This window comes from Lactuca virosa, chromosome 3 (assembly GCF_052849685.1).
Source record: "Lactuca virosa cultivar CGN04683 chromosome 3, Lactuca_virosa_CGN04683_v6, whole genome shotgun sequence".
Taxonomy (NCBI): Eukaryota; Viridiplantae; Streptophyta; class Magnoliopsida; order Asterales; family Asteraceae; genus Lactuca; species Lactuca virosa.
Window position 1 is genome coordinate 89302134 of NC_136428.1, and position 60948 is coordinate 89363081.

At 39.4% G+C, this 60948-nt stretch overlaps 1 protein-coding gene and 4 pseudogenes across 1 annotated transcript; 2 read left to right on the top strand and 3 right to left on the bottom strand.

The window, feature by feature from the left end:
* The first annotated feature begins 31600 nt into the window (after positions 1–31600).
* LOC145163791 (G-type lectin S-receptor-like serine/threonine-protein kinase At2g19130 pseudogene) lies at positions 31601–37045 on the top strand (annotated as a pseudogene).
* Positions 37046–44622: 7577 nt separating this feature from the next.
* LOC145163792 (secreted RxLR effector protein 161 pseudogene) lies at positions 44623–45264 on the bottom strand (annotated as a pseudogene).
* Positions 45265–45933: 669 nt separating this feature from the next.
* Positions 45934–48399, bottom strand: LOC145163793 (uncharacterized). The gene is made up of 4 exons (XM_079082562.1): positions 48057–48399; positions 47365–47426; positions 46162–47259; positions 45934–46071 (listed from the first exon to the last, which is right to left on the bottom strand). Exons 1-4 carry the CDS (start codon positions 48397–48399, stop codon positions 45934–45936), a joined length of 1641 nt encoding a protein of 546 aa, XP_078938688.1.
* Positions 48400–49042: 643 nt separating this feature from the next.
* On the bottom strand, positions 49043–55634 carry LOC145163794 (G-type lectin S-receptor-like serine/threonine-protein kinase At2g19130; annotated as a pseudogene).
* Positions 55635–57891: 2257 nt separating this feature from the next.
* LOC145162470 (G-type lectin S-receptor-like serine/threonine-protein kinase At2g19130 pseudogene) lies at positions 57892–60524 on the top strand (annotated as a pseudogene).
* Positions 60525–60948: the final 424 nt, after the last annotated feature.

The window sequence follows — 60948 nt, forward strand, 5'->3', positions numbered from 1 at the left end:
TAATAACCACATCCTCCTTATTGCATTTGGTGTTGGAAAACGGAAAGTGGGGATCCATAGATATGGTTTTTTCAAGACCCAAAGAATGTATTGGGAACATGAAATCTTTGGCTATCATATCCGGTAGAGCTAATTCAATTGAAATGACCATTCAAGTCGTGTTTTCGAACATATATCACAGACTTTGTTGTCGCCATTTGTTGATGAATATGAGTACAAAGATCGACAAACAAAAGAGAACTGAAATTTTTTTTTGGGAGGCTGCAAAATTTTCCCAAAAGTCTGATTTCAAAGAAATCTTGGCTAGGCTACGTGGTGCCCTATCTGAAAATTGTCGTACATGGATAGACAGAATCGGTTACCACAAATGGGCAAGGTTGTTTTTCCCTATGGTTCGGTATAATATAATGACATCAAACAACGTCGAGTCCATCAATGTGTTATCAAAAGACACACGAAAACTACCAATAACAATGTTAATGGACTTCTTTCGAGCAACAATGGAACAATGGCGGTCTCAAACGGTGAAATGTTGGAGGTAATTATTTAAATTAGAGTACTTTCATGGTAATTCTACTATAGTTTACTGTGCATGAAAAGATATACGTACTTTTTTAGATCAAAGCAAAAAAGATATTACTAAGTATGCTGAGAAGGATATCAAAAGGAGGATCAACAAATCCTCCGGTTTTCAGGTATACCAGATTGATCTGACCAAATGAAAAATGGTATAGTCAACTTGGAATCTCATTGTTGTATATGTGGGAAATGGAAATTGTCTAGTATAATAGTGGTATTCAAGGAACTGAGATATCAACATTGTAGTTAATGGGTATCATCGTACTTCACAATGGAAACATATCAATCAAGATATATAGAGGTTGTGTTTCATGTGCCAGTTACAGTTGAATACGAACAACCAGATGAAGTCATGATTGTCTTACCAAAATTGATGGACAAACGACAAGCCAGACGACCATGAAACCATAACCGTATCCCATCCCAAGGTGAATGTCCGATTTAGATAAAATGCAGTCATTGCCTAAGGATCGATCACACAAGCATAAATTGCGACACTCACTTTCCCGCAGATTCAACAAAAATTGAATCTTCAGTTAGGACTAAGTCAAGTGTCAAAAGTAAGGATAAGTCGAGGAGTAGATCTAATGTCAAAACTAGTCAAGAGTATGATATTGTTGATCTAAATTACCCGTAGTCATGTTTGTACCAAATTATATTATTCTAGAAGATCTTCTTCGGTTACATAAACTTGTTTTTGCTACACTGTGATATGGAAATTGTTTAAAACATACACAAAAAAACACCATTACTCAAATTTCAGGGTAAACTAAGAAACATACATTTCTAACATCAAGAATACGTTCACAATGAGTAGTGTGTAAAAGCCTCATCTTAGGGTATGCAACTGCCGGAGGGATAACACCGGGAACCAACTATACTGTTATTGGGAAATGTCTCCATGATCCAAATCTACAACATTAAGATGGCAATCAACTAACCAACATAATAATGTTACAATAGTGGATGCTTAAAAACTATTATGAAACATAGTGTACATACCTTAATTTCATAGACAAATCTCTACACAATATATGTTTGTCTATTGCCCAACTCTTGGCTCGATGGGATACAAATGCTCCTCAATCTAATTAAAGACAACACACAACTGTCTGTAAGTGAAATCTCATATCACTCAACCCCATGGTTGATGAAGTAATTCCCACAAAATCCCTGCTCTAGCATATACATCAGGGAAGATCGCATAACGTATGAATCTTCTAATTGATGAAGTAAGTTACTAAATACATGGATAATGTCAAAAAAATTCACTGAATGTGAAGGAACTACAAATGAAAATACATGTTGTCTGAACTGCATCGAAGATGAAGTAGGGTGGAAATACTCCCCAAACCGTAAGCCGATAATAAGGCAAAAAGCTTTCCTGTCAAAGCAAACATGGTAGTCGTACCGGAAATAAAAGCTCCTGAGGATAAGTAGTACATTCTTTACACATAAAATAATGATATAGTAAAGGATGACATTTGACACCCATCAACATGTTAACATAAGCACCAAAACAGGATGTCGTAAACATGTCTGCACGTTGTGGTGTGCGTACCATGATTTCCCGACCGAGTTCAGGCTTGCAGGTTGTAGTCACAACCACTTCGTATGTCTTGTGATGCTACAATCAAAAGAATTATAATTATGCATTTACCGCATGCTCCACACTTAAGTTTATGTTCCGAAAGACATTCCGGAACACCATTCCGGATCAACCAACATTCCGGAATACCATTCCGGATCGAATCAACATTCCAGAATACCATTCCGGAACAGCAATACCATTCCGGAAAAGTTCTATGTATTCCGGACGTGTTCTACATATTACATATTCTGGACATGATCTTCATATTCCGGATTCGTTCCAGACTTTGCAGAATTATAATTTTTCAAATATTTGTTGTTCTGGTGCACACATATACACTCATATAATCTCACAATAGCCTAAAAACTACTAAAAGTCGAAGGAAATCGAATAATACCTATGCAATCGCTTCAATTCACACAAAATAAACCAAAATATCTACTTTTTAACATATAATCTTTAATGAAAACATATAATTATAAAAATAATGAAAACATACCAACAAAAATGAATATCTTCATTGCTAGAAGAAGACATTGTTTGATTTGGTTTGGTGTCCGAAATGTTGTCCGGAATAAAGATAATTTGAAATGTTATTTATAGGAGGGACAATATTATCAGTCAGATCATTATACCTATTTACCCATTTCGACATACATGTCCGGAATGGGTCATTCCGGACCGAGTGATCATTTTTCAAAATAATAATAATAATAATAAATAAAAATCAGTTGCTTTTTTTGAAAGCCATTACAAATGGTTAGATTACTCAATCTATGAAGCATCCACTAAATTTTTTCTGATAATCCAAATTTAGGGGGAAAAATGTCGAAAGCCTCAAAACTTGGGATAATGCATATAAAACAGACAAACGCCACATACATATCCTGTTGACGAAAGTCAAAGTTAATGAGCATACAGGATAGAGGGAAAAACCATAAAAAGGGTAAAATGATAAATGTTAGTAGTGGGGACAAACAGTCATCTGCATGCATACGATAGCACTGAAAACCCTTTTTTTTAATATTTAATAACCATATTTTATATTTTGAAATCATTATAATTATAAAAGAAAAACTAACTTGACCATTTTGCCCTGACCTTTATAATAGCTGGAATTCTTAATGTCGTAGCCTCCCCTGTTCTTGGTACTTCATGAATGATTTTACCTGCAACCCATTTTACATCCGAACTTATTTGATCAACTTTTCTTTTCATTAATTAGATTTTATAAAGTATAGTGGCATAATAAGAAAAAGTTGTATGTAATGCTAATGCAAAGTCCACATCAGCATCTACACAAGTGCTAGAATTTCATTATCTGAAAACTGAAATACACACACACACCATGTTTTAGACTGCCTTTCTATTTCCGGTTGTAGCACATCCTACATCATTTTTATCAAATTAAAAAGACTTCCTAACATCAAAAACAAATAAATAGCAAATAATATTTAAAAATTTTATATTCTTGTATATAAATTTATTTTTTCCTTTTGCGATTCTTTGAACTATTGTACTGCCTTAACAGGGATTGTGTTTTCCTTCAATGCAGAGAAAACTTCACTGTACTGTTTCTCCAGAGTTTCCATAATTACCCTTTCAGCATCTGCAATAACCTATTAATAACAATAAATTAAAAAACAATAAGACCATAGATTAAATGTGAAGTTGTCAACGTTTTACCAAAATTCAATTAACGAAAACTTTGTAACATGTGCTATCAAAAGAAAATTATAACTTTACATAATTGAAAACTTTGCAAAAGAACATAAAAAATTAGAATAAATGCAAAAGGTACAATATGACTTGTTCAGAACAGAGTTTGACAAAATGGAGTGGAGTCTTACTGTAATTATCCCAGTTATGAGACATCAACGAATCAAAGAAGATGATCAAGGTTACTGTTTGAAGAATTTTACACGAACACAACAATCAATTTATCAATTACTAAGAATTTGTTTATTTATTCAAAAACACATAAACAAATGCAGATGTTGTTTCAAAGCTAGATGAAGCTCTTACCATCAATCCTGCGAAACACTGCTCTAGGATTTCTAAACCCTGATCATGATGAATCCCAGACCATTAATGTTTCCAGGTATCTGATTTGCACAATGAGATCCACAAACAAGGAGCATTTAGTCAATCTCAACTACTACTACTACATCTTTATATATAGTTGAGGGTTTAATTTAATTTAAAGGTAAGTAGAAGGGTGTAATGAAATATAGACTCACTTTTAGGGACCATAATTGTAACTTCAATTGAAAACAAAATTGGATGATTTGTTTGACGTCCTCTTAACTACCCATTTTGGTTTTCTTCTTGACCCATTCTGAGAAACCAGGTGTGGCCATTACTGAAAATTAAAGCTTCAATCTCCCTTTTTTACACCGTTTAATTTCATTTGAATCATATCTCCATATATCGTTGTCCCATTTTTGAACGTTTGGAAGAAACAAATGTAATTGGTCATGAGTGCCAGTAGCCGTGTCCACTCCACAAGACAACTACGCCCTTTGGGGGCGATGTTTACACGTGGATACCTCCGCCACATCAGCCCTTCACGCGTGATATAGCCTTCATACCGGAAGGCTGTGAGAAGTTTGGTGGTGTTGCGTGTTCTCCTGACTTAGCCTTTTTGCCGTTTCTGGTTTCTTTTCGCCATAATCAACGAAGGAAGCTGCAGTCGGGTTACGGTCAAAGTGAGGTGTATTTTTTATTTTTTTTAAAATTAAAAATTTTAAAAATATATATTAAGGGTAAAACAGCTATGAAATTTTATTATATGGCAAAATAGCTATATAATTTAATCCCGTAGAATTTTTTATAAAAAAGAGCTATGGAACCCCCCCCCCCCCCCCCACAGCAAAATAGGTACAAAATTCAGTTCCGTGGCATAGCAAAATATGTATGAAATATCATTTCGTAGCAAAATAGCTATGAAATTTAGTTTCATAGTAATTTCCGTAGTAAAAAAAACTATGCATTTTGATTTCATAGCAAATTCAATAGCAAACTAACTATGAATTACAATTCCGTAAGTAGTTCTAAGTTTGCTATGGAATTTTATTTCGTAAAAAATTCTATAACAAAAAATATACTGAAAATCATTTCCTAGCTAAATAGCTACGAAATTTGATTCCATAACTATTCATGATTTTTCTTGTAGTGTTATGGGCGAGGAATTTGGAGTAGATTTTATAAAAAACATCATAGGAGTAAACATGAATCTGAAACAATTCTACTAAAGCTGCATAGTGGTTGTCGTCTTGACATAGGATTAGCAATATGGAGTTTTTGAGGATGTTCATAGTGAAAGCAGGGTGAGGAGTTGGTTTGGTGACTGTGGTGTTGTCGCTCGTTTCAACCCCATCTTTGTCTGATAAGGAAGATGGGATTGGTTGGGGACGATTACTTTTGGTGGTGTGACTAAGAAGAAGAGGAAGAAGGAGGCAGGAGAGAGATCGACGAGAGTTGAGAGAAGGAACCAATAATTACATGGAAATTTCAATAACTATACAATATGCAATAAAACATATCTCTTCTTATCGGTTAATAATTCAAATTTAGGACCTTGAACTTGGGGTGATGCTTTTAGCAGAATAACTGGTACACAATCATTTGGGGTTAAGGAAAAGCAAACATATTCCCCTGATTGGTTAGTAGAAATGAAATAAATATTCGATATATCCTCATAAATTTGTGCATTCCTCTAACAATATATAAAACATAACAAAATCATTTGGGTTGTGTTAACTTGGTAAGACATGTAGAAGATGTGATGAGTAACCCATTAACCCATGCATGTTAAATCATAACACTACTTAACACATGTTGTTGGAGTATATTTGAGTAGGGTGATGGTGCAGAACTGAATTTCTCTAGGATCGTGTAAATTCACTTACTGAACTGATATTTCCACCATATGTCTAGGTTATAGGAAATCCAACCTAAGATAATCCAAAAGAACACTTGTGTATCTAGGCACATAAACACAGGCCAAATTGTCAGAGGGTTCTGAGTTCGCGTAGAAGAAGTGAGTTCGCGTAGAAGAAGAAGAGCTGAGAAGGTTCTATATTTCTGCTAAGCGGGACCACGGTCAGGGGCTCTACCCCTTGGACCCCGCTAGGGGCACTGCCCCTAGGACTGTAACACCACATATTAGGGTTGCACATAATAAGTAATAATTATTAAAATTAAATTCCTTGAATGGGATAATTCATAGTCATGCGCACTACCGACTACATAATATAAGTTTAATATTATGATATATCGGAAAAAATAAACCAAATCGTTTGTAAATCGTAAAAATTAGTGTGCCAAAACATATATATATATATATATATATATATATATATATATATATATATATATATATATTATTTTTAGAAACTACACGTCGTCCCGGTCCCGAAAATAGAAATTTTGTATAAATTCGACTCCTTATGAATTAGATATGATTTTTATAAGATATAAAAGTCAGCCGCACACAAGGAATGTGTGATGTAAAAATCTATGAAGAAAAGGTTGACCTTTAGCTAAAGTCACCAAAAGGAAAATCATAGTACTCTTTAAGATAGGAACTTTGAGAAAAACAATGCCAAAAAACGGAGTCCGTACGAGAGAGTTATGATTTTAGCAAAATCATTTAATTTTATAAAAATATGGACGAAAAATAAAGTAAGTAGGTACTAGTTTCTAAAGGAAAGTTGTAGATCTCATTAAGAGATTTTCGGGGATATAAACAATGTCAAAAACAGAGTTCGTATGAAGAAGTTACTGAATTTAAAAAACCCGCGTTTTGCACCGCACGCGGTGCACGCCGGGTGCAGGACACGTGTTTCTAGAAGGTGAAAACGTGGATCACAGAGAGGCCAACACGTGGCACAAAGCGGCTGGAGAGACATAGCTTTAAAATGCATAACATGCACCAACCAAATGGAGGAGATGATGGACGTGGGTGTAACTATAAGGATTTTATGGGTGCCAAGCCACCAAGTATTTATGGAATCCCAAAAAACAGTAGAGATTATGGACTGAATCTCCAACATGGAGATGGTATTGGAGAGCTGCAACTACAGCAACAAGCAGAAAACCGTCCTTGCAGTCAGACAACTGAAGACCATGGTTAACTTGGTGGAAGTTATTGGCGGATACAATGTGTAACACTCGAAAAATTCAAGCCAATTTAAACTTTTAAAACATTTCAAACAATTAAAATCATTACAACTTTGTTTTCAAATGTATAATAACAGAGTTTTCCTAGAAACATAATCAAGACATGAGGAGCTATACGATCACGCCTTCGCCTTGCCGCGATCCCTTGATGTACCTGAAACAATAAACTGAAACTGTAAGCCCGAGAGCTTAGTGAGTTCCCCCAAAATACCCATACCCACAACAATACACATATAGTCATAAACAACATACTATGGGTCCAGTCAACCATCAGGTTGGAATACGCCAGGCCCTCAACCATCCGGTTGAATGCCAAAATACTATGGGTCCAATCATCCTCGGGATGGAATACCCCAGGCCCACAACCAACAGGTTGGAATGCCCACATACTATGAGTCCAGTCATCCTCGGGATGGAATACTCACGGCCCACAACCAACAGGTTGGAATGACTAGGTCTATTGGCTTTCGCACAAAGCAGATAAGCCTAAACCGCCAAACAAACATGTGCACATATAACAAACAATCACATAACAGTCTATAGACAATACTTGATCTAACGGATCATACCGCATAGCACATAACACCATCCTCTCTACCAGGATGCTGATCTAACAGGTCATACCGCATATCATACAATATTATCCTACCCTCTAGGATACCGAACCAACATATCATACTAGCATATCATAACCATATAACAATCCAAAGGGCCGACCTTTGTGCCTTAGACCCTTGAGTATAGTGATGATAACTCACCTCGCAACTGTTGTCTGAAACTAGAAAGCTCAACTCCCGGATCACCAACACGAACTCCACCACCTATAGTTACCATAAAACCCTTTTTCATAAATTTACAAATTACCAAAATACCCTCAGAAGTTAACTGGTCAACTCTTGGTCAAAGTCAAAGCCCACAGTCAAAGTCAACAGTCCATGTTGACTCGACTCGTCGAGTGTAGTTCACCGACTCGTCGAGTCCTTCCTGAACTCGAGAAGTCGTGAAATCCTTGGTTGACTCGTCGAGTTTCCCTTTAACTCGCCGAGTTCATACATGTCCAAAGATTGGGAAAAACCCTAGTCGACTCGCCGAGCCCAAGGCAATCTTCATCGGACTCGCCGAGTTGTTCATCAACTCGACGAGTTCACGACCATCTTCATATGACTCGCCGAGTCGACCTTGCGACTCGCCAAGTCGACCTTGCGACTCGTCGAGTCCCTTCAATCCATCAGCCATACAGACGCTTTTTAAGCCATGCTAAGGCTCCATATTGTAGATCCAACTTCCCAAGGCATGTTTATCACGTAAAGTTGCAAACTTTACGTGCATGCAAGGTGATAATGACCTAAAACAAGCTAAAGAAGGGGTTCTAGGCAAAAGAGCTCCACCAACATGCTAAAGACTGAGACTTTATGATGATAAGGGCCAAGATGAGCCTAGATCTGAAGTTGCAACTTCAGATCTTGGTTCATCACTCGAAATGCAACACTAAATGCCCAAAATGGTCCCAAAACTCAACATAGAAAGGGGATTAACTAGAAGAAGCTCAAGGTGATGACTTGATACCTCTAAATGGTGATAAATTGAGGTGGACTTCAGATCTCCAGCTGTTCCTTGCTCAAAGCTTCTTGATCTTCAAACCTTTCCTCATCAAAATCCCTCTTCCAGGCTAAGAAGCACACCAATAAAGCGAACAACACGAATTAGGGTTTCTGGATTCGAGGGGAGCAGTAAGAGAGGCTAAGGGGGGATAAGTGATCCTTAAATAGGGTGAAAAACCCCGAAATTTAGGGTTTCATCTGCCAGCTCCTACTCGTCGAGTCCCTTATTGGACTCGGCGAGTAGGTCACTAAAACACGCGAACCAACCCGCTGCTACTCGACGAGTAGGGCAACCAAATCGTCGAGTAGACCTTGAAAACAAGAAAATTCTTATATTAATTCAATACCTGAGAATCGGGGCGTTACAATTCTCCCCCACTTGAACTAGACTTCGTCCTCGAAGTCTGCCGCGGTGAACAGTTCCGGATAATGCTCCCACATCTCTGCCTCTGGCTCCCACGTCCACTCGGACCCCCTCTGATGCTGCCACTGTACCCTCACCAAAGGTATCTCCTTGTTCCTCAGAATCTTCATCTTTCTCTCCAGTATGGCCACAGGCCTCTCCACGTAATTCAGGCGCTCATCGACTTGAATATCATCCAGCGACACCACCGCCTCCTGATCCATTATGCACTTTCACAGCTGCGAAACGTGGAAAGTGTTGTGGATCCAACTAAGCTCCTCCGGCAACTCTAGCATGTAAGCCACCTTGCCAACCCTGACAACGATCCTGAACGACCCAATATATCGGGGACCTAGTTTTCCGCTCTTCCTGAAGCGGATCACGCCCTTCCAGGGCAAGACCTATAGGAGTACCATGTCACCGACCAAAAACTCTAACTCGGATCGGCGCCGGTCGGCGTAGCTCTTCTGTCTACTCTGAGCGATCTGCAGCCGCTGCCTAATCTGCTGAATCTCCTCGGTAGTCTACAAGACGACCTCCGTCCGACTCATCACCCTATGACCAACCTCACCCCAACAAACCGGGGTGCGACATCTCCGCCCGTACAACAGCTCGAATGGCGGGGCGCCAATAATGGAATGATAACTATTGTTGTAGGCGAACTCTGTAAGAGGTAGGTGGGAATCCCAGCTCCCACCGAAGTCAACGACACACGCCCTCAACATGTCCTCGAGGGTATGAATGGTCCGCTCGCTCTGACCGTCAGTCTGCGGATGAAATGCTATGCTGAAGTGCAACCGCGTGCCCAGCTCCTCGTGGAATTTCTGCCAAAAACGAGAGGTAAACCTGACATCCCGATCAGAGACAATGGAAACGGGAACCCCATGGCGAGACACGATCTCGCGAACGTACACGTCGGCCAACTTCTCGGCCGACGAACTCTCCCGAATCGCCAAGAAATGGGCGCTCTTGGTCAATCGACCCACGATGACCCATATAACATCAAATCCCTTCTCCGTCCTCGGCAGCTTGGTAATGAAATCCATCGTGATCTGTTCCCATTTCCACATGGGAATCTCTAGAGGCTGCAACTTACCATGCGGCCTCTGGTGTTCGGCCTTGACCATCCTATAGGTCAAGCACCTCTCGACATACCAAGTGATTTCTCGCTTCATACATGGCCACCAGTAACTCAAACTCAGGTCTCCATACATCTTGGTGGCCCCTGGGTGAATAGAAAAATGAGACTTATGAGCCTCCTCCATGACCGTCTACCTGACCCCCCCAGACATCGGGTTATAGACCCGACCGTATCGGGTCAATAATCCCCGATTATCCTGCACAAACCGGGTATTCTCACTTTAACATCCCAAAAATACAGTCTGAAAATTTCATTTTAAATTAGTAATAAAACCATATTCATCAAACGTCATATAAGAATCATAAACAAAGAATCTCAAAATATCTTCACAACTGTCAAATATATCAGAGTATAAACATCCCAGACTGAACAAATGGTGTGTGCACTGCAATCCTCCCAAGCTCTTCTTTTAAAAACTGAGTACCTGAAACCAAAACTGAAAACCATAAGCACGAAGCTTAGTGAGCTTCCCCAAACTACCACATACCATACAATAACATATAAAGCATCTACTGGGCCTTGCCCACTGCATTGGACCGAAGTCCGAAAACTGCATCGGACCGAAGTCCGGAACTAACCAGGGCCTTGCCCTCTGCATCGGACCGAAGTCCGGAACTAACCAGGGCCTTGCCCTCTGAATCGGACCGAAGTCTGGAACTAACCAGGGCCTTGCCCTCTGCATCGGACCGAAGTCCGGAAACTACATCGGACCGAAGTCCGGAACTAACTAGGGCCTTGCCCTCTGCATCGGACCGAAGTCCGGAAACTGCATCGGACCGAAGTTCGGAACTAACTGAACATAGCATAGTATAATCACAACTACTGGCATAAATACATATACTGCATACTACATCGGACCGAAGTCCGGAACACATAACACAAAATCATGCTTGAATCACAAAGACATCAAGCACACTGAACTACTGCATCAGACCGAAGTCTGGAACTACTGCTAATTAAACGGGCCGGCATTGTGGCCGTAGACCCGTTCCTACTGGAAGGAAACTCACCTCACACTGCTGAAATCCCGTAGACACAATCTCATACTGCTGAAGTCCCGCAGACTCAACCCTAGTTGCTGGATGACAGATTCCCGAACTGTCAACACAAAAATAACACCCAATTAATAATTGGGTTCTAACGCATAACTATAAATACATACTTTGGATAATTACTACATTACCCCTAGCTTGGCTTACCCAAGCCCAAGGCCCAATCCATAGGCCCAAAGTCAACTAGGGATCAAAGCCCAATCATATGGCCCAACTTTCCAAATTGGGCCCAAACCTCTACATGGATTTCCCTTAAGGCCCAATTGTTCTGTCCAGTCCAACATGTCTCATTCTAAGGGCCCAATATCATACAACCATCTAGGCCCAAACTACGGCCCATCTATGGCCCAATTTTCCAAATTGGGCCCAATCCTTCATATGGGCCTTACCCTAAAGCCCAACTAATTATTCTAGTCCATTTGATTATTCTTGGATGGCCTAATACAAAGCCCAAGTGAAACTAGGGTTTCACATAAAATGACGATTAGGGTTAAGTGTTTCTTACTTAACCCATTAAGGACTTAATCCAATTAAGTCCTTTACTCTACTAGATAAGTGATATGGAGAAATTGGGCCTAATACACAATCCAATCTTAATGGCCCAAAAGTGGGTCCAAATAAGTCCAAGGCCCAAATACTCACACAATTAGGGTTTTCCACCCAAACATGGCCCAATAGGCCCAAAACCAATCTCTAAGCCCATTAGGGTTTTGCTTGTGGGGCACCACCCACTACCACCTCGGGTAGTGGTGGTCCATGGCGGCTAGCGGCGGCGGCCACCACCTTACGGTGGTGGTTTTGTGTTTCTTTTATTATTCAATTTGCTAATTACAATTACAGTTTTTAATCCACAATTAAACACACCCACTAACTACTCTATCACACACACACACACAGCCACCCTAGAGGTGGCCGGTGGTGGCTCGTGGTGGTTATGGCTTTTCCATCGGAATCCGGCCAAGAATACATACAACATGAACCATCGACACACACACACCTAAAATCATAACAACACACGCACACAGCCACCTTCCACGGTGGCTGGTGGCGACAGGAAGGTGGCATCAGACGACGGCCACAACAACACTAAACGGCGGCAGCAGCGGCGGTTTCTGATGACAACAGCGACGCACAGCTCTTCCGGCTTCTCCCACGATCCCATTGCTCCATTTCGTCGGACCTCGCTCTTGCCGGCAGAAGAAGCAACGACAACGTCGATGTAACAGTGCTCGCAGCAACAGTAGCGGCAGCGTTCGATAGCCCTAGCGACACCGGCGACGTGGCTGAAGGTGGAGTAGAAGAAAAGAAAGGTAGAGGAGCGTCCGAGAACGCTATCATGATGCCTCGACATCGCCCAGGTGGTTTCTTCGATTGTGCATGGCGCCACCGACAACAATGGTTATGATGGCATCTCGACGGTGAGGCAGCAGGCGGTGGTCGACGGAACTCCATCTGATCGGACGTAAGAGGGAAAAACGGGATGATGGCGGCTGGTGAACACGATTGGCGGCCGATACACCTTAGGGTTAGGGTTAGGAGGAAGTGACGGTTTTATACCCGGTCACATGGGAACTTTGGCCATATTTCGCTTCCAGTCCCTCCTATCAAATTCCTTTTCAACTAAATCCAATATTTACAATTTAAACCCTGTATATTAGAATCCATTACAACCTAGGTATAGAAATTACCAAACAGCCCCCTATCTTCCATAATCTCTTCAAATGAAGTCCCATAAATTACCATTTACTCCTTGCCTTCATAAATACTTACAAAATTAATCTGGAATTTACACTTTTAACCTTCAACATCTAAAATTCTTCGCAAATCAGTCCGAGACTTACATTTATTAATTTATTTAAATAATCAGGGCGTTAAAACTCTCCCCCACTTAAATTAGATTTCATCCTCGAAATCATTTCTTACCATTCCTTATACACCCAACCACTATAATGAGATGGTCACCATCCTGGGCACACCCTAGCCTTCTCAGGGTAGCCATGACTAACCTTTCAAAGCCTTAAATTCCACTACTGGACGGATTCCTCACAACAGTCTACATCTACTATGTCTGATATCTGATGCCTTGGGATGGTCTGATTCCCTGGCAGACCTCTCATACTAAATCATTATCGATGAAACCAGCCTGCTTATCTCTCAACTGACCCCTGAACATCCCACTAGCTTGAAATTCCCACTACAAACAGGTTCACAAACCTAATTATCCCTGTAGATCACTTATACTTGGCCAACGCTGAGCTATTTCCGCTGTGAGTGGCTTGTCACTTCCTAAATAACCAGCTATCCTGTCTGTACTTGCAACTTAGGGCACAATTACTAACATTGCCCAAACGCTGAAACTGCTCGAACACTAAACTGCCTGAAGCAGTATGCTGCTACATAGTTGCTTCCCAAAATTTCCTGAGGCCTGCCTGGCCTCAACTCGTTCGCCAATCATCTGAAATACTGGGTTCCGGCCTGGCTGCGGAGCTAAAGGACTCCCTACTTAGTCGACTCGCATGACTTCTGAACAAATCCTTCTCTGGAACTAGTTTCCACTAGTTATCTTGTCACTGAGGCTCTATCAACCTCCTGATCTAACGGTCGGGTCCATGCGTTGAATCCTGACGTCACCAATCCAGGGCTAAAAGTGATTGCTACACGACCAATGGTAGCCTTATACCACAAGCAATCTCATACAGTCCATTGCTTCCCTGATCCCATAACTGTAGTGGCACTCCTACAGTCGTGTCACTGGCTCAACCTGATCTAATCCGTCTAGGTAATTCCGAAATCCAATCCGTGGATTTCCATATCCTCACTGCTACTGCCGAACTGGTGGGTACTACTGTCATTCCCGCGTCCTAACAACCCACTCACGCTATCTACCAGCCTAGTGAATGCTACGGCTACACCCGCAGACTTACAACACTCTATCACTATATGCTTCTAGTGAATGCTACGGCTACTCCCGCAGACTTATAATACTCTAATACTATCTAACTGCTAGTGAATGCTACGGATACACCCGCAGACTTACAACACTCTAATACTATCTGGCTGCTAGTGAATGCTACGGTTACACCCGCAGACTTGTAACACTCTAACACTATCTGACTGCTAGTGAATGCTACGGCTACACCCGTAGACTTACAACACTCTAACACGATCTGGCTGCTAGTGAATGCTACAGCTACACCCGCAGACTTACAACACTCTAACACTATCTGACTGCTAGTGAATGCTACGGCTACACCCGCAGACTTACAACACTCTAACACTATCTGGCTGCTAGTGAATGCTACGGCTACACCCGCAGACTTACAACACTCTAACTCTATATATACTGGATCGAACACGCGCTTGACCCGCACTCTGCTGAAGTCATGTCCTGACTGGAATCCCCAACCGGATTCCCTAAGGCTTGCTAGCAAAAATTCCGAGAACGCGATCTCATCATTGGCAAGTTTTTCCGAACTTCCATATCACACTCTCCTCGAACCATACAGCCACATGGACCGTCTTCCTTTCAGACAAGGATGCAAAACTTATCCTAGTCTCAAAACTGCTCCCGCTTCTGAATCCTTGGGCGATTCTCCCCCACTTTGATTCAGCTAATGCCTTACAGCACACAAAACTGGAAGAATTCCTAATCCTTCTCACCACCCATGACCAATCTGCTAGAAACCACGCTTACCATTGCTAGTGTTTCAATACTAGCCAGTCCAAAAGGTCACACAACTACTAAAAAAATCCGAATAAATCTCCGGTAATAACCCGCTAGACCAAGGAAGCTCCGAATCTCAATTGGAGACCTCGGAATCTCCCACTGCATCACGGCCTCTATCTTGGCCGGATCAACTAGAGTATCCTTCCGATTGACAAGGTGCCCAAGAAATTGCACCCAGCGCAACCAGAACTCACAATTGGAGAACCTTGCGAAAATTCTCTCCCTCCTCAAAGTCTCTAGCACCTCCCTCAGGTGCTTCTCGTGCTGCTCCTCAGTCTTGGAATAAACCAAGATGACGTTGTACTCTCCCAATCCTCTAATATGGGGAATTGCTCTATCACTATTCGCTAATGCTTCTCGGCATGCGATTGGCATATGAAATCTCTTGAAAATATAATTTAGACACAAACCGAGGATAACTCAAGGTTACACTTACTCAAACCCTTGAACGAAAGGCTCCCTTGTGCAGTTTCCCGCAAGTGCTGCACCGAGTCTGACCCTGCTGGCCTCTCAGAAGCTGATCTGAAATCTACGGTCTGCTCCCGAGACCCCTCATTATAAGCAACTGATCTGGTTCCCTCTTACCAATGTGCTCCAAGTCCATATCTCGTTCTCAGGCTCAAGAAGTCATATCATTCAGGGTCTTGCACCTCGAGATACTCATGATCTCCCTGCTATCATTCTAAAATATGTTCTGATAACTTACCTTCTTCATTTCATCATCTGCTGCATACTGTGGTACCATATAAGCTCTTTCCCGAGACTTGGCAGTGATCTCTGCCACAGTCTCAGTTGCCTGGTGGAGATCTAATAACTCTTGCGCCAACTGCTGCGCCTCAATCGCCTGGGCACACTCTGCTCAGAATCTGGTCTAAAAGTCATCCCATGACATAGCATCAACCGCATCATCACTCAACTTACTACCAACTTCTTCCTATCAATCTCGTGCTCTATCCCTCAGGAGACAGGAAGTAAGCCAGATCTTGTATCCTTTTGAGACAATGTCTGGTACAAAAGTGTTGGCGACATCTGCCAACCATCTGCTGTTAACAATGGGGTCCCTAACCCCCATGACAATCTGAAGTCTCACAAACTCTGAATTCCCGAAACATCAACGTACGTGACTCTATCATGACTGTTATCTTAGTGCAGGATGCACTCGACCTCTCATCACAAATCTCTATAATGCCCTCATTGATCACACTGAGGATCACAGGAGTCTGGTCAATGATATTGCGCATAATTCTCAGATGGAATGAACTCCCTCATCTGATCATCAATCTGCCTGGCCCCAGAGTCCGAGCCTGATCCCTCGTCGACACGAAAACTACCATCTGGTCTACCACGTAGCGCCACTATACTCGGCAACATACGCTCACTAACATCACAATACTCATCCAAACTCAAGGGATCTCACACACTACAAGTTCCCTGGTCTTATCTCAGCCTTCCTTGATTCGAGTACGAATCCTCTGCTTTCGGTAGTACGGGCCCATACTACCTTCCACATCTATCCGTACTTTCCTCAAGAACTGCCTTGACTCCACCAAGTCCCTTTTCCTTCTACTGCTCTCTGCAACTCTCATCCTAGGCTTACCCTAGGGAAATCTCCGACCCAAACCAGTCCTCAGCTGCTGAAGGCCTCCTTGTAATGCCCATTAGCCATCACCTGAATACCATTACATGTGACGAGGCTCAGATAATCCTTCGAGTAAAAGACTCGTCCCCACAATGGTTAGACTCAGACAAGAGCTGCGCAATAGGGCCAAATCCAGCACTCTGAGATTATTCAACCCTGATCACATGTGACGTGACGTATTCACCTATCCTCATACTCACAAGCGGAGAATACACCGCTATCCTCATACATATCGCGGGGGTGGAAGACCCAGCTGACTTGCGGCTCAAAGCATCCGCAACCACATTCGCTTTACCAGGATGGTAAAGGATCTCGTAGTCACAGTCCTTGACTACATCCAGCAACCTGCGCCGCCTCATATTCAGGTTCGGCTGATCCATGATATGTCTTAAGCTCTTGTGATCCGTGTAAATGGTACAACGGACCCCATAAAGGTAATGTCTCCATCTCTTGAGAGCGAACACCACCGCTCCCAACTCCAAATCATGCGTAGGGTATCACATCTCATGCGGCTTCAGCTGTCGCGATGCGTAGGCTATCACTCGTCCTCTCTGCATGAGGACCGCCCCTAACCCTATGATGGATGCATCACAGAACACCAAAAAATCCTCAACTCCCTCCGGGAGTGTCAAGACTGCGGCCTCGCACAACCGCTGTCGGAGGGTCTCAAACGCCCTCTGCTGCTCAGGGCCCCACCGGAAATCCACACCATTCCTCGTCAGACGAGTGAGGGGTACCGTAATCTTGGAGAAATCCTGTATGAATCTCTAGTAGTACCCTGCCAATCCCAAAAAGCTCCTGATGTCTGAGCGAGATTTTGGAACCTCCCACTGCATAACCGCCTCGATTTTGGCCGGATCGACCAAAATCCCCTCCTGGTTAACGAGATGTCCGAGGAACTGGACCTCTCGTAGCCAAAACTCACACTTCGAGAACTTGGCGTACAACCGTTCTCGTCTCAGAACTCCCAATAACTCCTGTAGATGCTCCTCATGCTGCTCTCGGGTGTTGGAATACACCAAGATATCATCTATAAACACTATGACCGAGCGATCGAGCATCGGTCTGCAGACCCGATTCATCAGGTCCATGAACACTGCTGGCGCGTTGGTGAGCCCAAACGGCATCACCACGAACTCGTAATTTCCATAACAAGTTCGGAACGCGGTCTTCTCCACATCCTCCTCTCTGACCCTGACCTGATGGTACCCAGACCTTAAGTTTATCTTGGAAAACCAAGATGTGCCCTGCAAATGATCGAAGAGATCATCTATCCTCGGAAGTGGGTAACGGTTCTTCACCGTTAACTTATTCAACCCCCGGTAATCAATGCACATCCGGTGGGAACCGTCCTTCTTCCGGACAAAAAGAATTGGTGCCCCCCATGGAGAACTGCTAGGTCAGATGAACTACTTGCCCAGCAGTTCCTGCAGCTGTGACGACAGCTCCTGCATCTCAGGTGGTGCCAATCGGTACGACGCCTTGGCAATAGGGGCCGCACCAGGCACCAAGTCGATTCGAAACTCGACCTGCCTCTTCGGAGGTATCCCTGGCAACTCTTCCGGAAACACATATGCAAACTCCCTGACCACAGGAACATCGGAAACTGAAATATGATCCCTGGCTCGCGTATCCAATACATACGCTAGGTAACTTGCACCCCCATGCTGAATATACTGTCGAGCCCTGGTGGATGAACAAAACCCTGAACCCGATCTGGTGCCCTCGCCATATATAATCAAATCTCCCCCACTTGGGGTTCGAACCACTACCCGCTGTCCCTCACAATCAATCATGGCACCGAAATGACTGAGCCAGTCCATCCCCATAATCACGCATACATCCCCCATGGGGATCAGAATCAAGTCTATCGGAAAAGGTACCCCGAAAATCTCCATCTCGCACCCTCGGTAGATCGAAGAAGCAGAAACCCCATGTCCGTTGGCGATAGAAACTCGCAACGGACACTCTAGCTCGCCTACTGGCACTCTGAACTCTCTACTAAATGTCTGAGATATAAAAGACCGACTCGCCCCGAGTCAAATAGAACCAGTGCAGGTAAGAAGTTCACTAGGAACGTACCTAACCACAAGTATAACAGATAAGCATACAACAGATATAACCAATGGGAGTAAGGATAGAAACATACCAGCAACCACATCCGGTGCTGCCCTGGCCTCCTCGGCTGTAAGCTGGAAGGTACGACCCTGAGCCTTCGGAGGCTCTGCCCTGACTGGTCTCCCATCCGTGATCCTCAAGGTAGTCGGCGCTGGAGCCTACGCCGGCTTGGCGGCTAGCAGAGGACACTGGGCCTTCATATGTCCCACCTTCTCACAATGATAGCAAAGCCTGACTCCGGAATTCGAAGTCGGCTGCCTGCAATCCCTGGCCAAATGGCCCTCCTTGCCATATCGGTGGCACCCACTCCCCTCCCGGCACATCCCTGAATGAGCCTTCCCGCACTTCCCACAAGTGCGGCCTGGCTGTCCCCCAGTCCTAGTATCAGAGGTCTTGGACCGCTTTAGCGCCGACTGTGACTGTGCCGGGGCCTGACGCTGCTCCTTCTACTGCAGCTCAATCTCCAACTCACGCCGTCTAGCGGCCTCTGCAACTCCAGAAGAGTATCACATCGTTGGGTGGCAACAATCTGACGGATGTCAGTCTTGAGCATGCTCAGATAACGGGTCATCTGAGCCTGCTCGGAAGCAAACTCCGGGCAAAACATCGCCCTATCGGTGAACATACAGGTGATCTCCGTCACCGACTCCCCATCATGTCTCAAACTCAAAAACTCCTGAGCTAAATGTTCCCGCTCGACCCGCGGAATGTAATGGGCGCGGAACATGTCCCTGAACTGCTCCCAAGTAACAGTAGCTTTCTGGTCATCAGTGTACGACCCAGTCGCAAGTCTCCACCAGTCCTTGGGCCCGGACCTTAGCAGGTTCAGAGCACACCTGACCTTCTGGTCAGTAGGACACGAGCAGGTGAAGAAATATCCCTCCACATCCGAGATCCACCTCGTAGCCTTGATGGGATCCTACGTCCCATCAAAAGTAGGGGCTTCGTGTTATCGAAGTCACTGTACTGAAAAAACTCGCCCCGCTCCCCCTCCTGCCGTTGTTACAGCCGCGGTGGCTACAGCGGCAGCTGTCTCAGCGAGGGCTGCATATCTGTCATCGAAATACTCTATCATAGCGGACTTAATAGTACCGAACAACTCCGAAATCTAACCCCGAACAATCTCGACCACCTCCTCGCGGATGATCTCCCTGACCCGATCCTCTGTCAACATTGGCCCCTCCTGGCCGATAATCTCAGGTTCCACTGGGGCCTCCTGATCACCCTGTCCTGATCCTGATCCGGACCCCAACGTGAAACGCCTCGTAACTACCATTCTGAAACATAACATGAAGATATCAGACAATCCGCATAAATAACCGGGAACCAACTCCCGACTAATCCCTAGGGGTTGTGACTTCCTTGCTACGCGTATGGGTCCAGTGCTTTCAGTAGTACGGGCCCATACTACCTTCCACACCTACCCATATTTGTCTCAAGTATCACCACAACACCCTAAAAATATACATAACATAGCGAGCACTCGATCCTCACTCCTAGAGGAAAGCTAACCGTCTCACAACTGACATGCCGGTCCCACACAACTCACCCATCCATGAAACTTCCACCAACCCTGCAACACTAGTGTATGCTAGCCATACATAACGCTGGACCCTATAGACTTTCGAATATCCAATCCTACCATAAGCTCCCAATCAAACAAGAACAGAACATAAGGCTAAATCAAACATTCTCAGGCTATAAGATCTTAATTATGTACGGCCGTGATGCATACACTAAGCAACTACAGTAATGATGTCAATTTCATATAAGGAAAACCCTAGGCTATCAGGCATCATACAATCAGGCAATTCTATCATGCAATTCCTGAAGATCCCTAGCCTAGCACTAGCATGCTGTTCTAACATATCACATAATCAAGTAACTGTATGGTATTTTGGGGCTACTTACTGGCTCCGGCTGATCGTACATCCTGCATCCTCATTTACTTATTTTGAAAAACATTTTAGAAATAGTTTTAAAAACCTTTCCTTGATTTGAGACTGGATTCGTACACATGTTCCTCCAATTCACTCAAACCAAGGCTCTGATACCAACTTGTAACAACCGAAAAATTCAAACCATTTTACAACTTTGTTTTCAAATGTATAATATCAGAGTTTTCCCAGAAACATAATCAAGACATGAGGAGTTATACGATCACGCCTTCGCCTTCCGCGATCCCCTGATGTACCTGAAACAATAAACTGAAACTGTAAGCCCGAGAGCTTAGTGAGTTCCCCCAAAATACCCATACCCACAACAATACACATATAATCATAAACAGCATACTATGGGTCCAGTCAACCATCAGGTTGGAATACCCCAGGCCCTCAACCATCCGGTTCGAATGCCAACATACTATGGGTCCAATCATCATCGGGATGGAATACCCCAGGCCCACAACCAATAGGTTGGAATGCCCACATACTATGAGTCCAGTCATCCTCGGGATGGAATACTCACGGCCCACAACCAACAGGTTGGAATGCCAAGGTATATTGGCTTTCGCACAAAGCAGATAAGCCTCAACCGCCAAACAAACATGTGCACATATAACAAACAATCACATAACAGTCTATAGACAATACTTGATCTAACGGATCATACCGCATAGCACATAACACCATCCTCTCTACCAGGATGCCGATCTAACAGGTCATACCGCATATCATACAATATTATCCTACCCTCTAGGATACCGAACCAATAGATCATACTAGCATATCATAACCATATAATAATCCAAAGGGCCGACCTTGGTGCCTTAGACCCTTGAGTATAGTGAGGATAACTCACCTCGCAACTGTTTTCTGAAACTAGAAAGCTCAACTCCCGGATCACCAACACGAACTCCACCACCTATAGTTACCATAAAACCCTTTTTAATAAATTTACAAATTACCAAAATACCCTCAGAAGAAGTTAACCGATCAACTCTTAGTCAAAGTCAAAGCCCACAGTCAAAGCCAACAGTCCATGTTGACTCGACTCGTAGAGTGTAGTTCACCGACTCATCGAGTCCTTCCTGAACTCGAGAAGTCATGAAATCGTTGGTTGACTCGTCGAGTTTCCCTTTAACTCACCGAGTTCATACGTGTCCAAAGATTGGGAAAAACCCTAGCCGACTCGCCGAGTCATTCAACTGACTCACCAAGTTGTTCATCAACTCGACGAGTTCATGACCATCTTCATATGACTTGCCGAGTCAACCTTGCGACTCACCGAGTCCCTTCAATCCATCATCCATACAGACGCTTTTTAAGCCCTGCTAAGGCTCCATATTGTAGATCCAGCTTCCCAAGGCATGTTTATCACATAAAGTTGCAAACTTTACGTGCATGCAAGGTGATAATGACCTAAAACAAGCTAAAGAAGGGGTTCTAGGCAAAAGAGCTCCACCAACATGCTAAAGACTGAGACTTTATGATGATAAGGGCCAATATGAGACTAGATTTGAAGTTACAACTTCAGATCTTGGCTCATCACTCGAAATGCAACACCAAATGCCCAAAATGGTCCCAAAACTCAATATAGAAAGGGGATTAACTAGAAGAAGCTCAAGGTGATGACTTGATGCCTCCAAATGGTGATAAACCGAGGTGGACTTCAGATCTTTAGCTGTTCCTTGCTCAAAGCTTCTTGATCTTCAAACCTTTCCTCACCAAAATCCCTCTTCCAAGCTAAGAAGCACACCAATAAAGAGAACAACACGAATTAGGGTTTCTGGATTTGAGGGGAGCGGTAAGAGAGGCTAAGGGGGGATAAGTGATCCTTAAATAGGTTCCAAAACCCCAAAATTTAGGGTTTCATCTGCCAGCTCCTACTCGTCGAGTCCCTTATTGGACTCAACGAGTAGGTCACTAAAACACGCGAACCAACCCGCTGCTACTCGACGAGTAGGGCAACCAACTCGTCGAGTAGACCTTGAAAACAAGAAAATTCTTATATTAATTCAATACCTGAGAATCGGGGCGTTACACAATGCCACAGGGAGAAAACCTGAAAATATCTTGGGAAGCATTCCTGGAATAGTTGAAGATTCAATACTAGTCGGAAATGGATCTGATAAACATGAACAACGAGTTTCAAAACCTGAAGAAGGGGAAGATGAGTGTTAATGAGTATGCTACTGCATTGACCGAGAAGATGAAGTATTCCCCTACTTGGTGCCTACTGAACTCTCCAATATAGAGAGGTTTGCTAACGGGTTGCCGACAGACTTTGGTCGAACGGTGAAAATTGCAACTACTTTGAAGACAGCCATCAAAGAAGCCAAGAATGTGTTGACCCTACTTCGGGAGAATAATCTTGAGAAAGCTGAGGAAGGTGGGAAGAGGAAGGTCGAAGGATCTTCTAAATCCAATAAAAAGAGTAGATTTTCAAAATCTAATGATAAGGAACTTGAAAGTAGCGGCAAGGCACAATGGTGTGACAAGTGCCAAAGGAAGCACTTTGGGAGATGCACCGAAAAAGTGACATGCTTCAAGTGTGGGAAGACTGGTCACTATGCCAATGAATGCAAGGCCAAACAGGACGTCTGCTTTGAGTGGGGAGAAGCATAGCATTTCCACAAGGACTGTCCAAAGAGAAAAGGAGCGAAAAGGCGAAATATTCCACTGAAGCCGAAGGCAAGGGCATATCATATGATCCTTAACAAAACAACAATAGGTCGGGAATAGAGAGCGGTTTATCCGGAGTTTGAGATATGAGTGCGGAAGTGAGTAGTAATAGAATGAGTGACCTAATGTAATAGACATGTAAAATAAATAAATCTTGTAACCGTTTTCAGAGATAATGCAATTTCCTAAATTATGTTATGTGTTTTCTATGTGATTTCCTTTCTATGATAACTTAGTGAACTGCGAGACAATACATGAGACAAGTATGAGTAGGTATGAAATGTAGTAGATGCCTATACTACCGGAAGTAGAGGACTCATGTAACATCCTGAAATTTAAGTACATCTATTGAACCCTTTCTATTTACCAAACTGTCAAGTTTAGCCCCTAAGCGAAAAGTGTTGCAAACGAGTGCGCTGGGCGTACTGAAGAGTACGCTGCGCGTACTCATGTGCTTATTATGGACGCAGACTCAATTAGGTACGTTGGGCGTACCAAAGTTACGCTGGGCGTAACTGGCTCAGATGCAAAACCCTAAATGAGACTTGAGGACTATAAAAGGAATGATATGGTCCTTACCCCAGCCACCATATTACAGAGAGTGAAACCCTAAGAGAGCAAAAACCTGTTAGAAGCTTATGTGTGTGTTCTTAAGCTTGAAAGTGTCATTTTGTGATGGTGAAGAAGAAGAGGAGGCCATGGTGGAAGCTAGAAGTTAGAGGGCAAGCTTAGATCCGAGTTCTATAGAGGTTGGAGCTTCACCTGGAGGTAAAAAGCTCAAAGCTTTCCTTGTCATCTTTGATTTGTGCTTTATGGACCTATTTTTAGGGTTTTTGGTCCCAAGGTGGAGACTTTATGAGCAAAGGGTATCCATAAGCTTAGATCTGCCCTATTCCAGTGTAATATGTGTAGGTTCATAAAAATCCAATCTTGGACGTTGAGATTAAGTCATGCACGAGATTAGGGCTTAATGGGAAAAGAGGATATATGTTTGAAGTGATTGGTGACCTTTACAGCCATGCAAGGGCTTAAAGGTTCCGACTTTATGACTTAAGGGACAGTAGGGAGCTTAGATCCGAGTTATGAACCTAGGTCTTAATCTATTCAGACCAAAAATGAAGAAAGTAGGAAACTGGGACTTACGCTGGGCGTAATTCCAGTACGCGCCGCGTAAGGGTTTGAGACCCCGATTCTGGATCGCCGGAGTACGCCCCGCGTACAAGAGCCGGTGCGCGCCGCGTACTGCCCCCTGTTGACTTTTGTTGACTTTTAGGGTTTTAGTCAACATTTGGACTTTTGGGTCAAGGAGGGGTAAAATAGTCTTTTACCCTTCTGTGGGATTGTATAAAGGGATTTAATCTAGCCTTTGAGAGCCATTATTTATTTGAGGATATTGTTTATGTGATTAGGCGGGGGCTAGATCCGTATATCCGTGTGCGTGATTATCCGAGTTACCCGAGGTGAGTCTTCTCACTATACTTTACCTAGAGTGGTAATTAGAGTTATGTGACAGAGTATTTTGTATGCTTTTGCATGATGTGATTTCTATGTGATTTATGCTATGTATGTTACAGAGTTTACAGAGTTAGGACCGGAAGGTCCACAGAGTTAGGGCCAGAGGGCCCACAGAGTTATGGGACTGGAGGGTCCTACTGAGACACATTGACCAGAGGGTCAACAGAGTTATAGCCTCGAGTGGCTAATATGTGTTGTGTATGGTATTTTGGGGAACTCACTAAACATTTATGCTTACCGTGTTATGTGATATGTGTTTCAGGTACCAGCGAGAGTCGCGGGAAGGCGTCGGCATGATTTGTACACACTGGCAGAAGATTAAGCGTTGAGATTCTGGGATATGTTTTATGGTGATGACATTGATATATGAGATTTTGAGAATATTATATGAGTTTTATTATGTTTGAAAAATGAAAAATTGTTTTAAAAATTTACGTCGTTACAACTCACACTTGGATCAGGGAAAATCACAAAGTTACTAAGACACTAGTAGTTGAGCTATTTTGTTCATTTCTATCATTACCTTTATTTCGGTAATGACTATGAAAATAAATATTTCGACCTTAGTGGTCATGTCAAATCGAGTCTGACTAAGATATATTCGTAAAGTAACAGACTTGGTTCAGAGAACCATATTTGACATAGTGTCCGACTTTACTCAAAGATCGAAGAAGGAAAGGATCGAGGCAATCGAAGGACATATTGCAAATCGTCATTAGAATTTAACCACCGATAGCTAGAAATTTCTACCTACTATAATGAGATTATATAAAATTAGAACATGAAGGAATGTATCTTTCGTGCTAGAGTCTAATTCAAAGAGACTTGGGTCTAACAGTCACATCATACGATAAGAGGTCATTAGAGCATGACCCATCGGCCTGTTATGGTAGTCAAAGTAAGAACCCAAATTTAGGTTAAGTCTACGCTAAGAAGAGCAGTAGTCTACAATGAAGATCGAATTTAGAAGGAAGAGCAAATGCAAAATTTAGCACCGGCGACAGTCATGAAGTTTCGAAGTTAGAAACTCAATAGAAAAGACATAAGAGTTCTAGTTATCACCTAGGATGGAACAGTAACGTGCAAGTTCATTATACAAGCCCTGTTTTGTTGATGATTCCAGGACGTAATCATTCTAAAGGGGAGATAATTGTAATAACCGCAGATTAGGGTTGCACACAATAAGTAATAATTATTAAAATTAAAATCTTTGAATGAGATAACTTATAGTCATGCGCGCTACAAAATATATAATATAAGTTTCATATTAAGAAAAATAGGAAAAATAAATTGAATCCTTCATAAATCGTAAAAATGAGTGCGCCAAAACATATATATATATATATATATATATATATATATATATATATATATATATATATATATATATATATATATATATATATATATATATATATATATATATATATATATATATATATATATATATATAGGAGTAGGATCAAATGAGAACACCTAAAAGGTTGAGAATTCGAGAACAGATCTTCACCGTTTAAATACTTAAATCTAAGGTTATTATTAAACGGGTGATTTATGAAAAATTCTAAAACTACTAGCATTAAAGTGTAACTTTTAAATGGCCAGAAGGGCATAATTGGAAATGCAACTTTACCAATTTCCGATAATTTCTCATCCTTTCACCTCTTTCCTTTCATATTCTCGTATCTTTATCACCCTCACTCTCTTACTAGGGTTTCACAATAAAGCCGCCCCCTCTATGAATTCGGTTCCCTCTTTCCTCTCTTAAACATAGCCGCTGCAGAAGATAAACACCACCACCACGGATAGCCAAATCCGTCGACAACATAACCACCGCTATCATCATTCAACATTATCTAACCATCTCTTTCTATCACCTTAGTCGTATACTGTCGCAACATCACTATTATTAGCTTCACAGAAGCAGCAAAACAGTGGGTGTTGAGTTTTTTTCCTAGATTACATATGTGTAAGTATAATCGAGAAAAACGGAACTCACAGCCCTCCCACTTGAATAAATTTATGCAGGTATGAGCTCTCTCCATCTCCCTCGATAAAATTAGGGTTTCAGCCGTCAACCATCCAACACAGCGATTCGGTTTTTTTTTGTCTCGGTTCCAGACGAAATGGCAATCGCAGCCCCCTTCCATTTGTCTCAATAGATGCAGGAGTATGATTTTACTCCGAGTAATATGGGTTGAAGAACAAAATGAAGAGTAGTCCTCCTCTCTCACGCTGGTATGAAAAAAATTAATGATTAACACAACATAAATAGGGGCTTGGCTCTGTGAGTTTCTTATAATGCTTTAAAATTGGTTTTCTTTATTTGCTTCTAAAAATAAGGTGATAAAGATAACATTTACTGTTTTGGTTTTGGTAATATGAAGTAAACACATTATTGTTTTGGTTTATAATTGATCACCTTCACGCAGACCTGGAATCAGATTCACAGGAAAAGGTTGTGCACAAAAGCTATTTAATGAATTTTGTGAGAGATATATGGTTCATTGAACTTAATGATATATGTAATATGGGGTTTTATGAACGTCCATTGGAATTGTTTGAGAAGATGAAATGTGAAGAATTTGAGCTAGAGGAGAATGAAAAACTGTATTATATTTTGATGTATTCATCTATGATAGAATGCGTATTCAAATATGAATAGTAGTGTATTCATGTGTGAATGAGTGTCTTCATGTTTGAATGAGTGTATTTATTTATGATTAGAGACATTCATTTTATGAAGAAATATTAATTTTTACACTATTTTTTATTTTTTATTTATTTATGAATAGAAGTGTATTTATTTGTAAATAACAGTGTATTCATATGTGAATGGCTGTATTTATTTCCGAATAACATTGTATTCATGTGTGAATAACTGTGTTTCTTTATGATTAAAGATATTCACTTTTTCCAGTAATATTAATTTTTACACTATTTTTATTTTTATTTGATGAAAAAAGGCATTGAATTATTTGTAAATTGATGTATATTCATTTGTGATTAGAGTCGTATTAGGGTTTTTGAAGAAAATTTTCGTTTTTGAATAGAAGTTTGATTTAGGATTAGATTTCTATTCATTTTTTGAAGAAAAAAAATGTTAAATACGAGCAAAAAAATTCATTTTTTTAAGAAAAAATTTTTTTTTTTTTTCAGTTTTAAAATAAATTTTGGCAAAAATGTTTTTATATTCCATTAATAATAAAAATAAAAATCTAATATTTTTGTTTTTTGGTAACTGATCCTAAATTTAAGGAATTTGATTGAATTTTATTTTATTTTAATTTAGTTAAAATATACAATTACTAATATACCCTTATATATTGATTGGTCCAGAACTGTTCTCGCGTTCTCAACCTTTTGGGTGTTCTCATTTGATCCTTCCCATATATATATATATATATAAATATATATATATATATATATATATATATATTATTGTATATTTAGAAAGTACACGTCGTCCCGATCCCGAAAATATAAATTTCATAGAACTTCGACTCTTTATGAGTTAGATATGATTTTTATAAGATATAAGAGTCAGTCGTGCACAAGAAATGTGTGAGGTAAAAAGCTATGAAGAAAATGGTTGACCTTTAGCTAAAGTCAGCAAAAGGAAAATCATAGTACTCTTTAAGATAAGAATTTTGATAAAAAGAATGCCAAAAACGGAGTCCGTGCGAGAGAGTTATGATTTTAGCAAAATCATTTAATTTTAAAAAAATATTGACGAAAAATAAATAAGTAATTGACTGTTTGGTTCTAAAGGAGAGTTGTAGATCTTGTCGAGAGATTTATGGGGATATGAAGAACATAAAAAACGGAGTTCATATGACAAAGTTACGGAATTTACAAAATCTGCATTTTGCGCTGTGCGCAGTGCGTGTCGGGTGCACGACGCGCGCTTCTAGAAGGCGAAAATGCAAACCAAATTGAGGCCGACACGTGGCACAAATCGGTTGGGGAGACCTAGCCTTAGAATGCACGACGTGCACCACATTTGCATGCTGTGCACCCCAAAAACCGCTTACAAATAGCCTCCAATGGCTCATTCTCTTCCCACACCTCCTAAGTTCTTCTTTATCGAGTTGATTTTGATTTTAGCCTATTTTTCCTTAGTTTTAGTCTGCGGAGAAGTCCTGCTATCCCTAAACTAATAGTAGCTAGCAAGTAGAAGCTCTGCCAGTGCAGTTTCCAGAATTTTGTCTAGAAAATCTCTGTAAGTTAAAGTACACCATTCTTATTTCAGTGTAATTTATATTTATAGGTCATAATCATCATTAGGAACCTGTAAATATGATTCATCAGCAATTTCATGTTGTTATATTGATTGATCTACTTACGGGAGATGTGTCTAGAATGGTCATGTTGGCTTGGTTGTTGGATTTCAGAAAGGTATATGCCGAAATGATCTTGCCTCCTAACTGTCCTACCTGGTTAATCATTACTTGATAGATCTTGATGTAGACATTGTTATTAGTGAGGAATCTAGACTATAATTATTATGGTCACCAGGATTACGAAAGTAGACTAAGACTTAGTACTTTATGTGTCTAGTTCTTTTCGATTTACAATGCGAAGCGTTGCCGAAAATCGCCAGTCACTTTTATCAAGTGAGCGCATAGTCCCTTTCATGAACATGATTTTAATACAAGTATTAATTATATGTTAAAGAGTTTATATGTGAGCTATATGCTTACTACCTGGAATATGTGTTAAGAACATATTTGATAAGATATGATATGCGAACCAAGTATGGTTGTATGTGCATTAAGATACACATATTATTTCATGAAAATTATAATATAAGTATTAGGAGTAGAGCATCATAGTCTTACCGTACATTAAACAAGACTAATGCAAAAGACCTAAGTTAATATTGGGTAGTATTTCCTTAAGAATACATGTGAGATATACAGGGAAAGTAGGACTCTGACATTCATCCCTAGTCCGAGAGTATGGATATAGTCATCTGTCACTGATCCGAGAGTATGAATTAGACATAATCATTTGTCCATGATTTGAGAGTATGGATTAGGCATAATCATTTGTCCTTGGCCCGAGAGTATGGACTAGACATAGTCATTCATTCCTGATCCGAGAGTATGGATTAGATATAGTTATTTATTTCCGATCGGAGAGCATGGATTAGGTAAAACCATTTATTTTGGAATCCGAGAGTAGGATTATATGAGGATCGGCAGGATGGGGTAGATTGCTTATAAGTGAGATATTTGTGTATTGTGAGTTTTGTGTTATATATATATATATATATATATATATATATATATATATATATATATATATATATATATATATATATATATATATATATATATATATATTATAACATTGTGGGATTGAAATCCCTATGTACTCACCAAGTTCCCCAACCTAACCCACTCAACTTCCTTGTATCACAGGTAGCGATATAAAGGTACATGCACAATGAGAGATTCAAGGGGATATAAACCGTTAGAATATTGAGACATTGTAAGTCTTCGTTTATGTTTATGTTTTGTATCAGTTATAACATCTCGAGTTTTAAAAAATGTAAACAAAACACATTTCTTCGAAAATGTTTTGATAATATCATCATCATGTTTTTAGAACAAGTTCCGCATAATTAATCTTTTTAAAAGAATAGTCTGAATTAATAAACACAAACAAATCACTCTTTCTGGCTGTAAAAATGAGGATGTCACTAGGATCCTGCAAGGGGGCGTGGCCCCTTGACCCCCGCTTTTCTGTCATACCGACTTATAATTTTATCTTATATATGTATGCACTCCGCATTCTCCAATCACAAAATATAGAGTATAAAGGATAAGCTCATTAGCTCACATGTCGGTTCCATCTACTGAAAATGTCAGGTGACACTAAAATCACCAACACCTGTGGCCCTAGAGGATCGCCTGCACTGACTTGGGACATGAGACATAGCCTCACAGCGGGTATTAGTCGGTATGTGAAAGCAAAGCTGGCTCCGGAAACCCTCGTTAGGGAAGTTCCCTTTCAAAAAAAATGTTATATATAATAGCTACTTAGTTTTCATTATACCATGTTGTTATATTGTTCCTTCTATGTTTTTAGGGACCAAAATATTTCGAGGTAGGTTGGAAATTAATGGTAGAGGGTTGCATTGCTAACCCATATGACGGTTAACACCCATTGTTTATATATTTTCTTTGTCTTGCATTTATATCTGTGATGGAAGGGGGAGGATGTGACTTGTCATACATGTGAAATATAGGTGATTCATGAACCATTCCACTGTCAATTTGTGTATTTGGTTCAAGTTATTTGAAAGCTTCAAATTCTTGCGTAACAACCTTTTAACTTTACAACTTACGGAGTAAGGACTTAGGATGAAGGAAAATTTTCATTTTATATAGACTGACTTAATTGTATGGCTATTATTCTAAGCAGCTTTAGCAAGTTAGAGTACTATTTTTGTTGACTAGCAACCAATCATGCATGACCTCTAAGAACTTTACTAGAGGGCTCAGATGTCAGTTCTATAAAACCCAATACCTATTGATAGCATGTTATTATATGATATTTGTGTTCATCTCTCTTCCTCTCTATCTATTTATCTCCTTCTCCAAATTTTGTACAAGTTATGTGCTTCATCGAAAGTAACAGTTTAGTGAGGATTCTGGTCCTGTGTTTCTCTCTTACCATAACTCTCTCATCTGGAGCCAACACCATATCTGCAAACAATTTTCTTTCAGGAAACCACACGATCATATCCGAAAGAGAAGAGTTTGAGCTGGGTTTCTTCAAAGCAGGTAACTCATCCAAGTATTACATAGGCATCTGGTATAAAAAGGTCTCTTCCAATCCTCCCACCATAGTTTGGGTGGCAAACAGAGAAACACCCATCTCTGATAGATTCCGTTCAGAATTAAAAATCATTGATGGTAATTTGGTGCTCTTGAATGAGTCCAAGTTCCAGATTTGGTCGACAAATGTCACCACCATTTTGAAGTCTTCAGTAGCTGTTCTTCTTGAGGATGGTAACTTCGTTTTGAGAGATCGCACTTCAAATTCAATTGAAACTGTTTGGCAGAGTTTTGACCACCCAACTCATACTTGGTTGCCTGGTGCTAAACTTGCTTATGATAACAGAGCAAAAAAGAACCAGCGTCTTACATCATGGAGAAGCAAAGAAGATCCCGGTGTAGGACTCTTCTCTTTGGAGCTTCATCCAGCAAGTAAAACGTATGTATGCAAGTGGAATGGCTCCCAACAATATTGGACAAGTGGGGCTTCGAATGGGAAAATATTTGAATTAGTACCCGAAATGAGGTTGAATTACATTTACAATTTCAGCTACCATATGAATGAGAATGAGAGTTACTTCTGTTAGGTAAAATATGAAAGGTTGAAAACATGTGGCTATGCATGTGAAATAAAAGAATCAAATTCAATTGTTGGACGGCTAATGTGAATGGAAGGAAATTCAACGTCAACATTTACGGCTTTCACATTTGAGTACTATTGTTACGACGACTCAACATTTGCGGCTTTCACCTTTGAGTACTATTGTTACGACGACTCAATTTCATGTGCAAATTGCGGCTCTCTCACCTATATATATGCATGTATGTTTTGCATATTTTGTGTGCAAAAACTTGAGAGAACATCAAGTGTAGAGTGTCAAGCCAATTGTAATCTTGTGAGTTTTAATAAAATTCTCTAGTTGCAGCCCGTGGACGTAGGATTTGCACCGAATCCGAACCACGTAAAATCCTTGTGTTCTTCTTGCTTTATTTTCGTGAGTTTGTGTGTGTGTGATAGTGTGTTTCCGCTGCGTGTACCCGGTCCGGTTCCTAACAACTGGTATCAAAGCCAGATTAGCGAGGTTTGGAGGGTACAATCATTTTTTTTATCACGCACGAGTGTACCTGATTTGTATCTTGTTTGTCGTAATGGCTGAAGACAAGATTATAATCAAAAAGTTCAACGGTTCTGATTTTAGCTGGTGGAAAATGCAACTAGAAGCATTGCTATGTCAGAAAGACTTGGACGTGGTACTCGGAGACAAACCGGAGAAAATGGAAAAAGCTGCTGAAGATGCGTGGAACTCAAAGGACAAGAAAGCCAAGGCGGTTATTACATTGTCGTTGACGAAGAGCGTTGCTTTCAACATCATGAATGAAACCACGGCGCATGGTATGATGGAGGCTCTGTCAAATATGTATGAGAAACCATCGGCGGCTAACAAGGTGTTCTTGATGAATGAGTTGTTCACTACAAGGATGAATGAGGAAGACTCAGTTACGGTTCACATTAACAATCTAAATTCAATTCTGTCCAGATTATCATCTGTGGAAATTAATTTGATAACGAGACTCAAGCATCACTGCTACTAGCCTCTCTACCTGATAGCTGGTCCGGAACAGTTACTGCTGTTACAAGTTTCGTGGGGACCAGTGGTATGACTTTTGAAGGGGTTAGAGATTTGGTTCTAGGCGAGGATATCAGACGCAAGAATCAAGGTGGATCTTCCTCTTCTGATTTATTAAATGTCGGAAGAGGTAGAGGGAATAGCAGGAGCAATGGGAGCCGGGGAAAAAGTTCTTCTAGAACTTTGAAGAATGTGAAATGCTGGAACTGCCAAGAGGTGGGACATGTTAAGAGTCAATATCCAAAGAAAGAATTGAACATTGCCGGTGCTGAGACTGTGTCTGAGGATGATGCATTGATACTCAGTATGGAAAGTTCTGTGGACTCTTGGGTCATGGATTCAGGGGCTTCGTTTCACGCCATGGACAACGGGGAAATGATGGTGAATCTAAAAGAAGGAGATTTTGGAAAGGTACGTTTGGCAAATCACGAGATGCTTCAGGTAACGGGAATGGGAGATATTGATTTGGTTACTTCATTGGGAACTACATGGAGCCTGAAGGATGTCAGGGTGATTCCGGAGCTGAAGAAGAAATTGATTTCTGTTGGTCAGCTGGATAAATAAGGACTAGAAGTAAGGTTTGGTGGTGGTAAATGGAGGGTGATCAATGATAATCTAGTGATTGCTCATGGTATGAAGTGTGGGTCATTGTATATGGTTGAGGTATCTGCTGAGGGAAGTATGACCGTCCCTGTTAAGCAAGACAAAATCTGGTTCGCTAAATCTACGACTAAGAGAGTTCATTTTGCAAACATGAATTCTGGAGCCAAGAGGATGTTAGCTGAACGAGTCAGAAATTCTAAACCATTCAGGGGATTCTGTGACAGTGGGAGCACGGGGTGTGTTTCGGGTACAGTTACAAAGAGTCGTTGGGTTTTGAAGACTAAGACTGAAAAAGTCTCTCCTGTTGAAAGTTTGCAAAGTTGGGAGAGTGTTAGTGGTCCTCGGTGTATCTCTGGATCTGGTGGAGTGTCCAAACCGGTTGAGACAGAGGATGAGTCGGTGGTGGGATTAGCCACGACTGAGTTGGAGCTAGTGGGAGCTTCAACTGTCCCTTCTAGTACTTGAAGATGAGGGGCGGCTGCAATTAGAGAAATGGGACTAAGTTTAGCTTGTTCTTAGGAACTGGAGGCTTGGAAGACTTGGTTGTTTTAAGATTACTGGAGTTGGATGACAGAGACGGACCATGTTGTTCAAACTTTCAAGTGGGAGATTGTTAGGTAAAATATGAAAGGTTGAAAACATGTGGCTATGCATGTGAAATAAAAGAATCAAATTCAATTGTTGGACGGCTAATGTGAATGGAAGGAAATTCAACGTCAACATTTACGGCTTTCACATTTGAGTACTATTGTTACAACGACTCAACATTTGCGGCTTTCACCTTTGAGTACTATTGTTACGACGACTCAATTTCATGTGCAAATTGCGGCTCTCTCACCTATATATATGCATGTATGTTTTGCATATTTTGTGTGCAAAAACTTGAGAGAACATCAAGTGTAGAGTGTCAAGCCAATTGTAATCTTGTGAGTTTTAATAAAATTCTCTAGTTGCAGCCCGTGGACGTAGGATTTGCACCGAATCCGAACCACGTAAAATCCTTGTGTTCTTCTTGCTTTATTTTCGTGAGTTTGTGTGTGTGTGATAGTGTGTTTCCGCTGCGTGTACCCGGTCCGGTTCCTAACAACTTCACTTATTCTGTGTATAATGCTTCCCTTGTATCTAGATTTATAATGGATGTTTTTGGTCAACTTCAGCAACAAATGTGGTCGGAATCTACTGCAGAGTGGGCTATGTTTTGGTCTAAACCTAAAGAAGTGTGTGGGATCTATGGTTTATGTGGGGCTTTTGGTACTTGCAGACCGACTGAATTTCCATTATGTAATTGCTTGACTGGCTTCAAGCCCAGATCAGAGAGTGATTGGAATCAGAGTGACTTCTCCGGTGGGTGTGTGAGAAAAACCGATTTGCAGTGTGGAAAAATCGTTGAAAAGCCTGATTTTTTGATGATTAGAGTCAAGAGTCTGCCTCCAAATAAATCTGTGGCAGTTGGGAGTGCTGGAGAATGCCATACCACCTGTTTGAATGATTGCTCCTGTAATGCTTACTCTTTGGTCGATAATCAATGTTCGGTTTGGGATGGAGATCTCTTGAACCTCGAAGACAATGATAGTGGGAAAATAATCTTTGTCAAAGTCGCTTATAAAGATCTTCCACTCTCTTCTAAAGATCCTCTACATCATAAAAAGAGTATTTGGGTCACCATGGGCGCTGTTGTTGGGTTTGGAGGAGTTGTGGTTTTTGTCTTGGGTGTAATATTGGTCTTGATCTTTAGAAAAAAGAGGATATCGGTGGGTAAGACGAGAATGGTGGGATCATTGGTGTCATTCGTCTACAAAGATTTACAAATTGCCACAAAAAATTTCTCGGAAAAATTGGGAGGAGGTGGGTTTGGCTCTGTTTTCAAGGGGGTACTGCATGATTCGTCCATTGTAGCAGTGAAAAAGCTTGAAAGCATCAGCCAAGGAGAGAAGCAGTTTAGGAGTGAAGTCAGCACAGTCGGTACTATCCAACACGAAAATCTTGTACGCCTTCGTGGGTTTTGTGCACAAGGTAGCAATAAGTTGTTGGTATATGATTACATGGCAAACGGTTCTCTGGACACCTATCTTTTCTATGAAAAACAAGTTTTAAACTGGAAAACGAGGTATCAGATTGCACTTGGAATTGCAAGAGGCTTGGTTTATCTACATGAAAAGTGCAGAGATTGTATCATTCACTGTGACATAAAGCCAGAAAACATTCTTCTAGATGCCGAATTCTGTCCGAAAATTGCTGATTTTGGTCTGGCAAAGCTTGTTGGTCGAGACTTTAGTAGGGTTTTGACGACTATAAGAGGGACACGAGGATATCTAGCACCAGAATAGTTATCAGGGGTGGCTGTCACAGCCAAAGCAGATGTTTTTAGCTATGGAATGATGCTTTTTGAATTAGTTAATGGTAAGCGAAATGCAGAGCAATCTGAAGATTCAAGGAGTCCATTCTTCCCTTGTTTCGTTTCTAATGTTCTGAAGGTGGGAGGTGATATCCTTAGCTTGGTAGACAGTAGGTTAAACAGGGAAGCTAGTATTGAAGAAGTCTTGAAAATTTGCAAAGTTGCATGTTGGTGTATCCAAGATGAGGAAGACAGAAGGCCTTCAATGAGTTTGGTGGAACAGATCCTTGAAGGGGTTGTGGATGTGAATATGCCTCCAATCCCTCGATCTGTCACGCTATTTGTTGATAACACTGAGCGTGTTGTTTTCTTCACGGAATCACCCTCAAAAGGGAGTTCAGAGGTATACAGCAGTTGTTCCCCCCAGTCGAAGAGCTCCTCTTCTTGAAGATAATTATCTTTATTTAATATGTTATATTCAAATAATTAGACATATATTGTATTGTACGTAATAGAATAAAAGAGAAAATGAATTTTTGTTGCAAGTGGATGTGGATCCATGATGACCTTTCAAACATGCGTTGGGTGTTTGGTAGTGAAGTTTGAATCGGCTTGCTAAAAAGTATGGAAGTCATAATCTTGGAGATGAGTGGTTCTTACTTCTTAGTACCACCCTTCATTCACGTTGCATTTTGGTCAAAGTCACTACATGGACTTACTTTTTGTGAGTGGTTTTATTTGTACTCATACAGTCATCTTCTTGGTAAAATAAAAAAATCTAAAAAAAATTTGATTCATATACTTACAAATTTTAAATATTACTTTTATGGTTTTACAAATTCACATCTATTTCTAAACTAATAATTTAATTAGGATTAAACCAATTTAATATTGAAAAACTCACATCTTTTCCTCGATCAATCTCTACCTGGCGACTCACTTTTCCTCGATTAGCTCTCATGTCAGGCGTGAGCAACGACCTTACTCACTTTGCCTGTTGACGTAACTGATCACTTTGATCGTGTGGACCATGCTAGTTATTGTGTTCTTTTTTTTTTATATTCTTTCATTATTACTTTTTGTGAAATCGCTTGAATCGTCCTAACTCGTTACCTCCCAAGGTTATGTTGAGTGTCAAGTTTTTCATACATTGGTTGTCAAAATTAGTACTGTCAGGAAGAAAACGGTACTTATTATGTATGTTGATAACATCATCCAAAGACGATGTACAATCAATTAGACTAGTAAAAAGGAATTGTGCCCAACTACTTACTTCGAATGGAAGTTGCTCGATCCAAGAAAGGCATTGTCATATCCCCGAATGAAATACATCCTAGATTTCTTTAAAGAAATGGTCCTTCTCAAGTGTAAACGAACAAAATCTCCCATGGTCCCATAGTTATGGTCCGCGATTGATTAGATATAAGTGCACACTGGTGCAAGATGACCTGAAATACTACAACCGAAACTCAACCACATGTTACTACTTTTATGGCTTGTTATTATGTTTTGGGCAATCTTGTCACATGGAGGAGCACGAAACATTCGTTCATGTGACAGGTCATGTGTCAGTGTCGCAGCAATGTTGAATCCGAGTATCGAGCTCTTGCACTAGGAATTTGTGAAGGAATGTGGATACAGAGTACACTCGAAATGAAGAAGGAAGAATCTATAGAAGTTTATAGGTAGATTGCTTGCAATTATCATAGCAAAAAAGATTGTTCACCAAAACCATACAAAGCACATAGAGATTGATATTTCTAAAAAAAAGTTAATTATGGAACTGTTCAGCTAAGATATGCTCTTTCTAATCTCTAAATTGTTGATATTCTAATTAACCAAAGGTTTGCCTACAACTAACTTGAATAACTCATTTTCAAGCTTGGTTCAATGCATATAGAATACCATGTTTTGGCTCTGAAAATGATCCATAATATTCCAAACTACATCTTATCTCATACACACCACTACTACAAAAAAGAGCATTACCGACAGCAAAAACCGTCGGTAATCCGTCGTAATACTCTTTACCGAAGGAATTGTAACAAACCAAAATCTGTCGGTATATTCTCGTCGGTAATTGTTTGTAACGGATTTCCGACGGTTACAGCTAATTTTTAGCGACAGATTTTTCCATCGGAAATAGTAACAGATCACCAACAAAATATTTTTTTTGCAACGGATTACCGACGGAACAATTTACTAACGGATTACCAACGGAATCTGAAATAACTTACTAACAGATTACCGACAGAATCTGGAATAACTTACTAACAGATTACGAACGGAATCTCGAAATGACTCACTAACGGATTACCGACAATTTTTTTTGTGACAGATTAGCAACAAATTTTTGCATTATAAAAAATTTATAAATTCATGAAAAAAAATTAAAAATTAAAAATAATTACATATTCAACACAGAATTTTTAAACATACATCAAATCTATATTTTAAAACCAAAAAATATAAAAGTAAATCCATAAATTTCAATCATTCGACATACATTAAATCCATAAATTTCAATCCATATTCGATATTTAAAAAGGCATCAAATTAAAATTTTCATCTATAATTCCCATGACCTCAACAACCGATTGAGAGTATCCTTCTTGATTAGCTCGTGGATTTCACACCTATCATTGAGAGTTGTTAGCTAGAGAGATATCTATGTATTGTCAAATACCATAAATGCCCTCCAATGTTGACCATAAAGGGGAAACAAGTAGCAATTATGATAATGTTTAAAACAAATGTGATTTGAAGTACAATATTCCTCCATGTGAAGTTCGAATAAAAAATAGTTAATGATGAGAAATAGCAACGTACTTTTATGAAATTCTTCATTATAGTTGCATACTTTCAAATAATCATAATCGAAACCATTTTTAGTTTTTTCACGATTATACAAAATACTTTATATTTTACTCATAATAGCAATGTACTTTTGCCATAACTCCCAATTACAACTTGTATGAAAGTAGATTGCTACTTCATAATGTATGATGCCATAATCGAGAACTTTGGTAAAGTACATTGCTATTTCTCATAATTAACCCTTAAAAATATCAAATTATTTCAATATTACCTTATATCTTCCGGTGAATTTCCATCTCCGTCTCGTAACTTCACCCATAGTTATCGATAGCGAATAGCGGTAAATAGCGACGGGCCACCTATAAGCTACATAGCGAAAAGCGGTAAATAGCGACCGCTATTTCGTATTTAGCGATAGGTATAAAAATACTAAAAAATATTTATTATGTAACTATTATAGCTATTATAACCAATAAATAAGAAAACAAACCATTAAACTAGCTAAATAACTTAACCATATTAGTTTTTAGACATGTTTGTAGCCGATTGTAATCAACTAGAGAAGTCGACGGAGAGAATGCAGTGGATCCTGGTGGGGTTCGTCGGAGGTGGACGCAAGGATTCGGAGGCAGAGCAAGTCCAAAGCGTAGAGGCGGGAGGCGAAGTGGCGAACGAGACTTGATTTTAGTTAGCGTCAAGCCGTCAACCCTAATACGTTTATTCCAGCTTTTTAAAAAAAAAAAATAATAATAGAAAAATAACCCTATCGCTAAAAACCTCGCTTTCTGTCGCTATTTAGTCCATAGCGGTCGATGACCGCCTCGCCACGCTATGCGCTATAGCGACCGCTATGGTCGCTATTGACAACTATGACTTCACCTCTCTATCAAAATTGGCTTCTATTTCCTCTCTAATTCATTTATCTAAAATATGTTCCAACAAAAATATATAATTAGTATAAAATAGAGAAGGAAATAGCAACATACATGACTATTTTTATCACAATAAAGTCAACGCATCCACAATGAAAACATTTTTTACATAATAACAAATTTACATCTTATACATATTAGCAATGAACTTTACCTTTCTTACCAGTATAGTTTAAATAGCAGAATTAGCAACCTACTCAATAAACAAATAAAACATAAGTTGGTTTTACTCAATATGTTTCATGAACTATGTTAAATGTTTCTACTCAATAAACAAATAAATCATAAGTTTTTTTTTTGTTAAATGTAAAAAATAGCAGTGTACTTTTTATTTATATTTTTATTTTTCAAGGTCTAATTTCTAAAAGATATGAAGTTTGGAAATGCATATTCTTAGAACCTTACTTGTATCTGTTTTTCGTTTCCGGCAGTGATGTTTAAGATTGTCCAACAGGCTTCTTTCTTGATTCTCTTTTTATGGTTATGTGTCAACATGCTCAGCAGATAAGGAAGTGCACCATGCTCAATAATGCACTACACAAAAAAAAAAAAAAAAAAAAAAACATTAACCATTTATTGTTATCTTGTAATCGTTTCTTAAACAAATAAATAAAAATCATTTCAAGTAGCGGAGGTTTTTCTCACTACTGTCTAATGCTAAAAAGATGTTATAAATATTCAACAAACAATCCAAACGATTTTTTTTAAACATGTTAATACAAAAAAGAATGTGAAAGCGAACGGCGCAATTGGAACATTTCTTGGAAGGGCAAATGACCATCTTGCCCCTAGATTCTTAATTTTGTATTATAAGTTTGGTGCATGAACAATGAGGTTGCAAAGTGAATGAATTTCTATTATGCCCTTATACTAATACTTGCCTGGTGACAACTACTTCCCCAATTAGAACCCAAAATTGTTGGCTGCATTTTGTATACTTTAATTGCTATTCATACAAAAAGCATTTTTTATTACTTAAAGAAATAGTATCATATAAATAGGTTTTGACTGTTTCTTATAAAAATTGTGGGATAACAATCTAATATAATTTTGTTATGAATATGTCATTGGTAGTCTTTAACTTTTTGCTTCATATACTTATTTGTTGATTAAATTAAAATAATAGTAACCCTATTAACTACTAATCATTTATTTTCTTTGAATTAATTATAAAAATCTGGAAGCATTCTCTAGGTTTCTACTCTCGAACACTAGATCATAGCTTTTCTATCACTTTATCTACCTAAGTGTTAATTTTTTAAATAAAACTATACTTTAAAACTTAAAACACGTCATTCTTGAAAGAAAAAAAAAACCCTACAGAACTTTTGATTCAAATAAAGGAATATCTTAAATGCATGTTTGAATAACAATTAAGACGTGATAGATTTTGTTTACTAATTAAGTTGTATATCCACAAAAAGTGATATAACAAAGACTGTAATTCACTCTATAAAATGGGAACACTTAAGGATTATTCACTTAAATGAAGTCCTAGAAATTTTATTTACCAGGATTTACCAAGAACATTTCAAGGTCAACTAACTACTATGGAAATCAATATCAGTAATGACATCATTACACCAAAATTTTGCAAAAATATTCAACAACTATGAAACAATTTGAATTTTTGTAGTGAAATGGTCCTTTTCTTGTTTCAGCATTGGAACAAAACTGAAACTTATTTATAATCAAACCATGATTGTTTTAACTTGACCGATTTACCCCTGGTGTACTGTTGAGAAAGAAATTGATTTACCTCATGTCCGGTTGAGAACAAAATGAAAGAAAGTTCCAATTCTGGTCCCTAGAGTAGGGGTTCCGATTCCGGTTCCTGGTGGATTGGAGTTGAAGTACTGCAATGCTAAAAACCAAAGTATTATTCTCCTATTCATACACATAATCAAGATAGGTTTTTGCATTGGAGAAGATTTGTAAAGATAGGATTTTGATCAATATTAAGATTTTGAGCACTAGTACCCATGTCCTCCTCAATATTGATGTCAGCAGCATCTGTTTGAACTATTAAAAAAAGGAATCAAAATTAACTTAAAATCCCAATGGCAAAAAGCAAACTAAACACAGACCTACCAACTCACTTTACTGGAAAAGACCTTATTGCCCTCACTAACTCTACAACTAAAACGACCACCGGGAAAGACTATCGTCAACTGCAAATTGGGATTAAAATCCTATTCATTTTTTTTTTTTTTAGTTTTACCAAACAAAGAACTTGTATAGATTTCGAATCTAAATTCATCATAATCCCTTCGACCAAAAGCCCCCTTAGAATAGAATTAGAATCTTAGTTCCATTTTACTTTTTCATTCTACATATATAACCATAATTTCTCTTTCTAGTCTTGTCATGCAGTGATTTGATTCAATCAGGCTCGATAATAATTCATATTCAGTTTATTCCTATGTGCTCAATGCTACCGAACCTTACAGCAAATTAACAATGATCTAAAAAAAACAAGTGTTTGTGAAGATTTTATATATAAAAGATGTTGGGTTGTGTAACTAGGGGGAGGGGAGGGGTGTTGTGGTCAATTTAATGGTGTAAGATTGGAATGATTTACTTAATAATAAGTTTTCAGCTTATGGAAAGTGACATCTGATCTTGGAACAAAGAAAGAAGTTCATTGTATGCAGAAAAGTTTAAACAAAATAGGGAAAAAGAACAAATAAACTAAGTTCAGTACTTATCTATAAGACTATAACCAGATTTTACAGCTTCAAAGATATCTATGCAAGATCTTTCTTTGGATGTCAATGACAATCATATGTATCATTCATAATATAACTATACAGAAGATTTCAATTGGATATCTGTTGGCTTCAATAACCACCGAGATATGGTGTGTTAAAAATAATGAAGTCAATTTGGCCATAACATTCGGAAAGAAATACTACATTCAGCGGTAAGTCAAAACTCCAAACCTAATGCTTTTATCATGATGAAATGCTAGCTATTTATTTTCTTATTTTTCCAGGTTGTTAGTTTTTGCAGTAGAGCTTTGAAGTCATGAACCAAAACTTTTCTTTATCGATACCAGAATATGGGAAGGAGACTCAAATCGTGAGTACTAAACATCTATTTGAAATGAAAACCTTGTAAATCCAAATCTCCCTTGCACCCAAACCCAATTCCGATCGATTACATCAATTACACTAACATTCATCTCCTTAATTTCGCTCAGAAATGACGATACGAATTTAGGTATAAAAATTACACCTGTGTTGTAAGCTATGTAAAGAGAATTAAGCACTACTCAAAGAACTCCAGTCGGAGCATTGACGCCTTCCGCTCCGTTGAGGGCGGAGGCGGCAAGAGAGAGCCAGAGCCCGGAGGCGATTCTTCGTGTTGTCGGCCTTCGTTCACAGTTCTGTGGAGCTTGATTTAGGTTAAGTCGATATGATGCAACAAAGCTCATCCCTCGGAAATACCCCTTAGTTGATTTTACCGAATTGCCCTTAGAATTAAAAAATAAAATTTTAATTTTACCAGCCGATTACCGACGGAATTTTAAACTTGTTTGATTTCCATCTGTAAACCGTCGGAAGTCGTAACGGATTACCGATGGATTTTATACTGTTCCCAAACCGTCGCTAATATCCTAATAACTCTTATGTGAGAAATCCTTCCGAAACCTATAATTTTTTCCGACGGATTTTTTCCGCCGCTAATATTGTGTCGCAATTGCTCTGTTTTCTAGTAGTGCACGTTAACGTTATAAACATGATCAACTAAGCTATATTAGAATGATTATGTAAAATGAAATGCAACTTTTATTCTAGAGTGATCGGCTCTATCAACCATTTATTCGCAACAAAAAAGTCAATGACTCGTTCATTTTTATCATGCTATAATTTCTAATCACTAACGTGTTTTGGTATTGCAGGGAAAGCTTAAAGTGGTATGAAGGCTTTTATGAGATAAAACAAAACAGAGGACAGGGGCAAAAATGGGCAAAGGTTTCGCTTTTTTATTCACTTTCACAGTAAACAAAAGAAGTCACACACTACCAATGTACACCTTCACCTTTTAAATTAATCAAATGCAGAAAAATAAGGAAACTAACTCACACTACCCTCTAGACTCGGTACTAAAGCCAACATGGCTGCAGACTTATTCAAACTCTACTTTTGACCACTACTTTCACCTAAAATAATTAAAATAACACATATCAAAACATTTCTGGATTAAGTCAACAATCTCACCCTAATCCAGAATTGGTCACCTGCTTAACTCCAATCAATTCCCTCATCTCTTTATGCTTCACTTTTCCCATCACTTTTGTAAGAATGTCTGCCCTTTGCTCCTTGCTGCAAACATGAGTCACCTTTACTTCACCATTTTCCACACATTCTCTAATGAAATGGAATCTTGTGTCAATGTGCTTGCTTCTCCCGTGAAAGACTGGTTTTTCATGAGGTCTAAGGCTGACTTGTTATCAATGTGCAGAGTTGTAGGTGCTATCGTTTGTCTGGTTATCTCAGTGAGTAGGCGTCTTATCCAAATAGCTTGACATGTACCCATTGTGGCTGCCATAAACTCCGCTTCACACGAGGATAGAGCAACATTAGGCTGTTTTTGAGATACCCATGTAACTAGATTGCCATTGATGTAGAATGCCACACCACCTGTGCTTTTCCTATCATCTACATCCATCGCCAAATCACTGTTTGAATAGCCATCAATCTTGATTTGTTTCTCACCTTTTGAATAGATGAGACCATAATCTAAGGTGTCCTTCACATACCTTATGATACCCTTTACTAACTGGAGGTCTTTTTCAGTTGGTTTCTCCATGAATCGGCTTACAACACCAACTGCAAATGAAAGATCTGGACGAGTATGTGTTAAATATCGCAAGCTTCCCACAATGCTTCTGTACTCAGTTGGGTTGACCAGCTCACCATCTTCATCTTTTCTCAGCTGTACTTTCTGATTAATTGGGCACTTGGTGGGGTTGCAGTCTTCCATTCTTGTTTTTTCTAGAATGTTTCTTGCATATGCCTCCTGCTTTAAGGTGATCTCACCTTCAAATTAATTCACCTCTATTCCCAGGTAGTGAGATAGTAGACCTAAGTCACTCATCTCAAACTGTTTGTTCATCTGAGTCTTGAAGCTCGTTATTTCTGACTTGCAATCTCCTGTCACTAGCAAATCATCTACATACATAGCTACTATCAAGACTTTCCATTTCCTGTTTCGAGTATATATACAGAATACTTTTGAGAGCACCTTTGAACTCCAAATCCTTCGGGTTCCTGTCCAAAAAAAAAATTCCAAGCTCTGGGCGCTTGCTTAAGCCCATAAATCGCTTTTGAGACCTTGTAAATTTTGTGCTTTTGATCTGGTTTCTCAAAGCCTTCCGGCTGCCGTACATACACTTCTTCCTCCAGATTTCCATTCAAGAAAGCTTACTTAACATCTAAATGATGTACAATCCATCCATGAGTTCCTGAAAGGGCAAGCAGAACACGTACCGTCTCAAGTCTGGCAACCGAAGCAAAAAACTTCTTCATAATCGATTCTCGATTTCTGAACGTAACCACGTGCCACCAATCTCACTTTGTGCTTCAAAATTATTCCATTTGGGTCTCTTTTCACCTTAAATACCCACTTCAATCTAATAGCTTTTCATCCTTTTTAGAGTTCAACCAGGTTCCATGTTCGATTTTTCTCAATTGAATTGAGCTCTTTCTTCATTGCTTCAACCCACTCTGATCTCTTTCTTGCTTCTGCGTAAGAGGTGGGTTCTTCCTCATCATGAACCAACAACAATCGCTTGGTGTTTTCGTACAAATCAGTTAGTAATCGAAATCACTTGGGAGCGCCACCACCAGTGGAGCTTGACGTCGTACGTGAAGAACTGACGGAAGAAATTGGGGTTGCCGGCGACGTCGATTGTTGCTGCGATGGACTCCTAGTCGGACTAAAGGAGTCGGCACCTGGGCTATCATGTGGGTTTGTGTGTGAGTCCATCTGGGGTGTGTTGGGCTCCGGCCCACTTTCAGTCCACATATCATTGGATTGTGGCAGCCCGTCTTCACCTTCTTCAGGAGTTATTATTGATCCAACCTCATCTAAATCATTTAGGTCGTACCCTTCCGCTGTAAAGAACATAACTGGTATTTCCTTTATCTTGACTGCCTTTTCCCACTCCCATTCTTTATCTTCTTCGAACACCACATCTCTACTCACACAGATTGACCCCGTATCTGGGTCTAGTAGTCTGTACGCCTTTGTCCTCTTCTCCACTCCAAGATGAACCATCTTCTTACTTCTATCTTCTAACTTCTTTAGATGTCTCTTGGCAATCTTCACATGACCAACACAACCGAACACCCTAATATATTCTACACACGACTTTCTTCCAGTCCATAGTTCATATGGTGTAGCCTCCTTGAGTGGTTTTGTGTTTACTCTGTTCAGAGTATACACAGTGTGACTGACCGCTTCTCCCCACATCACATTTGGTACCTTCATCGTCTTCATATTGCATTTCACTATCTCCAAAACTATTCTGTTTCTTCTCTCCACAACACCATTCTGTTGTGGAGAGAATGATGTTGTGAAATGTATCTTGAGTCCACTCTCCTCACAATATGTGGTGAACTGGTTCGAAAGGAACTCCCCTCCTCGATCTGTATGGAAAACCTTTATTTTTTCACCTGTTTCATTTTCTACTGCTGCCCTGAAGTTCTTGAAAATACGGAACGCTTCATCTTTGGTCTTCATCAAGTAGACCCACATGGCTCTTGTATAATCGTCAGCCAACAACATGAAATACTTGTTCCCAGCGGGAGTAGGAGGTGTGATGGGCCCACATAGATCTCCATGTATCAATTCAAGTTTCTTCTTTGACTTATAAGAGGCCTTTGTTGGATAGGGTCTACTTGTTTGCTTCCCTGCGAAACAGTTTTCACAAAGTTGTGTGGGTTTTGTTATCTTTGGCATTCCTTCAACAAGATTCTAGTCAGACATAAGCTTCAATGCATCAAAGTTTATGTGACCCATCCTTTTGTGCCAAAGCCATATTGGCTCCATTATCTCACCAAGAAAGCATCCTGATCTTACTTCATTCAGAGTAATCTTATAGAGTCGGTTTTGAGATCTCTGTACCTTCATGAGTAGCTTTCCTGCATCATCATTCATCCATAAAAATGGATCCTTTATACAAATTTCATATCCACCTTCTGCCAATTGACCAAGACTTATTATATTTGAGCGCAAGTCTGGTATATAGTATACCTCTTGGAGCTTTCTCTGCTGTCTATTTTTGCATTGGAAGATTATCGAGTCTTTCCTTTCAATTCTTACTTTAGACCCATTTCCAAAGTTGACTGAGCCCTGTATCATTTGATTTAGATCACGAAACTTGTTCTTGTATCCGGTCATGTGATTGCTAGCTCCCGTATCTAGATACCACAAGTTCGTTTGGCTCGTTTTATCACCACCCATGTTTAACCGTGGATTCACATTCTCTTCATTTAGATGGACTTCAATAATTTGATCAAGAACTGACAGTAGCAGGGCTGGTTCGTTGATATGTTCTTGAGCCAAGTTTAAATCTTGGTTTCTTTCACGCCTTGGGTTTCCACATTCAGCCGCATAATGACCGAAGTCCTGGCAATTGTAACATTGGAATTTGATCTTGTCTTTTCTTTCGGATGGTTCACGGATTTTCTGTTGGTGAGAACCACGACCACCACGGTTGCTGGTGGTGCCTCTACCGCGACCTCTGCCTCATCCTCTTGACCCACTGTAACCTCCACTGTTTCCTTTGTTCTTGGAGTCTTCTTCATTTTTCTTCTTGTTTCTTTCTGTCCACTCTTGGTGAGTGAGAAGGAGTTTTGTTTCTTCATTTTCAATGTGACCGTTCATGCGTTCTTCATGAGCTTTCAACCTCCCTACTACCTCCTCGACTGTCATCACATCCAAGTCTCCAAACTGCTCAAGAGTTGAAGCAATCTGTAAGAACTTGGATGGCACAACTCTTAACATCTTTTTCACTACATACGATTCTTCTACTGTATCTCCCAAGGCACGCATTGTGCTCACAATGTTGCTCACTTTCACAACGAACTCATCAACAGCCTCCGACTCTTTCATGTTCAAAGCCTCAAATTCTGCTTTTAAGGTTTGAATCCTTGCTGTCTTCACTCTCTCCTCCCCATGAACATCACTTTCAAGGCCTCCCAAGCTTCTTTGGCTGATTGCTTCTCCGCTAACGCCAATAGTAAGTCTTCTGGTATACCTTGATAGATGGCAGTCAATGCCATCTTGTCTTTCTTGACTTCTACAACAATATTTGCTGTTCTGGGTTCAACTGCTTCCCAAACCCCTTGAGCTTGCATGAACACTCTCATATTTATATCCCAAGCCGCATAATTGTTTCTTGACAGCATGGGGTAATGAAGTGTAACCTGCCCATCTTTTCCATTGTTGTTCCCTGTCATTTCTTTCACTCGTGGCTGATACTTGGGCATGCAACAGTTGTGCTCTGATACCAAATGTTGGTATTGTAGGGAAAGCTTAAAGTGGTATGAAGGATTTTATGAGATAAAACAAAACAGAGGACAGGCGCAAAAATGGGCAAAGGCTTCACTGTTTTATTCACTTTCACAGTAAACAAAAGAAGTCACACACTACCAACGTACACCATCACCTTTAAAACAAATCAAATGCAGAAAAATAAGGAAACTAACTCACACTACCCTCTAGACTCGGTACTAAAGCCAACATGGCTGCAGACTTATTCAAACTCTACTTTTGACCACTACTTTCACCAAAAATAATTAAAATAAAACATATCAAAACATTTATGGATTAAGTCAACAACGTGAACATAATAGAGAAAATAAAGAGAATTACATTCAAGAAGATGAGCCCTTTGACTCGGAGCCACCACCAATCGGAGCCACCACTAGTGGAATTGTCGTGTACTAGTGAGGGTGAATCAGTTAAAAAAATAGGATCCACCATGTTCTCAACATATAAAGTGACAATTTGGGGGATCAGAGGCATGCTCACATCCGAAACCCCTTCAAGAATTCGTTCCACCAGACTCGTGGCAGGCCTACTCTCTGCCTCATCTTGGATACACCATCGTGCAACTTTGCAAATTTTTGTGACTTCCTCAACACAAGCTTCCTTGTTTATCCTTGTATCCAACAGGCTAAGGATATCACCTCCCCCCATAAGAACATTTGCAACTAAACCTGCATGTACTCCTTGAATCTTCACAATGTACTACATTTCGTTTTTTCCGTAGACTAATTCAAAAAGCATCATTCCATAGCTATAAACATTTGCTTTGGCTGTGACAGCCACCCCTGATATCCATTCTGGTGCTAGATGCCCAGGTGTCCCTCTTATAGTCGTCAAAACCCTACTAAAGTCTCAACCAACAGGCTTTGCCAGACAAAAATCTGCAATTTTTGGACAGAATCCGACATCTAAAAGAATGTTTTCTGGCTTAATGTCATAGTGAATGATACAGTCCCTACACTTCTCATGAAGATAAACCAAACCTCTTGCATGTAGTTCCAAGTGCAATCAGATACCTCGTTTTCCAGTTTAAAACTTGTTTTTCATGGAAAAGATGGGTGCCCAAAGAACCGTTTGCCATGTAATCATAAACCAGCAACTTACTTTTACCTTGAGCACAGAACCCACGAAGGCGTACAAGATTAATGTGTTGGATGGTTCCGATGGTGCTAACTTCGCACCTGAACTCTTCTCTTCTTGAAAACCGAGCGAAAACCACCTCCTCCCAATTTGTTAGAGAAACTTTTGGTGGCTATTTGTAAATCTTTATACACAAAAGCCACCAATGATCCCTCCATTGTCGTCTTTCCAACACATATACTCTTTCTTCTATAGATTAATATCAAACTTAGACCAGGACGAGAAGTGTACCTCCCACAGACCCAACAACAGCACCCATGGTGACCAGATTACTCTTCTTGTGATGTCGAAGATCTTTAGAAGCGACTTTGACAAAAAATGTTTTCCAACTATCATTGTCTTCGGAGAGGTTCAAGAGATCTCCATCCCAAACCAAACACTGATTATCAACAAAAGAGTAAGCATTACATGAGCAATTGTTCAGGTGGTACGACATTCTCCAGCACTCCCAACTGTCGTAGAGTTATTTGGTGGCAGACTCTTGACACTAATCATGAGAAAATCAGGCTTTTCCACGTTTCTCCCACACCGCAAATTGGTTTTTCTCACACATCCACCGGAGAAATCACTCTAATTCCAGTAACTCTCAGATCTAGGCTTGTAGCCAGTCATGCAATTACAGAAAGATAATCCTGACTGCCTTCAAGTCCCAAAAGACCCACACAAATCATAAACATCACACTGTGTTGTAGGTTCAAACCAAATTAAATTCAACTCTTTGGCATTATCTAACCATGCCAGTTGCTGAACTTGACCAGAAACATCCATTATAAATATAGAAATAATGGAAGGATTATACACAGAATAAGTGAAGTAACTCTCATTCTCATTCGTATTGTAGCTGTAACTAAATATGTTATCCAACCTCATTTCAGGTACTAAGTCAAACGAATTCTGTAACGCTTGTAGATCCGGACTAGTCAATTTAGAGACAATGAGCATCAAAAATGAGTTTTTGATGGAAGATTATTTAGGAGTAATCTTAACCAAGTTGTATAATATGTCACAAGGGTTCCATACATATAAAGAATGCCGAAATCCGAGTTATAACGAAGAAGTTATGGCCCGTCGAAGTTTCGCGACAAAACTGGCACCACACTACGCGACGTAAATAGTGAATTTACGAAAGAGGACTTTTTGGCCTTAGTGATCTAAACAAAAGTTGTAGTATACGTTAAAAGGAGAGCGTGCATAAAAAGAACGCCCAAATCTGACTTCGTATGAGGAAGTTATGATTTTTCTAAGATTTGACCTAGTAGTGCACGACCCGAAACTCGAATTTTAGATCGAGCGGTTTTTGGCCAACACGACCTAAATAAGAATTGAAGATCTCATTAATAGGAACTCAACGACAAAAAGACAGACGGAAAAGGAGCCCGTATCTAGAAGTTATAAATTTTACGCGGACATTTAACAATGTAGTCACCTTCTACCGTTAAATTTAAGATCGATCGAGAATTAGCCGACGAAGTCAAAAGGAAAGTTGTAGATCTTATTTTTTACCTACGTGTGGATATAAAGAACATCAAAAACAGAGCTCGTATGTGAAAGTTGCGGATTTTAGAAGTCGGATGTGTGCTGTGCGAAAATGGGTGATGTGGCACAATCTTGGCCATTGCTTTCTCCCCAAGTCTTGCCACCAGATGGTGACATGTGGCACCAAGTTCAGCCATGTTTCACCCTATAAATAGAACCTCTTTCACCCTCATTTTCTTCACACCTTTCCCATTCTTTCTTCTCTCTACACTCTCTCTAAACCTCCAAAAAAAAACCCCCCTAGCGCTAGAAGAAAGCCCCGGAGCGCTTGACGGCTCCGAGAAGAAGAGCTTTCGGATCGGAAGTCCTGCCCCTGCAGAGCCCGACTTCTTTCCAAACCCCATCGTAGGTAAGATACGTCTACCTAATTTTTAATATAGCTTTTATTTAAATATAGTAACGTTACTAGGACCTTATAATAATTATTTGAGCTATTATTATGGGTTATATAAGTGTCGTTATAATATCTTTTTAACTACTCGCGGTACGGGGAATCTGGTTGAAAGGGTCGCATACGGTTGTTGGATTTCAGAAGTGCTATATGCCAAAATGGTCCTGCCCTCCGGTGTTTTATGTCTGGCCCATGTCTGTACATAGTGGTTGAAAAATATTGTTTAAACGCTTATATAATAATAATAATGCTAAGATTAATAATTAGTCACGGTAAATATTAGACTAAAATTTAGCGATAATAATGCTAGGTTTCGTCGAAGGAAAATAGAATCGTTAAAAGTGAAGCGCTGCCCGAGTTTGGAATCATCACTTTAACATGTGAGTGCATAGTTACTTTCATCTTACACATAGATATGAAGTATTTTATATAAATTACGTGCTATGTGTGCATATTATTTGAATACTTGCTTTCTATGCTAGATGAACGATTTTATACATGTTTTAAATAATTTAAACTGTATATGTATTTTATATCTACGAATATGTTGGGTAAAACATGGGTAGATTAATGATGAGAGATGAAAGATGATATGAGTGAACATTGGCAGCTATAGACTTAGAGGGTGTTTGTTTTTTGGTTGCAGATCTGCGAGATCACTTTTGTCTGCGCGACGCAGACCACGCGCAGATATATACCCTTGCAGCATGTTTGTTTTTTCGAAGTGCGCAGATGTAAAAACGTCTGCACGAGGTCTTCACCACACATACATGGGTCAGCCACTTCTAAGGTCTGCAAATCCTTTTAACCTAAAAAAAAACACGCCTTTTGTTTTCTTTCTATTGGCGCCTCCATCAAAACTTCTCACCCTTAAATCCTTCCACCATCGACGCATCTTGCCTCGCTTCCAGCATCCTCTTCACGTTCATCAACTCCGATTAGCACCGCCGCCCACCGCTGCCCTCCTCTCCGATCGCAGGCGAAGAGTCTCCCATTGAAGCCAACAACTCCTCTACGCAGCAAACAAGTAAGAACTCTTCTATTTCTGATGATTTTTCTTGTTTTAGTACGAAATTAAAGGGTAGTTTTCCTGAAAAACTTTTATTTTATTGAAATTAGTTGATGTTTACGTAGCTTTTCTTGTTTTTTTCTTGCTGAAAATTCGATAACATTCATTCTTTTGTTTAATTTTTGTTAAATATTGCTGAAATACAATATTTGTTGATGTATGTTGCTGAAAAATCGAAATGTTGATGTTTATGTGCTATTTTTTGCTCAAATAATGTTGTTTAAATGCTGTTTTGTGCTGAAATTTTCATATAATGATGATTATATGCTGTTTTTTTTGCTGAAAAATCAAAATTTTGATGTTTATGTGCAATTTTTTGCTGAAATAATGTTGTTTAAGTGTTTTTTGTGCTGAAATTGTCATATAATGATGCTTGTATGCTGTTTTTTTGCTGAAAAATCGAAATATTGATGTTTAGGTGCTATTTTTTTTGCTGAAATAATGTTGTTTAAGTGTTGTTTTGTGCTTAAATTGTCATATAATTATGTTTATATGCTGTTTTTTTTGCTGAAATTATGAAACAATGATGTTTATATGATTTTTTTTGCTGAAATTGTGAAAATGGTGTTTATTTGCGGTTTTGTTTGCTGAAAATGTGAAATCAGGATGTATATGTGCTTTTTTTTTTGTGAAAATGTCCTTTTTTTTATGTTTAACATGAAATCAAGTTATTTGACTTACCTAAAGCTTCTATGATATATTGGTTATTAGAGAAGGGAGAGAAACAACAATGGACCAATGAACATTTAAAATGTTTATTGGAAACTTGTGTTGAAGAAGTTGAGAATGTAGGAAGAAAAGGATTACGTTTGCACAAAGATTCATGGATGAGGCTTGAAAGAGTTCTTATGGAAAAATTTGGCACGATACGATGAACCTAATGTCTCGTTTCGAAATAACAATGTGGCTGTTGATGATGATGATGACGGGATTCCAACAAATGGTACTGCAGCAGACCGTGAATCTATGACTCAGTTACGGGATGAAATTGTTGAGTAGTTAATGCACAATATAGATTGAATTGTTTTAAATGAAATTGTTATTGTAAAACCAAATTTTTTTTATTGTATGACTAATTTAGTTGCATGAATTTTATTTTCAGTGTTGTATGACTATTATTATTAAAATTTTGGTGTTGAAAAATCATTTTAAGTTTGTAAAATCATTTTATTAAAAATTCAGTCTATTTCACCAGCCCGCAGACATTAAAAAACAAACAGTCTACTTATTGCAGACTGCAGACGTTTGGTCCACCTCTTCTGCTGCAGAGGCTTGCAGATGTGGTCCGCAGACTGCAAACATTTTGGCTTCAGAAAAACAAACAACACCTTAGTGCCTAACAAATAACATCGACAGCTATGGACTTAGTGCCTATTGAATAAACGTTGGTAGCTATGGACTTAGTACCTGTTAGATAAACGGTGGTAGCTATGGACTTAGTACCTATTAGATAAACATTGGTAGCTATGGATTTAGTACCCGATGAATGAACTTTAGCAGCTATAGAATTAGTGCTTTACGAACGAGCATTGGCAGCTATGAACTTAGTGCCTGTCATATAAACCCTGGAAGCAAGGGACTTCAGAATGAACGAATGCAGGATAGATGACTCTTAAGGTAGACCCTTAAGAGTGAGGAAGATAATGGGGATGGGTAATTGGGTTGATTGTTTGTTGTTTAAATATAATAATTATATTATTGTGGGTTGAAAACCCTATGTACTCACCAGGTTTCCAACCTGACCCACTCAACCTTATTTGTATCACAGGTGTCGATACAAAGCTACTTTACACTGAGAGATTTAAAAGAGATGTAGATCACTAGTGTAAATGAATGTAAGCTCTGTTTATGCTTATGTTTCTTTATTGACGATGACATACCAATGTTTTTGAAAATTAATAAAAACACATTTCTTCGGAAATGCTTTGATAACGTATTTATCATATTTTTCTGGGAACAAATTCCACAACATTTTTATTAAAAGAGGTACTCTGATTTTTATAAAGCATAAACAAAATCGGTCTTTTCTGGCCGTGAAAATGGGGATGTCACAAATTCCCATTCCAAGCCCCACTACTCCAGTATTGCTGAGACCCATTCCACTTGCTTACATACTCTTGACTTGACGGATAAAGCTCCGAAGTGAAGAGTCCTACACCAGGATCTTCGTTGCTTCTCCTTGATGTAAAAACCTTGCTCGTTTTTGTTCTATTATTATAACCAAGTTTAGCACCACGTAACCAAGTATGAGTTGGGTGGTCAAAACTTTGCCAAAAAGGTTCAGCTGAATTTGAGCTGTCAATCAAAACTATTATAGTCCTACACTTAAATAGGCTAACCACCTTTATATATGAGCCTACCACTTAGATAAACCCAATATACTATTATGCAAGCCTAAAATGTTGAGCAAATCCAATATAATAATTAGTTCCAATATACTTGATAGACCAATCACACTATATAGGTCCGATATGTAAGATAACTAATGAAAATATATTTTTTTACTCATGGAAGTACACTAATTACTAACATATCTTAATCCTTTTAAAATAAATTTAATACTAAATAATAACAATGATCATAAGTAACCAAACTTCATATCCTTAAACACTCAAAGCTTAAATGCTAGAATAACAACATACTTCCAATCTCATTAATCATCGATTTTCAATTTAGTCGACTTCCATGTAAATTTTACATCAGAGTGTAACATTTCGCTCATTAACTTTACGTTCCAATGAACTTCATGTGATTGAATCTTAACACATGTTGTTGCTAAATACATTTATTGAACTTTTTATTTTATAAATCTTCAATAGCGAAATGTTATCTCTATATGCGTCTGCAATGACCTTCTACAACGAAAACAACCTTGTGGTTGCAAAGCGAACCTTCAACGAAGAGGCTTTTAGTGTCAAGTTTGTCACTTGCAACTAGACCTAATTACTTTTAGAGATGACAAGTGACGTCTCTAAAGGTCATATTTCTTGTAGTGTTTACATCTTGTGACTTATTTGAAAGGGGATGTCACTAAGTAAATGGTAACAGAGTTTCACAATTGTTCTATCTAGGAACTCAATTTTTCTTTCAAGTAGTTTAAGTATTCAAATTTCATACGTTGTATTTTATTATACTTTTGAATATGGTTGTCTTTGGCTCGCCACATCTAGCTAATAAGCTAGTTTATTTTTTGAGCTTTTTTAAATTTTCATTTTGGCAAACCCAAAATTAGTTTATAAGCTAACTTTTTAAAAAAGGCTACGTAGACTACTTTTTCATGAGCTTTTTAAAATTTTCCAAATATACACTTCATTAATTATAAAAAAAACATACTTTTCTAAATGTCTTTTTATGTCGTTTTATATTTTACAGCTAACTTATTAGCTAATTTTTACCAACATCATTTTTTGTCGGCTAGCTTATAAGCTAACAACTAGTTTATAAGTTAGTAGCTAGCTTTTCTCTCGAACATAGTCTAAATGTTACTGATGTGCTGAATAAGGCAATAATTTGAATGTGGGACCTTGAAGTTGGTGCGATGGTCTTACCCCAATAACCATTACAAAATCTTTTGGGGAACAGGACTGGCAAGCGTATTCCCTGATCAGTTAGTAGAACTGAAATGAATCTTGGCTCTATGCTCATAAATTTGTGCATTCCTCTAACAATGTATAATACATAACAAGTTATATAGCAAATAAGTTTTCATTATAACATGCTTTTTATTGTTTCTTCTATGTTATCTGGGACGAAATAATTAGAGCTAGGTAGGAAGTTAATGGTAGAGGGTTGCATGCTAACCCATATGACAATTAACAGTGACCCATTTGTTAGGATCGAGACACTTAACACACGACTCTAAACACACACACAACTCACGAAAAACAAGAACACAAGGATGAACACAAGGATCGAGACACTTAACACACTACATTGCCTGCTAGAGTGTCAGCTGACATCACTGCTGACGTCGTGCTACAGTTCCTGCTACAGTGTTGTCTCTCCGACGGACTGCTACAGTGTCTGGTGCTACAGTGTCGTCTTCTCCGGCGAACTGGTTTTCCGGTCACTATTCCGGAAAACCTTTGACCGGCGATTTGGACGTCTTCCGGTGGTCAAAAAATTCAGAAAAAAATATTTTCGGAATCTTCGGAACGAGACCTTTCCAACGGTATACACCAAAATCGTTTTTGACGAAAAAAAATTTCGACCAAAAAACAGAAAATCACCCTCTGGAGCTAAACCAAGGCTCTGATACCACTTGTTAGGATCGAGACACTTAACACACGACTCTAAACATACACACAACTCACGAAAAACAAGAACACAAGGATGAACACGAGGGATTTAACGTGGTTCGGTCCTTCTCTGACCTACGTCCACCGGTAACTAGGAATTTATATTTCTTGGTGCTAATCTGCACTCTTTCTGTGTTACTCTAGATACAAGTTTTACAAATACAGATGAATCTCTTATATAGAGATGGAAATCAGAAGTAATCAAAAAACACAACCGGGTCTTCAGCCAACCTTTGAAAAAACTTCACATTCAACAATTGTGGCTTCACGTTCAACAATTGTGGCTTCACATTCAACACCATTGTTTATATATTTGCTTTGTCTTAATGGAGAAAGCAAGGATGTCAAGTCCGACCATGAAGAAATTTTGACTTTGCATTTACGTCTATGATGGAAGGGGGGTGGATGTGACTTGTCATACATTTGAAATATAGGTGATTGATGAACCATTCCACTGTCAATTTGTGTATTTGGTTCAAGTTATCTAAAAGCTTCAAAGTCTTGCGTAACAGTCTTTTAACTTTACAACTTAGGAGAAAGGACTTAGAATGAAAGAAGATTTTCATTTTATATAGACTGACTTGTATGGCCATTATTTCAAGCGGGTTTATCAAGTTAGAATACTATTTTTGTTGACTATCAACCTATCATGCATAGCCTCTCAGATGTCAGTTCTATAAAACCCAATACTGATAACATGTTATAATATGATATTTGTCATCTCTCTTTCTCTCTATCTATCTCCTTGTCGAGATTTTGTACAAGTCATGTGCTTCACGGAAAGTAACACTTTATTGAGGGTTCTTGTCCTCATGTGTTTCTCTCTTACCATAACTATCTCATCTGGAGCCAACACCATTTCTTCAAACCGGTCTCTATCAGGAAACCAAACGATCATATCCGAAAGATACGAGTTCGAGCTGGGTTTTTTCAAAGCAGGTAAGTCTTCCAACTATTACATAGGCATCTGGTATAAAAAGGTCGATTCCAATCCTCCCACCATAGTTTGGGTGGCTAACCGAGAAACACCCATCTCTAATATATTCCAATCAGAATTAAAAATCATAAATGGTAACTTAGTGCTCTTAAATGAGTCCAAGTTCCAGATTTGGTCGACAACAATCACCACCACCACCACTTTGAATTCTGCAATAGCTGTTCTTCTTGATGATGGCAACTTAGTTTTGAGAGACGGCACTTCAAATTCAATTGAACCTTTTTGGCAAAGTTTTGACCACCCAACTCATACTTGGTTGCCTGGTGCTAAACTTGCTTATGATAATAGAACCAAAAAAAGTCAGCTTCTTACATCATGGAGAAGTAATGAAGATCCAGCTGTAGGTCTCTTTTCTTTGGAGCTTGACCCGTCTACTACAGAGTACATAAGCAAGTGGAATGGCTCCCAGCAATATTGGACAAGTGGGCCTTGGAATGAGAATTGGCGCAGATTTGACAAAGTATCTGAAATGAGGTTGAATTACATTTATAATTTCAGCTATCATAAAAATGAGAATGAGAGTTACTTCACTTATTCTGTGTATAATACTACCATCATATCTAGATTTATAATGGATATTTCTGGCCATGCACAGCAACAAACATGGTTGGAAGCTACCAAAGAGTGGAATTTGTTTTGGACTCAACCTAGAACACAGTGTGAGGTCTATGCTTGGTGTGGGGCTTTTGGAATTTGCAGGCAGACTCAATTACCGTTTTGTAATTGCTTGACTGGCTTCAAGCCTAGATCAGAGAGTCAATGGAATCAGAGTGATTTCTCTGGTGGGTGTGTCAGAAAAACTGAGTTGCAGTGTGGGAGAAATATGGAAAAGTCTGATTTTCTCATTATTAGTGTCAAGAGTCTGCCTCAAAATAAATTCATGCCAGTTGGAAGTGCCCGAGAATGTCATACCATCTGTTTGAAGAATTGCTCCTGTAATGCTACTCTTTTGTCGATAATCAATGTTCGGTTTGGGATGGAGATCTCTTGAACCTCTCAGAAGACAATGATGATGGGAAACAAGTCTATGTCAAAGTGGCTTATAAAGATCTTCCACATCATAAAAAGAGTAATCGGGTCACCATGGGAGCTGTTGTTGGGTCCGTTGGAGTTGCATTTTTCGTCCTGGGTCTATTTTCGCTTTCGGTCTATAGAAAAAGGAGGATATCGGTGGGTAAGACGAGAATGGAGGGATCATTGCTGGCATTTGCATACAGAGATTTAAAAATAGCTACAAAAATTTCTCGGACAAATTAGGAGGAGGTGGCTTTGGTTCCGTGTTCAAGGGGATACTGCATGATTCGTCTATTGTAGCAGTGAAAAAGCTTGAAAGCATCAGCCAAGGAGAGAAGCAGTTCAGGACTGAAGTCAGCACAATCGGTACTATCCAACATGTTAATCTTGTACGCCTTCGTGGGTTTTGTGCACAAGGTAACAATAAGCTGTTGGTGTATGATTACATGGCAAACGGATCTCTGGACACCCATCTTTTCCATGGAAACAAGTTTTAAACTGGGAAACGAGGTATCAGATTGCACTTGGAATTGCAAGAGGCTTGGTTTATCTACATGAGAAGTGCAGAGACTGTATCATTCACTGTGACATAAAGCCAGAAAACATTCTTCTAGATGCCGAATTCTGTCCGAAAATTGCTGATTTTGGTCTAGCAAAGCTTGTTGGTGGAGACTTTAGTAGAGTTTTGACGACCATAAGAGGGAGACGAGGGTATCTAGCACCAGAATGGTTATCAGGGGTGGCTGTCACAGCTAAAGCGGATGTTTTTAGCTATGGAATGATGCTTTTTGAATTAGTTAATGGTAAGCGAAATGCAGAGCAATCTGAAGATTCAAGGAGTCCATTCTTCCCTTGTTTAGTTTCTAGTGTTCTGAAGGTGGGAGGTAATATCCTTAGCTTGGTAGATAGTAGGTTAAACAGGGAAGCTAGTGTTGAAGAAGTCTAAAAAATTTGCAAAGTTGCATGTTAGTGTATCCAAGATGAGGAAGACAGAAGGCCTTCAATGAGTTTGGTGGAACAGATCCTTGAAGGGGTTATGGATGTGAATATGCCTCCGATCCCTCGATCTGTCATGCTCTTTGTTGATAACACCGAGCGTGTTATTTTCTTCACAGAATCATCCTCAAAGGGGAGTTCAGAGGTATACAGCAGTTGTTCCCCCCAGTCGAAGAGCTCCTCTTCTTGAAGATAATTATCTTTATTTAATCTGTTATATTCAAATAATTAGACATATATTGTATTGTACGTAATAGAATAAAAGAGAAAATGAATTTTTGTTGCAAGTGGATGTGGATCGATCATCATGACCTTTCAAACATGAGTTGGGTTTTGTAGTGAAGTTTGAATCGACTTGCTAAGAAGTATGGAAGTCATAATCTTGGAGATGAGTAGTTCTTACTTCTTAGTGCGACCCTTCATTCACGTTACATTTTGGTCAAAGACACTATATGTACTTACTTTTTGTGAGTGGTTTTATTGTACTCATACAGACAACTTGGTAAAATAAAATAAAAAAAAATAAAAAAACAAAATTTGATTCATATACTTACAAATTTTAAATATTACTATTATGTTTTTACAAATTCATATCTATTTTTAAACTAATATTTTAATTAGTATTAAACCAATTTAATATTGAAAAACTCACATTTTTCCTCGATCAATC

What these genes read in the sequence shown, in the direction of transcription:
- LOC145163793 (XM_079082562.1), bottom strand. Translation starts at nt 48,399, where the DNA reads ATGAAAGAGTCGGAGGCTGTTGATGAGTTCGTTGTGAAAGTGAGCAAC. An exon ending in GAACAAAGGAAACAGTGGAG is followed by an intron (nt 47,427 to 48,056) that starts GTTACAGTGGGT and finishes ATGATGATGCAG; the next exon opens with GAAAGCTACTCATGAAGGTA. An exon ending in CGGCAACCCCAATTTCTTCC is followed by an intron (nt 46,072 to 46,161) that starts GTCAGTTCTTCA and finishes GAAAACACCAAG; the next exon opens with CGATTGTTGTTGGTTCATGA.